The following is a 72,089-nucleotide window of genomic DNA, read 5'->3' on the forward strand; positions in this document are numbered from 1 at the left end:
TCATCTCCTCACCATAGTGGACCGCACCACTAGGTGGCCAGAGGCAATTCCTTTGGTTTCCACCACGTCGGTAGACGTCGCTAGAGCTTTCATCTCCTGTTGGGTCGCCTGTTTCGGGGTGCCGGCGGACATCTCCTCGGACCGCGGGCCACAATTTTCCTCGGACCTTTGGGACGCTGTGGCTCAGGGGCTCGGTACCAAACTTCATCGCACCACCGCCTATCATCCGCAGGCAAACGACCTTTGCGAGCGATTCCACAGGTCACTTAAAGCCTCTCTTTGGGCCAGTCTTCAAGGTGCAGGATGGGTGGACAGAATCCCATGGGTCCTGTTGGGTCTTCGTATGGCGCCCAAAGATGATCTACAATCGTCTTCGGCTGAACTTGTCTACGGCCAGCCGCTCCGTGTACCAGGAGATTTCCTCCCTTCTCCCACAGAGCCATGGTCCACATCCCGGCAACTCGTTCGCCACCAAGAAGCGGCGAGATGCTTTGCTCCGATACCTACGTCCAATCACGGTCTGCAGACCTCCTGCGTGCCACCGGGACTGAAGAATGCGGAGTATGTCTTCATCCGACACGACGCTCATCGGGATCCGCTCAAGCCCCCTTACACTGGTCCTTTCCGCGTCATCGAACCGGGAGACAAATCCTTTTTGGTCGACGTCGGAGGGAAACCGGATCACATCTCGGTGGACTGCTTGAAACCGGCTCACCTGGACCTGGACTGTAATGATATCAGCAAATAGTGATGATATTTGTCTGTGTTTGATTACTTATGCCTTACAGCATATTTGTCTGTGTTTTTGATTACTTGTGTCTGACCAGCAGAGGTCATGTGAGAGACAAGCAGTCCAGAGGAGTTTTACTTTCAGTTTCATTCTGAATGCATCACAGCATAGTGTGTTCTGTAAAAAGCTGTAGAAAGTCTTGAACAAGACTTTAGATTAAACAACATTCTCTTTCAGAAATGAGTCTTTATTGAACCCAAAAAGAAATCAATACATGATGTCAGAAGTGGCTGAAAGAGAAAAAATCTGAAGTTAGCAACTTGATGGGACAGTGAAAGCAGTTGTGGCAAGTAAGCGAAATCAGCTCTCCACATATTAGCAAGCCAGAAGAGAACATCGTTGCTTACCATTAGAGAATAGCTAACGAAGTGAAAAAATGGAAGGTTTACTCCCACCGGCGACGCTTCAATTAACAGGTAATGTGGCTGAAAATTGGAGAAGGTTCAAACAACGTTTAGAGTTGTATTTAGCGGCAATCGGAGCTGACAAGAAAAGTAATAAACAGAAATCGTCACTGTTCTTGCATGTCGTGGGTGATGAAGCGCTGGAGGTATATAATAACTTCACATTCGCTGTTGATGGAGACAAAATGAAGCTAGATAAAATAATGGAACAGTTTGAGGCCTACTGCATACCTAAACGCAACGTGACCTTTGAGAGGCACAAATTTTTCACATGTGTACAGAAAATCGGTGAGACTATTGATCAGTATGTGACTGAACTGAGAAACCGGAGCAAATCGTGTGAATTTGGGGGACTCACAGACTCGCTGATAAAAGACAGACTGGTGTGTGGTATTCCAGATAATGGTCTAAGGGAAAGACTGCTAAGAGAGCAAGATCTAGACCTGGGAAAAGCCATAGCACTGTGTAGGGTTACAGAGACTGTGAAGTTGCAGGCAAAGGAGCTGTTCAGTGACAGTAGCTGCAACGTGGATGCAATGAGAAAGAACGGATACAAACCATTTAACAAAGAGAGCGCCAATGTGAAAAAAGAGACGTGGCCAGCAAACGAAAATGAAAGAGACAATCGGAAGTCATGTAGTCAATGCAGTACACAGCATCCACCAAGAAAGTGTCCAGCATATGGTAAAACATGCAATAGATGCAACAAAAACAACCATTATGCCCGTTGCTGTAAGAACCAAGCGCAACAAAGCAAGGTCCATACAGTAGATGAAAGCGAGATAGAGGAATTCTATGTAGATGTTGTGTCTGAAAACAAAAAAGAAAGAGACTGGATGTTGACACTAAAAGTGAATGACATGCATATTCCATTTAAATTGGATACTGGAGCACAAGTTAATGTGATATCAGAGACCGATTTTAAGAGAATTAGACCCAGACCAAAGTTACATGGAATACAAGTGAAAATGACCGGATACTCAGGTACTGATATACCAGTGAAAGGAAAATGCATTGTCAAAGTAACACACAAGGACAGAGAGCACACGCTAGCATTAATCGTGGTGCCAAAGGATGTGCAAGCCATACTAGGGTTAAAAGCCTGTGAGAGACTGAACCTGGTAAAGAGAGTCCTCGTTGTGGAAAGCGAAGGAGAGACAGTCTATGATGAACTCATGAAAGAGTACAAAGACCTATTTAAGGGTCTAGGCTGCATTCCAGGAGAACACACGATCAGAGTAGATAAAAGTATGACACCGGTCATACATCCATGCAGAAAAGTTCCGTTTGCTCTTCAAAAGCAACTGAAGGCAGAGGTGGACAAAAAGAATGGAAAGCTCAGAATTTGCCTGGATCCAAGAGATCTAAACAGAGCAATAAAGAGAGAGCACTTCAAGCTTCCTACACGTGAGGAAATCATGGCACAGTTTGCAAATGCAAAATATTTCAGCAAGTTAGATGCGTCCTTAGGATTTTGGCAGATGAAGCTGGACGAAGCAAGTTCAAGACTATGCACGTTCAACACTCCATTTGGCAGATACAGATTCCTAAGGTTACCATTTGGCATTGCCTCAGCTCCTGAAGTGTATCACAAGACTATCCATATGATCTATGAGCACCTGGAGGGAGTTGATACATCAATGGATGACATCATAGTATGGGGAACCACGAGAACTGAGCATGACGAGAGACTGAAAAAAGTGCTGGAAGCAACAAGGAAAACAAACCTGAAGCTGAATAGAGAGAAATGCCAGCTCGGGGTGATAGAACTGACATTTGTGGGAGATATCCTTAGCAGTGAGGGCATCAGACCAGATCCCAGAAAGGTGTCCGCCATTGAGAATATGCCAAGGCCACAATGCAAAAAGGACGTGCAGAGGTTTAACGGAATGATCAACTACATGGGTAAATTCATATCCAACCTCTCAGAAAAAATAGCGCCACTGAGAAGACTAACTGAAAAGAACATAGAATGGGAATGGAATCATGAGCATGAGAAGTCATGGAGCGATCTAAAGAAACTGCTCACAGAGGAACCAGTTCTGAGGTTTTATGACCCAGCGAGACCCATCAAGATATCATCAGATGCCAACAATATGACTACTGGCAACCTATTGCATATGCATCGCGCTCAATGACAGACGCGGAGACGCGATATGCTCAAATAGAAAAGGAGCTGCTCAGCATCACATACGCCTGTGAAAGATTTCACCAGTTTGTGGCAGGACAAGCAATCAGTGTAGAGACTGACCATAAGCCCTTGATTGCATTGTTCCAAAAGCCACTGAATAGCTGTCCGCTTAGAATACAAAGAATGATGATCAGGCTGCAACGCTATACACTGAATGTTGCGTACACACCGGGTAAGCTGATGTATACAGCAGACACGTTGTCCAGAGCTGTTGACCCAAGTGAGCCCGCAAACACCACAATGGATGAAAAAGTGAACGCCTACGTGGACATGATCACAAGTGCACTGCCCATAGCAGATGCAAAAATGGAGCTCATAAAGACTGAGACAAACAAAGATGAAACAATGAGACGACTGAGAAAAAGCATCTTGGATGGGTGGCCCAACATGAAGCAAGACTGCTCACCTGATATAGCAGAGTACTGGAACTGCAGGGCGGAACTATCAGTGGTCGAAGACATCATCTACAAAGGAAGTAAAATAGTTATCCCAAAGACTCTGAGAAGAGAGATGCTAAAAAAGATCCATGGAGGACATCTGGGAATCGAAAAGTGTAAGAAAAGAGCACGAGAGGTGATGTACTGGCCACGAATCAACCAAGATGTGACAAATGAGGTGTCAAACTGCACAATATGCCTGAAATATCGAGCAAGCAATCCGGTAGAACCACTAAAGCCACACCCAGCACCAGACAGACCTTACCAGAAGGTAGGCGCTGACCTATTCGTATGTCAAGGGAAGGACTATCTTGTCGTCACAGACTATTACTCCCTGTATCCAGAGGTTTGTAGACTGTGCACCACCACTGCAGAAGCTGTGATAAGAAGTATGAAAGCCATATTCTCCAGACATGGCGTGGCAAGCGAGGTCTTCACAGACAACGGACCCCAGTTTAACAATGCAAATTTCCGACACTTTGCCAAAGAGTGGGACTTTGTCCACACAACGTCAAGTCCTCACTATCCACAGTCCAATGGACTGGTGGAAAAATCGGTCCAGACAGTGAAAAGACTGATGTACAAGGCAAAAGACAGTGGAACTGACTTCTACCAAAGCATGCTTGTATACCGCACAACGCCGCTCGAGTGTGGTATGTCACCAGCCCAACTCCTGATGGGACGTCGGCTAAGGTCAAACCTACCCATCCCAGAGAACCTCCTGAAAACAAAAGAGGGGGAGAAAGTGAGGAAGTTCAAAGAGCAACAGAAAGAAAAGCAAAAGTACTACTATGACAGAGGAACACAAAACCTACCTGAACTCCACACTGGTGACCAAGTAAGGTTGAAAGACAAAACAAACACATGGACTCAGAAGGGAACTGTCCTGAGTGAAGTTCAACCAAGATCATACACCATTCAGACAGATGAGGGTGCTGTTCTGAGAAGAAATCGTTGAGATCTTCTCATGGGACCAGCCACAGCAGGTCAAGAGACTGATACTGGTGAACAACCTGATCACACAGCTGAGAACCAATCATCTGAGGCAACAACTCAGATTCAAGGACAATCAATCAGAAAATCCTCAAGACACGTGAAGCCTCCTGGGAGACTCATTGAGCAAATTTAAGGACTATTGTTAAAGAAGGAAGTAATGTTATCTTATTCTTTCTTCAAGTTCTAGTGTATTGACATATTTCATGTGAACACACAAAGCAAGGGTAAAAAACCTTGATCATGATAATGATAATGTAAGTTCATTAAATGTTGTTAGTTAAAAGTAAAATACTTTTGTTTTAAGAAAGGGAGATGTAATGATATCAGCAAATATTGATGATATTTGTCTGTGTTTGATTACTTATGCCTTACAGCATATTTGTCTGTGTTTTTGATTACTTGTGCCTGACCAGCAGAGGTCATGTGAGAGACAAGCAGTCCAGAGGAGTTTTACTTTCAGTTTCATTCTGGATGCATCACAGCATAGTGTGTTCTGTAAAAAGCTGTAGAAAGTCTTGAACAAGACTTTAGATTAAACAACATTCTCTTTCAGAAATGAGTCTTTATTGAACCCAAAAAGAAATCAATACATGGACCACCCTGTCGTAGTCGCTCAACCACCCAAACGTGGCCGACTGCCCGCTGCCGCCACACCTGATCAACCAAAGCCGCCTGACAACTCGACCGCGCTCGCCGCGCCTGCTCAGCCGCCACCGACTGCCAACTCGTCCACTGGTCATCAACTTCCTCTACCAGGGTATCGAAGTCGATCGGACAGGCTCATCAGGCCTCCTCCTCACCTCACCTTTTCTGTTAAAGACAATTCTGGGGGGGCGCATGTGGTGGAGCCACCAAAGGACTCAGAGCGGTTGCATATAATTCCTTTAACAGCAATGTAGTTACTGTCTGTGCCTGTACCTTTAATTACACTGTTTGCCTGTACAATGCCTAGTTACCTTTACAGCACGGTTTCAACGTGATGACGTCATGCAGTTAGTCACGTGATGCCCCAATGGCAAGGAGAACGTCATGACGTCAGTCTCCTGACCAGAGGATCAGTACTCGTGGAGCCCTCAAGGAGAGTAGACCTGTTATTGATGTGTTCTAGCAGTTTCCAGTTTAAACTCGTTTGTTTTCATTAAAGTTCATTAATTTAATTACCTGAGTCGAACTCAGTCTTTTTGATAGGAACCTCCGTTCCTACATCATGACACTTCTGTCTTCAAAGGGCCTTATGGTTTGTGCTGTATTGATAATCATGGATGATTAACCAGAAGTTAATAAACAGAGATAAATAAGGACACGAAAGGTTCTGTGGTGCCAGGTACAAATTATTTATTTTTTAATGTCACAGTTAACAACAACAACAACTTGTATTTACATAGCGCTTTTAACATAGTAAAACGTCCCGAGGCGCTTGACAAGAGCGATTATCAAGCAAAGTTTGATACCAGTCCACATAAGGAGAAATTAGGGCAGGTGGCCAAAAGCTTGGTCAAAGAAGGAGGTTTTAAGGAGCGTCTTAAAGGAGGAGAGAGAGGTAGAGAGGCGGAGAGGTTTAACAATGGAATTCCAGAGCTTAACGTCTTGGCAGCTGATGGCACGGCCGCCAATGGTGGAGCGATTGAAATCAGGGGTGCGGAAGAGGCCAGAATTGGAGGAGTGCAGATATCTCAGAGGGTTGTAGCCCTGGAGAAGGTTACAGAGGTAGGGAGGGGGTGAGGCCATGGAGGGATTTGGAAACAAGGGTGAGAATTTTAAATTCGAGGCATTGCCGGACTAGGGACCAATGTAGGTCAGGGAGCACAGGGGGTGATGGGCGAACGGGATCTTGGTGCGAGTTAGGACATGAGCAGCCGAGTTTTGGGTGACCTCAAGTTTACGTAGGGTGGAATGTGGGAGGCCAGCCAGGAGTGCTTTGGAATAGTCAAGTCTAGAGGTAACAAAGGCATGGATCAGGGTTTCAGCAGTGGATGAGCTGAGACAAGGGCGGAGACGGGCGATGTGACGGAGGTGGAAGTAGGCGGTTTTAGTTATGCTGTGGATATGTGGTACAATAATACAAGACACAAGAACGTCAGCATGAAACCGGTTAGTTTAGAGAAACAAGTGCTCATAAACTCTTGGAATAGGCCATGACACCCCTTGAAATACAAGTTTTTCAAGCAGAGCATGAGTTTTCATTTTTCACATTTACTGGCAGACAGAATTGTACAAAACCACACTGTAAGCAAGGAAAATCTGGAAGGGAAAACAGAACTAAGAGACTCAGGTGTTAGCCAGGCCAATAGTTTTATTACGAGTGCACACGGGAGAACTATCTCAGCTACCCTTAGCTAGAGACATCGTTCTCAAAAGAAAATGTGAAAAAACAGCACAGTTATACATTTTATTAGACAACGCCCACTTATTACTAATGAGGGTGTGTACATGAGAATATTAATATTTCATTGGTTTACATGGTTAATCAATTAGCCCTGTTCCTGGGACTAGGGACAGGGTCACTGGCAAGGCTTGGAAGTTAAGCAGTGCCAGGCTTGGTTAGTCCCTGTAGGAGTGACCATCAGGGAAGACCAGGTACAGAAGGAGCCCCAAGGAGGGGCGGTTAGTGAGAAGGTCACAGACAGAGCCCCGGGAGGGGCGGCTAGTGAGCAGGCCCAGGCGTTGGGCTGAAGATTGTCAGACAGGAGGAATGGTGGAAATGGAATGGCAGCGCGCACAGACACAACGGCTTTGCTTCTCCCAGGACGGTGCTATTTACGTTTAATGTTAATGTTATTTGTACTGGACTCATGGGAGCTTGCAAGATCACATTTCGTTGTGCATTGTACAATGACAATAAAGTTGAATTATAATTATTATTATCAACTATTAGGCCTGCCCTTTGAACTCCCGTAATCTCTGGATACGTCAGTAAGAGCTTATGGGCTGTGGGGGGCTTCATGCTAGCTTAATTATGTAGCCAGGTGACCAGTCTTCAAGGCCTTATCTGCAGAGAATTCGTCAATGTGCCTTTGTGCTTTTATCACTTCCAGGAGCAGCGCCCCCCCTCTCAGCATTTACTCAGTGTAATTATAAGTAGATTGTAATTATAAGTAGATTTTAATTATGTCCTTGGTCAGCTAAACTCATTTAGTCTAAAAGGGTTAACACAGCCAAGTATCCCATGGTGCTTTGCGTTTGTTTTCCAGCCTAACAAGACTGAATGGTACCTTTCAGACAGTTTTATACCGGTCGAATATTGAAGCCCACCCCTTTATATCCCCTAAACCAAATTTTATCCGAACACACCCCCAAAAATCACTGAACCTCTTATAATAAAACAGAATTTGACTTAACCCAGTGAGCCCGAATTAACGGAATAGCAGCTCGCTCATTTTTCCATTTTCACGGAAAAATCGATGGAACTTTGGAAAGTGACCCCAAAACACTGAATCAAATCTCACAATTGTAATGAAAACAGAGTGTGACTTATTCACTCAGCATAAAGTGAAGGTGGAAGGTGGGAGGCCGGCCTAACAGCATTGAAATAGTCAAGTCTAGAGATAACAAAGGCATGAGTGAGGTAATGCATCTGTGCTCAATTCATACTTGATCTCTCTGACCAAAGTCATTGATGTGTATATTTTAGAGGACTAATGGTTTTATTGAAAGACAGTAAGTGGGAATTTTACAGACTTGTGAAACCACGGAGTGAAAGACTCTTCCTCCAATGGAAAAATCACAGGCCATTTGATGGGATAGACTCCCAGCAACAGAATTGTCACCGCTCCCTCCCCAAAACTGTTGGAAAAATAGCAATTAGCGAACGGGCTAAAGGCACGCCGAAACCACAGCGAACACTCGGAGAATTCGACCCACTTAAAGCAACCTGCTGGCAGACCCGAGTTATACTGCCAACTCCACTCTGCTCTCTGCTCAAGCAAAGCAACGCTCTGCGCGTGTCCAAGCACGGCGGGTCCCGGGGCTACGCTCACCAGCAAAGGCCACTGACTTTATATTTTTACATTAGCTGTTAGGAGCGTCAAGCTGTCTGCCATCATCGAGCAATGTCAAACTTCCTCCGACTAACTGATCGGAAGCCGTCTCGGTGTGTGGCCACCTCTTGGTGGGGTGGGGGTGCGGGGGGGGTGCGTCCTCACTCCCAAGGGGTTCGGCCTGGGTCTTCTATTTCTGCACTCATCAGCCCATACTTGCCCACATGTTAAAATGAGTAGGTTGGGGCGGGGGGAAAATCACAGGCCTGGTGAGCCAGGAGATCTCTGTCTTGGAGAATGTGAAACTGGTTTGAGGCATTGTTGCAAACCAAGCAACGTAACTGGCCTGTGAAAGAATGGTCTTGGCTGAAGATAGTTAAAGCAACGCCATGGTAACAGCGCGTCATGAAGCAGAAACTATCTCGTCTACATTACAGCATAAACACGTGACGCGGGCAATGCATGACCCTGGGTATGGGGCCATGACCACTGCTTGAATCTCAATCTCGTTTCCCCCTCAATTTATTCTTCCTGAAGGTTGCTGGCATTTATTGGGTTACGAATCCAGGGACAGTTAAATATAGAAACATAGAAGATAGGAGCAGGAGTAGGCCATTTGGTCCCTCGAGCCTGTTCCGCCATTTAATGAGATCATGGCTGATCATCCAAATTCAGTACCCTGTCCCTGCTTTCTCCCCATATCCCTTGATCCCTTTAGCCTTAAGAAATATATCCAACTCCTTCTTGAATATATTTAATAAGTTGACCTCAACTGCCTTCTGTGGTAGAGAATTCCACAAGTTCATCACTCTCTGGGTGAAGAAATTCCTCCTCATCTCAGTCCTAAATGGCTTACCCCTTATCCATAGACTGTGACCCCTGGTTCTGGACTCCCCCGCCATCAGGAATATCCTCCCTGCATCTAGTCTGTCTAGTCCTGTTAGAATTTTATAAGGTTCAATGAGATCCCCTCTCATTCTTCTAAACTCCAGCGAATATAAGCCCAATCGACCCAATCTCTCCTCATACGTCATTCCTGCCATCCCAGTTGCAGCCATCCAGCCGCCACCTTTCCTATAACTATCAAGAAAGACTCTTTTCTCTAGAAAACGAGAAGGCTGAGGGGTGACCCGATAGAGGTCTGTGAAATTATGAATGGGCTCGATAAGGTAGACGTAGAGAAGATTATTTCACTTGTGGGGGAGAGAGCAAAACTGGGGGCCGTAAATATAAGACAATCACTAATGAATCTACGAGGGAATTCAGGAGAAACTTCTTTACTCAGAGAGTGATGAGAACATAATAAGAACATAAACATAAGAGGTAGGAGCAGGAGCAGGAGCAGGCCATACGGCCCCTCGAGCTTGCTCCGTCATTCAATAAGATCTTGGCTGATCTTCTGCCTCAACTCCACCTTCCCGCTTGATCTCCATATCCATTGATTCACTTAGTGTCCAAAAATCTATCGATCTCAGCCTTGAATATACTCAATGACTGAGCCTCCACAGCCCACTGGGGTAGAGAATTCCACAGGTTCACCACCCTCTGAGTGAAGAAATTTCTCCTCATCTCAGTCCTAAATGTCCTACCCCATATCCTGAGACTGTGAGCCCTCGTTCTGGACACCCCCCACCCCCCCAGCCAGGGGAAACATCCTCCATGCATCCAGTCTATCCAGCCTGTCAGAATTTTATACGTTTCAATGAGATCCCCTCTCATTCTTCTAAACTCTAGTGAATACAGGCCTAGTCGACCCAATCTCTCCTCATACAACAGTCCTGCCATCCCAGGAACCAGTCTGGGGAACATTTGCTGCACTCCCTGCATTGCAAGTATATAGTTTCTTAGGGAAGGTGACCAAAACTGCACACAGTACTCCAGGTGTGGTCTCACCAAGGCCCTGTATAACTGTAGTAAGACATCGTTGCTCCTGTACTCAAATCATCTTGCAATGAAGGTCCTGCATTGTCCAAATGGGATTTTCTAACATGAGTTAAAGAAGGTCCTGTTCAGATACACAAAACTTTTTGTGGCTTAATTGGCTTTAGGGACTTTCGTGCTTTTAATTCGATTGGCTTTGACGGCCATTCCCCAGTTCAACAGCTGACTCAACATCTTTAAGCTGAACTCCATTCGAGAACACATCAGGCATTTTGCAGGGTGCTTTCCCTACAGGAGGGACTGAGAGACTTCAATAACTCTACCGATATCTCCTTTATACTCTCAAAAATTCTGCAACATTTCAGGTGATGACACTTCTGTCTTCAAAGGGATTTATGGTTTGTGCTGTATTGATAATCATGGATGATTAACCAGCGGTTAATAAACAGAGATAAATAAGGACACGAAAGGTTCTCTGGTGGCAGGTACAAATTATTTATTTTTTAATCACACAGTTAACAACAACAACAACTTGTATTTACATAGCGCTTTTAACATAGTAAAACGTCCCGAGGTGCTTGACAGTATTCCAGAGCTTAGCGTCTTGGCAGCTGAAGGCACGGCCGCCAATGGTGGAGCGATTGAAATCAGGGGTGCACCAGAGGCCAGAATTGGAGGAGTGCAGATATCTCAGAGGGTTGTAGCCCTGGAGCAGGTTACAGAGGTAGGGAGGGGGCAAGGCCATGGAAGGATTTGGAAACAAGGATGAGAATTTTAAAATCGAGGCATTGCTGGACTAGGGGCCAATGTAGGTCAGGGAGCACAGGGGGTGATGGGCGAACGGGATTGGTGCGAGTTAGGACACGGGCAGCCGAGTTTTGGGTGACCCCAAGTTTACGTAGGGTGGAATGTGGGAGGCCAGCCAGGAGTGCGTTGGTATAGTCAAGTCTAGAGGTAACAAAGGCATGGATCAGGGTTTCAGCAGTGGATGAGCTGAGGCAAGGGCGGAGACGGGCGATGTGATGGAGGTGGAAATAGGCGGTCTTACAGTTATGCTGCGGATATGTGGTACAGTAATACAAGACACAAGAACGTCAGCATGAAACCGGGTAGTTTAGAGAAACAAGTGCTCATAAACTCTCGGAATAGGCCATGACACCCCTTGAAATACAAGTTTTTGAAGCGGAGCATGAGTTTTCAGTTTTCACATTTACTGGCAGACAGAATTGTACAAAACCGCCCCCAAAAATCACTGAACCTCTTATAATAAAACAGAATTTGACTTAAACCAGTGACCCCGAGTTAACGGAATAGCAGCTCCCTTTGTACATTAAGAGGTAATACAATCATTTATCCATTTTCACGGAAGAATAGATGGAACTTTGGAAAGTGAACCCAAAACACTGAATCAAATCTCACAATTGTAATGAAAACAGAGTGTGACTTATTCGCTCAGCATAAAGTGAAGGTGGAAGGTGGGAGGCCGGCCTAACAGCATTGAAATAGTCAAGTCTAGAGATAACAAAGGCATGAGTGAGGTAATGCATCTGTGCTCAATTCATACTTGATCTATCTTCCCAAAGTCATTAATGTGTATATTTTAGAGGACTAATGGTTTTATTGAAAGAGAGTAAGTGGGAATTTTACAGGCTTGTGAAACCACGGAGTGAAAGACTCTTCCTCCAATGGAAAAATCACAGGCCATTTGATGGGATAGACTCCCAGCAACAGAATCTTCACCGCTCCCTCCCCAAAACTGTTGTAAAAATAGCAATTAGCGAACGGGCTAAAGGCACGCCGAAACCACAACCAACACTCGGAGAATTCTACCTACTTAAAGCAACCCGCTGGCAGACCCGAGTTATACTGCCAACTCCACTCTGCTCTCTGGTCAAGCAAAGCAACGCTCTCCGCACGTGTCCAAGCACGGCGGGTCCCGGGGCTACGCTCACCAGCAAAGGCCACTGACTTTATATTTTTACCTTAGGTGTTAGGAGCGTCAAGCTGTCTGCCAGCATCGAGCATCGTCAAACTTCCTCCGACTAGCTGATCGGAAGCCGTCTCGGTGTGAGGCCACCTCTTGGCGGGGTGGGGGGCCCGCGTCCTCACTCCCAAGGGGTTCGGCCTGGCTTTTCTACTTCTGCACTCACCAGCCCATACTTGCCCACATGTTAAAACGAGTAGGTTGAAGTGGGGGGACAATCACAGGCCTGGTGAGCCAGGAGATCTCACAGGCTCTCTGTCTCGGAGAATGTGAAACTGGTTTGAGGCATTGTTGCAAACCAAGCAATGTAACTGGCCTGTGAAAGAATGGTCTTGGCTGAAAATAGTTAAAGCAATGCCATGGTAATGTAGGGGATGGTGTGTGGGTTGTTTGTCAGCTTCACCTCTGACTCCTTTGAGCAGTTCGAATCGCTCCCACTCCCTTTTGTTCTAGACTTTGGACTTATTTAGGGGTCAGAATAAACTTGCAACAGGCACCTGGGTTCGTCAAAAGAATTCAGATCTTTATTTTGAGACAGGAAAATATACAATAGAATAAATACTTACACTTTAAAAGGGTGGGGAACACACAGAATAAGCGAGGGAGAATTATAATATACAGAATCCCTTTCCCTCCCAACCCCACTACACTAGCTAGGCTGGAATCCAGAGGACCAGAAAATGCTCACCAAAAACAACTTTCTTGGCAGTTGTAGAGTTTCGCGATTTTGGGGTTCTCTTTAGTTGTGGCGGTTGGGACCTGACATACCTCGGACGTGGTAGAAGACTGCACCTGCGTTGGGTCTTCAGTTGGTGTTAGATCGGGTAATTAATTTCAGTGGACCACGCTGATCTGAGGTCAACACACTAAAATAAAAGTTTGCGAGTCCGGTGGTAAGTTTTAAATAGTTGATTTATTGCATCACTTGATTTACACTGTTTGACTTCCTTCATCCGACTAACATCATATTCAAAATGGCTGGTTTTTATACAGCAGCAGATGTACCCGCCTCCTTTATTACCATTGGCTCAGCAGCATGCATACAGAGCTATGGTTGGTTCAGCTACATCGCACTGATTGGATCTCTGATACATCACTCATTCCTTTGTTCTCTAGTTAAGCTAAATCAGCACTTTCAATGTTAAGCTAAATCAGCACTTTCAATGTTAAGCTAAATCAGCACTTTCAATGTTAAGCTAAATCAGCACTTTCATTGTTCTCAGTTTTTAAGTCAGCCGATGTGACATTACCAGCTGTGATTGGATCTGATACATCACACCATCCTTTGACACGTGGTCAGCTTAAGCATAATCAGATTTCTTTAAGTCATTAGATTTTAATCATATTAAAATCTATGTTATTAAAATATATATATATATTCCCTGACACTCCCCCCTTTGATTCTTTCAAAAATTGAATCATATAAATAAAGAGTCAGATTAAAAATATAATCAATCATTGCTGTGTTTTGCCACTGTCCGGATCAGTGGCTCTGCACAAATTTACATCAACCAGGATTTTACGTGGCCACAGTAAAAGCCTGGTTTTAATAAGTTAATTGATTTCATGATCTTAAATTAATTAGTGCATCTTAAAAAGTGGGAGGAGCTCCCCTCAGCTTATGGCTTTGAAAAATACATTCAGGTAAAAATTAAAAAGTAAAAAGGTAGAAAAATTATAAAAAGTAGGAAAGGTACAAACCGATCTAGCAGCTAAATATAACATGCCCCTTTAAGATGTACAAACGGTCTGCGGCGACCTGCAAGGCGTCTTGCCCGCGGGCCAGCAGGCGCTTGGTGGCAAGCACATTTAATCAACAGAAACACACAATTTGATCCCCATCCTATTGTACAAGGCCTCCCTCTCATCTTTCTGAGGAATGTTTTGTCAAGTTTCTTCAAGGGCATTTTATGGCTTTGTGGCTCCTTGTTATCTAGCAGGTGCTATCCTCCCTGTTTCCTTGCATTTTACCATTCCCTTATCATTTCTATTTGTCTTTTGATTCTTGATATTCGACCTTGCTGGCATTTATGCTATCTTTTTCCGCTTGCCTGTTGTCAGTCCCTGGTCTAAGAATTAAAACCCATCTTTGAATCTAACGGCTATTTCTTACAATTCCCTTCTTTGAGAAGGAAATATCCTTATTGACTTCTCACAATCGGCTCTTGACTAATCTAGCTAGCTCTTATTGCTCTCTCAACTTGGGCGTTAGTTAGTAGGGAGTCTTGAAGATTTCTCCCTTCCTTACAGTCCATTGTTTTGAGGGGGAGGAGCAACCTCTGACCCCTTGCTCAAATTCAATTCACTGTTCCGGTGTTCCAATTCTGCCCCGCCTGGGATATCCTCTGTTTCTTCTATCTTTCCTGATGTTACCCCGCCTGGGGTCTCCTCTACATTACTTCGGATCTTCTCTTTCGATGTGCTCAATTAATTTGTTAGTGCTCGTCAGTCATGGGCATGAGTACCCAATTGGCTTATGTATCAAAGTCTTACTACACACGTTACATATATAAAATACGCTATCATTACAAGTTGGATAACTACCAGAGCATGTGAAATAATACGAACCTAAGGGTGTGCTGATGTATTAAGCTCAATATCCCACCAATGTGAGTTGTCCCCTATGCTGTCAACTTCAATATCTATTCTCGAGTTGTCTTGCTCCAAAACATTAAAATGCTTTAGGGAGGAGTTCAGTCGCATCATGAGCTCACTGAAACCCACAAATAACAGGGGAATGTCATATCCGAGTATCCGAATTGTGCCACATAATTGTGTAGCTCATACTTAAAAACGTGTTGGTTGATGGGACAGATTCTGTTAGACCTGTAAAGCATGGTAATTGCAGTAGTATTGACACAGGAGGCACCACTAAAATCACCTCATACTGGATTTGTACTGGTTTTTCCCACGCTCTGTTACCTACAAAACACAATTATTACAGTCACAGTTAAATTCAGTCTTACAATCATTTCAAGCGACATTACAGTTTAACATCTAATCAACAAATCATGGATTTAAAAGATTCTCCAGATTTCTTTTACTCGTATCCATCTTGTGGATAATTCTTACTAAACATGATTTCTCCTTAGCCCTCAATTGTCCCAATCCAGATTCCATGTAACTCTCCACTTCAACTTCAATTTCAATCCCTCTAACAGGTACCAGTGTGTTTAACTCTATTCTGATTGTTTCATCAATTAGATAGTTTCTCGATGGAGTATGTGTCAATGCTTTAAAAGTTGTCTCGCTCTCCTGAGCCACATTAACTATTTCATGTTTTGCTGTCGTCAAGTAACTGAGCATGTCTGAGACCCGTTCTTCAGTGCAAATTCACCATACATTCCTGGATGGTAATTACTTCATACGTAACAAATCACATTTGCATACTCATACCGGTATCTCAATATCATGCCACCCATGCCATCCGATACAAGCCTTTCTCGGGCTTTCAGGTATCTTATCGAAAGATTGTAGTCGTCTAATGGCTGAATACTTCTTCAGGGTCTTACTTGCTGCTATTTAAGCTTTGACCTGAGCTCTTGGCCCTCTGCCTGTAATCTGGCCACTTTAGCCTGCTTGATTTCAAGCTGATTTTTAGCAGTAACTAGCTCGACATTAATCCCTTCCATTACTTTCTCCTGAAGTGTGCTTTCACTAATGCGGTTTTCTCAGCTATTAGGCTCTCTAAAAGCATAATCTGTTGCTTAAAGTTATTCTCAAGATTCAACTTTTCTTTTTCCACGGTCTCTATTGTTGCCTGACTTTTCTCAATGTTTTCCGAAAACTGCTTTAACCTGCCAACTTTTTCAAGTAAAGCATCTTCCTTCTCAGCTAGAAGGGAGGCAAGAGAATTTTCATTCTGCTTTGACTTCATTCATTTATTCTCCAAGTCTGAAACCAGTTCTTCCTTGGTCTGGCAATCTACCTGGAGATTTAGTAAGCGGTCGTTCAAATTATTTTCTTCTTGTTTCAGATCATCGAGTTCAGACTGATTTTTTTTCAGTTTTGTTTCTGCTCTTTTAAACTGCCTGAGAGCATTTTGCAAGTTCTCATTCAGTAGTGTAATTCTCCTGTTTCATAGAAACATAGAAACATAGAAGATAGGAGCAGGAGTAGGCCATTCGGCCCTTCGAGCCTGCTCCGCCATTCAACGAGATCATGGCTGATCATCCAAACCCTAGCACCCGGTCCCTACACCGACAGCCATCCCACCCAAGCCCTATCCCCGTAACCCCGTAACCCCACGTATTTAATCCCCCCTAACACTAAGGATCAATTTTTATCATGGCCAATCAACCTAACCCGCACTCTCAATCACTTTCCTTTAATTACATGTCCATTCTTCACTACCCCAATATTCTGTATTCGCTACACCTCTCGTCCTTGGGCTTGGGGTGCCATTACGGTATTACCAATACCAACCCTAGGAGTCCATTCAGTAGTGCCTTGGGCTTGGGGTGCCATTACGGTATTACCAATACCAACCCTAGGAGCCCATTCAGTAGTGCCTTGGGCTTGGGGTGCCATTACGGTATTACCAATACCAACCCTAGGAGCCCATTCAGTAGTGCCTTGGGCTTGGGGTGCCATTACGGTATTACCAATACCAACCCTAGGAGCCCATTCAGTAGTGAGTTTTCTTAGAACACCACGTAGGTAAAGCCGTATCGGTTAAATTTAGCACTACCAGTACAAGTTCATGTTGCACATTATCATGCAATTAATTTACAAGACAACTTCCATTTATCAAATCATAATTTTCCTTCTATCACTGTGGGGAAATATTAATTTAAAATTAAGAAACTTAAATTTAATAATGTCCCATATCTTTAAATTTCATACTAAAGTTGTTGCTTGGTGAACTTAAACAGCTGTCAGTGGAAAGGGTTAACTCCTTTGCAGGTTTTTAAGAAGGTGGAGCAAAACATTATCAGGCGTAATTGCGTCACTTCACGTAAATTTAAAAAAAAACTTTCCTGATCGAAAAAGACAGTTGTGTTTTCACACTTTAACTAAACATGAACAGAACAGATAAAACAAAACAAAATAGGTGTTCTTGCAGAAAGCAGTAAATTACATCATATTTCTTATTGTCCTTTCTTCAAATGTCTTTCCAAATTACTGTAAAAACATAGCTGGAGAAAAATTAGTTTTTCACATTTAAACAAATCAAATCAAACTGCTTTAGAAGATTTCACCATAGCAACCGCAACTCCAAGGTTAAATCTTAGACTGAAACTTAATGTAACATTGTACAGTTTGCACTGCAAGTACAAAAATCTATCGCAACCTTTTGTTAAACAAACTTTTGTTGCTCTTCTCAGTTTTCACACACCAGCTTAACTTAAATTATTTCAAAGGTTTTTTTTCAATTCTTGGGGCACAATCTTATTCGCACATTCTTAAAACTTCCAAAATCCAAGACAAGACAAAAGATCATGGATTTAAAAGCTTTTAACAGAGAAGTGGGTGGAGCTAAACCACACATAACAGAATCTTTCTTTTAAAGAACATCTAATCAGACAAAAGAAATACTGTAACTTCTTAAACATTCATAGTCAGGAACACTTTCACACTTTAACACGCACTTTCACACAAACTGAAATTCCAGCATTTTTTTAAGGTTCCTTTCACTCAGCAAATCTTGGCCTAGAAATTCAGTGGGCCTTGCGCCCACTTAGCGCCTAAAGAGGTCTTTTGCGCCGGCGGGGTGGTAGCGCGGAAATTGAGTGCAGCGGTATTGGCGGCGGTAGCCGTTAGCGCTGCACCGGGACCGATGACGTCATCGGTGTGTGCGGTGGCCCGTAACGCCCCGAAACCGCGCCGATCCCCATATTTATTTGCGCCCGCCTCCTCCGAAGCGGGCGCAAACAGCGAACAGAAAATGGGGCCGTCCTGCTACCATAGTGGGGCGCTTTAAAGCTGAAGGTGCGGCCGGCCGCTTTTCCGGCGGCCGCCTGCCCGCACCTCCTTCCCCGGCCTCCTCCACCCCCCCCCCGCGGCATTGCCGGCTGGTTTCCGTGGAGCCCGGCACTTCTCCGTTGTGCCGGGCTCTTTTGCCGGCACTCGCGATCGGGGCTCCGGCCGTAGCAGGCACCTCCCCCTTAAGAGAAGGAGGAGGCCTGCAGTACCACAGCCTGCCGCACCGCATCGGGTGGCGCTGCGGCAACTAGTGCGCCGATATTCAGTTGCAGCGCCCCAAACGGAGGCGGGCACACCCTGGTATAGCGCCCGCTTCCGAATTGGGGCGCAGAAGACGAATATACGGCGTGTGCTAATGCCTCCCCGCCCAGCGCTAACTTTTGGGCGCGAGCGAGCTGCCCGCGCCCAAGTGAATTTCTAGGCCCTTGTGTTTTATTTGTCTCAGCACAGATGTTAATAACTTCCATGTCAGTAAAACTTTAAGTTTCTCTTTTTTTTCCCTCTTTTTCCATCGGTGTCTCAGTAGCTTTTTTCGACCTTCCAAATCCCTGTTTTTTTCCTTCCTTTGCTGAGTTTTCAGATTGGTTAGCCTGCAAATTAGGGGCTAGATTTTCAGTATAGGCAGTTTTGGGGCGCTAACCTTAGCGCCCGCCCGAAGTTAGCGCCCGCCCCAAAGTAGCGCCCCGTTGCCGGGAATTCAGTGGCTTCGCCCTAAGAGGTTGGTGGAGCGCTAAAAGAGGCGTTCCACTACTCTCTTTAGGCGCTAAGCCGGCGGTCCAGAGGGATAGCGCCCAGGCGGGGCGCAGCACGGGTGCGGTCATTTTTGCACTGACAGCAGACCCCGTGGTGCCGACCAGCTCTTAAAGGGGGAAGGGACGAATTGGTCTGCTGCCACGCCCTGCACACTGCAGCCTTGCAAAGAGGCCTCAACACTACTGCTCAGCCCCAGGGAGTCATGGCAACGCCAGAGAAGGCCCGTCAGCGTGCCCTGCGCTTCTCAGAGGGTGATCTGGACATCATGGTCACAGCTCTGGAGGTGAGGCGCAAGATCTTGTTTCCAGACAGTGGGAGGAATCCAACCCACCACGACTACACCAAAGCCTGGAAGCAGATCGCCCAGAGGGTGACGTTCACCGGCGAGGCCCCCAGGACCCACACACAATGCCGTAAGAAATACAACGATCTGACCAGGATTGTGAGGGTGAGTAGCCTTTCCAGTCTCCTCCTCATTCTTGCATGTACACCTGACATGATGGGCAAAGGGACCTGAAAGTCCTTTTGGCCAGCCCTCAGCCAGCAGCATTGGGACAGTCATGAGCATCAAATGGCCATTCGGCACTCTACACTTTGGCCAAGCTATTCCACCATGGGAGGCAGTGGACAGTACATCAGGGCTTCACTCTGTCCAAGCTATTCCACCATGGGAGGCAGTGCACACTACATCAGGGCTTCACTGCGCACTTACAGCCCGTCCTTTCTCTTGCAGGCTAAAGTAGCGTTTAATCGCCAGGCCCGTGCCAGGGGTGGCCGCGCCAAGCTGCAGAAGCTCACTCAGCTGGAGGAGCGCGTGTGTGTGCTCATGGGAGCACGTGTGATTGTCCCCACAGCGTGCGGTGTATCCGACCCTCCACTGCCCGGCAATGGTAAGGACCTCGCCTTTTGGCCCTCTCGCGTCGCACTGGCCCATCCGAGCTACCTCCTTTGCCACTGTCCCACCAATGCGCTGAATCCCACCAGTCCTAACTCCCTCGCTGACGCCGTCTCCTCACTCTGAAGCTACTCTTGTGCATTCCTGCTTTCAGCTGGTGACGACCAGGACCCTGAGGCTGCCAGTGACAGCACCTCCAACCAGGAGGAGGAGGAGGAGCAAGCCGGACCTTCGGGGGAACAGTCACGTCCCGCAGGAGAGGAGGAAATGCTCGACACCTCCTCACTGGACGAGTGCCTGGAGGAACTGTCGCAGGGCAATGCAGCTTCTGGGACCAGTGGCGTCCAGCCACCCAGCAGCCGTGCGCGTGGCCCGCGGCCTTCCCCCCAAAGGGGGGAAGGATCAGAGGGGAGTGCTGCTGCTCGGCACACTCGCCGTCACCAACGCGGCAAGGGTCCCCTAGTTCGGCCCCCTCCTCCCCAGCGGGAGAGTCGCGACTCCAGTCCGGACACCTTCACTTCGGAGGAGGTGCGGAAGCTCGATCAGATGGCCGACGACTCGGACCGGCGCCACACGGAGCTCATGAGCGTGGTGGGGCGCATGCCTGAGGCCATCGAGTCGCTGGCGACCAGTGTGCGCGAGTTCGGGGCAGCAACTGCCGCGACTGGCCGCATGCTAACTGATGCCGTCAAGACCCTGGCGGATGTGATGCGCGTGCACACCAGGACCACAGGGCCACTCACTGCTGCCACACGCGCTGTCTCAGGCAGGCATCGCCAGGGCAGGCGCCGCGCTGGACCATCCCAGCAAGCCGGCCGTCGGCTGATTGCTGCGGATCCTGCAGTGCGGGCCCGGCCGAGTGCCACCGCGCCACAGCACCAGCCAGCGCATCCCAGACGCCTGCTGGCCCACATTGCGCCATCCGTCGCCGCCATTCCCCCTCTGGGCCGTCAAGGGCAAGCGGCTGCAGCTGATGGTGGCCAGGCTCAGGTGCGCCACTCAGGAGACGGCCCCTCGAGGCCCAAACGCCGTGTAGGCCGCCCCCCAGCGGCATCTGGCGGAAGGGCATCTGAGCCTCAGGCGCCTTCCCCCAGCCTCGCAGCAGCCACTGGGCAGAGCTTGCGAAGGAGCAGCAGGCAGGGCAGGGGAGGCAAAATGCTGGCCAAGGTCTCGCCCTCGCGGGCCACTCAGTAGAGGGTGTGGCCAGCTTTCCTTTAATATGGCGGTGGCCATCTTTATTTTGCCCATGGTTGTGCTTTTGGAGGGCTTTTTTTTTGCGTTAGGCCGACGTTGAGGCCCGGTTTCAATAAAGGTGGAGTGGCTCCTCCCCAGTTTGTGGGAGTGAGTCGTTTGTTGGGCTTTTTGTGGGGCCCGTTTATTGTTTTTGGGGATTCATGTGGGAAGGGCTTTTCATTTTTGTTTAATAAAACATTATCTTTATTCATGCAGTCTCCATGGTTGTTCTTCTTAGTGTTTGTTGGCTTCGCCGGCTGAGGGCTTGCGGAGCGGCTGCATTCATCTTCCCTCATGGCCCCTGGCCATTCCCTGACAGGGGGCTTAGAAGTACCGTGTAATAAGGTGGCGTCGTGCGGCCCTTGGCCCTGGTCGCTCCCTCCTGGGAACGTACTCCTGCTCCTCCTCCTCCTCCTCCTCCTCCTCCTCATGCTCCTCCTGCTCCTCCTCCTGAGGTGCTGGTCCAACGTCAGGTGGCAGTGCCTGAGTCCTGCGGATAGCCAGGTTGTGTAGCATGCAGCAAACCACCACAAATTGGGAGACCCGGTCCGGCGAATACTGGAGAGCTCCTCCGGAGCGATCAAGGCAGCGGAACCGCTGCTTGAGGACCCCAATAGTTAGCTCGATGATGTTGCGGGTGGTTTGATGGCTCTCGTTGTAGGCCTCTTCAGCAGCGGTCCTGGGCGCGCGGAGCGGGGTCATGAGCCAGGTGCACAAAGGATAGCCTTTGTCCCCGATGAGCCATCCTCTTGGGGGAGGCTGTGCCTGGAACATGTCATGCACAGTACTCTGCCGCAGGATAAAGGCATCGTGGCTGCTGCCTGGGAAGCTGGCATTGACTGCCATGATGCGCTGCTTGTGGTCACAGACCAGCTGCACATTCAGAGAATGGTAGCCCTTCCTGTTGCGATACTGCTCGCCATGCTCCAGAGGGGCCCGCAAAGCCACATGCGTACAGTCAATGGCGCCCTGCACCAAGGGGAATTCCCCGAGTCTGGAAAATCCCAATGCGCGCTGATGCTGGCTCTCCAGGGCCATGGGGAAGGAGATGAATTGGCTTCTCCTTCTGAACAGTGCTTCGGTCACCTGGCGGATGCAGCGATGCGCGCCGTACTGGGAGATGTTTGCTATGTCCCCAGCAGCGTATTGGAAGGAGCCGGTGGCATAGAAGTTCAATGCCACTGTCACCTTCACTTCCACCGACAGAGACGTCCTGCACCTGAGCTTTGGCCGCAGATCTCGGCGAAGCAGGTGGCAGATCTCTGCAATCACCCCCTTTCGGAATCGGAGCCTTTTAACACATCGCGCGGCACTCATGTTTAGGTAGGAGCGCTGCTGGCGGTATAGCCTGACTGGGTAAGGCCTACGTGGCCGACGCCTGTAGCCCCCTCTGCCTCTAGCCAGGGCTGCCCCTCTCACAATGCGTCTGCGAGCCCTACGGACATGGAGCTGCAGCGCCGCATTGGCACCCCATGCAACCCCCATCAAATCCTGGCAAACACTCTAATTTCCAAATGGCCACTTGCAGCGCTGTTGCCTGAGTCCAAAAATACCTGGCTCTTGCTGCTTGAAACCAGTTAGCTATCCTCCTTGTTGTGTCTCCAGAAATGCGTTGCACAAGACTGTTTTCTGAAAAAAGGATGGCCTTTATACTGGAGAGGACGTTCCCTTTAATTAGCGCCCCCCGGGGCCCGCGCTGGTTGTGTTGCGTTCCTTTTTCCAAACGCTCCGGCCGCCCGCCGCACAATGGGGCGGTCCGACTGAAGTTTGCAATCGGGGCGGCCAAAGGGCGTTGCACGAGGATGTGACGTCATTTTCTGCGCGCGCATCCGGGCGGGCGCTAAACTTTGCGCCGGCGCTAACGGGCAACTTAATTTGGGGCGGGGCGCAAACTGCGCTGCGCCCGGGCGCTACACGCATAGCGCCCGGAAATCACTTCTCTTAAGGCGCTAACTGCTGGCGCAAGCAACTGAAAATCTAGCCCTAGATCTTTTTCCTTCTTTATCGCTCCTGTGTTCAGCCCCAAGTGTTCCAACCAGTTAGTTTTAAATCGCTCGTCGTACTCTAACACTTCCTCCGTCCCTTTCTGTTGACAGGCTATGATCTTTCCCCAATCCGTTTTTGCAAGGCTAAACACTTGTAACCACTGTTGGATCGCATCCCATCCGGCATTTATATCTTGCTCATTATTTCCCAGGCTAATTTTTACTTTGCTGTGTAACTTACTTCCCTCTCTCCTGGGTATCATTACAATCAGAATTTGGACTCCGTCACACGGGTGGAGTTGATACTTTGCCCTTTCTTCCCCATCTTCTTTCTTCTCATACTCCTTTTCTACTCTTTTCCTTTTCTGTCTCAACGGGGCCAAATGGGGTCCTGTTTTCTCTTCTTCACTTTCACTGACATTACTAGAGGATTCCGAGATGGTCTCTTGACCTATTCCCTAACAGTTGGGTTGAGTCCGCTGATGCGGTTAGTCGCTCTGTTGGATCTTATCGGGTAAGTACCCAATTTTCTTTGGTTAGGGCTAGTTTTAGGGTCTTTATGTCCAAAATCTTACCCAGGGGTAAGTCAGACTGGCCTATAGAGTGGAAACAAGTCTTTGGTTTCTCAGTTTTTCGGCGGTTGGTTTCTTGTTGGTCGCGGTGACCCAATATTACCTGGTTGGTGGTAATATTGGCTGGTGTTGGTTCCTGTAGGCCTTTGGTTGCCGCGATCTCTGTTTCTTCTTTCTTCCTTCGAGTCTCTGATGATGGTCTCTCTCTTGAGCTGTACTGCACTCGACTTTGACTGTATTCTTCCGTTGAACTTGACTTCTGAACTCGACCGTTGAACTGGACTGGACTGCTCAACTGAAAAGGCAGGCCTCAATTATACTAATTTGGGAAATAACAACAGAAAATGCTGGAAAAACTCAGCAGGCCAGGCAACATCCGCGGAGAGAAATTAAAAGTCGACGTTTCGGGTTGAAACTGTTTCTCCACGGATGTTGCCTGGCCTGCTGAGTTTTTCCAGCATTTTCTGTTGTTATTTCGGAATTCCAGCATCTGCAGTATTTTGCTATCATACTAATTTGGGGCCTGGCTTATCTGACAACCAAATCTCGGTTTCCTTTGTTAAATTTGGCAGTGTGGCACACAGTGCTTTGTATCATTGCCTTTAATCATGGTTATTACCTTTCAGTGTTAGCTCTGGTTAAACAGAGCTAGATCGACAAAATCGCGATGACATCATCACGTGGGTCATGTGACGTCCCCAACGGATGGAAACGTGATGACATCATGACGTCAGAGGTAGAGGGCGTGGCCAGCCAGTCCTCGTGTAGAGATATAGAGTAAAGACCTGTTTAGAGCTTCTCCTGCATTTTCTTGTTTTGTAAAATTTTAATACATTAAACTCAGTTTGTTAACTTCCAGTGAGTTTACAGATTCTTTGCTAGGAGTGCAGAGACACCTACAGCAGGCTCATTATTTTTAATGTCCTTTAAAACTTTAACGAGCTTCGGGGATGGCCCATCCAGACTTAACGAGTTTAGGGGATGGCTCACCCAAACTTAATCGGCTTTTAACTGCTTTCAGGATTGCCTTGAAACCAATTTAAAATGCTAAACGTTTGTCAATCCTTTTAAATTGACTTTGGACTGTGGTTTGTTTATGGTAACTGTAAGGCTGATGTTCTTTCTTTTGTATGGCTGGGGACATGTCCTGTTTACCTGATACCTGGCTTGGCGGGAAAACAGGCTTCATTGTCCTTATGTAAAACTGGGGCAGCCTGACATTCCTCAGACAGTCCAATATCCAAACTTCGGGGGCCCACCCTGCCTCCCTGCTGTTCCAGCCTTTTGCAAGCCTGAACATGCCTTTTAAACCAGCCAAATCTTCCTGGGATTTTTATTTTAAATCCCTTTTGCCCAATAACCTTTAAAACAGTCCAAAAAGTCTCTTCCTTGAATCAAACTCCTTGAAATCCTTCTGTTTTGCCAAACCACACTTTTACCCCTTTTTCATATTCCTTCCGTAATGTTCCAAAATCATTTTAAAAATGGCTTTCCTTCAGTTCTGGGGTTGTGCAGAAATTTTTGAACCTTACAGTAACAGCGCGTCACGTAGCAGAAACTATCTCGTCCACATCACAGCATAAATGCGTGACGCGGGCAATGCATGACCCTGGGTATGGGTCCATGACCACTGCCTGAATCTCAATCTCGTTTCCCCCTCAATTTATTCTTCTTGAAGGTTGCTGGCATTTGCTGGGTTACGAATCCAGGGATAGTTAAACATAGAAACATAGAAGATAGGAGCAGGCCATTCAGCCCCTCGAGCCTGTTCTGCCATTTAATGAGATCATGGCTGATCATCCAAATTCAGTACCCTGTTCCTGCTTTCTCCCCATATCCCTTGAACCCTTTAGCCTTAAGAACGATATCTAACTCCTTCTTGAATATATTTAATAAGTTGGCCTCAACTGCCTTCTGTGGTAGAGAATTCCACAGGTTCACCACTCTCTGGGTGAAGCAATTCCTCCTCATCTCAGTCCTAAATGGCTTACCCCTTATCCTGAGACTGTGACCCCTCGTTCTAGACCCACCCCGCCAACCAGGGTAAATATCCTCCCTCCATCCAGTCTGTCTAGCCCTGCCAGAATTTTATACGTTTCAATGAGATCCCCTCTCATTCTTCTAAACTCTAGTGAATACAGGCCTAGTCGACCCAATCTCTCCTCATACAACAGTCCTGCCATCCCAGGAATCAGTCTGGTGAACCTTCCTTCGCTGCACTCCCTCTATGACAAGTAAATCCTTTCTTAGGTAAGGAGACCAAAACTGCACACAGTACTGCAGGTGTGGTCTCACCAAGGCCCTGTATAACTGTAGTAAGACATCACAGAATCACAGAAACCCCACAGTGCAGATAGAGGCCATTTCAGCCCATCGAGCCTGCACCGACACATATCTCACCCGATCCCCGTAACCCCACGTATTTTAATCCCCCTAACACTAAGGGTCAATTTATCATAGCCAATCATCCTAATCCGCACATCTTTGGACTGTGGGAGGAAACCGGAGCACCCGGAGGAAACCCACGCAAACACAGGGAGAATGTGCAAACTCCACACAGATAGTCACCCGAGGCCGGATTCGAACCCGGGTCCCTGGCGCTGTGAGGCAACAGTGCTAACCACTATGCCACCGTGCTGCCCATCCTTGCTCCTATACTCAAATCCCCTTGCAATGAAGGTCCTGCATTGTCCAAATGGGGTTTTCTAACACGAGTAAGGAAAGTCCTGTTCAGATACACAAGCCTTTTTTGTGGCTTAATTGGCCTTAGGGACTTTCGTGCTTTTATTTCGATTGGCTTTGACGGCCATTCCCCAGTTCAACGGCTGACTCAGCATCTTTAAGCTGAACTCCATTCCGAGAATGCATCAGGCATTTTGCAGGGTGCTTTCCCTGCAGGAGAGACTGAGAGACTTCAATAACTCTACCGATATCTCCTTTATACTCTCAAAAATTATGCAACATTTCAGGTCATGACACTTCCATCTTCAAAGGGCCTTATGGTTTGTGCTGTATTGATAATCATGGATGATTAACCAGAAGTTAATAAACAGAGATAAATAAGGACACGAAAGGTTCTGTGGTGGCAGGTAGAAATTATTTATTTTTTAATGACACAGTTAACAACAACAACAACTTGTATTTACATTGCGCTTTTAACGTAGTAAAACGTCCCGAGGTGCTTGACAGTAGCGATTATCAAGCAACGTTTGATACCGAGCCACATAAGGAGAAATTAGGGCAGGTGGCCAAAAGCTTAGTCAAAGAGGGAGGTTTTAAGGAGCGTCTTAAAGGAGGAGACTGAGGAGGAGAGCTTTAGGGAGGGAGTTCCAGAGCTTACAGCCTTGGCAGCTGAAGGCACGGCCGCCAATGGTGGAGCGATGGAAATCGGGGGTGCACCAGAGGCCAGAATTGGAGGAGTGCAGATATCTCAGAGGGTTGTAGCCCTGGAGCAGGTTACAGAGGTAGGGAGGGGGCGAGGCCATGGAGGGATTTGGAAACAAGGGTGAGAATTTTAAAATCGAGGCATTGCCGGACTAGGGGCCAATGTAGGTCAGGGAGCACAGGGGGTGAAGGGCGAACGGGATTGGTGCGAGTTAGGACACGGGCAGCCGAGTTTTGGGTGACCTCAAGTTTATGTAGGGTGGAATGTGGGAGGCCAGCCAGGAGTGCGTTGGTATAGTCAAGTCTAGAGGTAACAAAGGCATGGATCAGGGTTTCAGCAGTGGATGAGCTGAGGCAAGGGTGGAGACGGGCGATGTGACGGAGGTGGAAATAGGCGGTCTTACAGTTATGCTGCGGATATGTGGTACAGTAATACAAGACACAAGAACGTCAGCACGAAACCGGGTAGTTTAGAGAAACAAGTGCTCATGAACTCTCGGAATAGGCCGTGACACCCCTTGAAATACAAGTTTTTGAAGCGGAGCATGAGTTTTCAGTTTTCACATTTACTGGCAGACAGAATTGTACAAAACCACCCCCAAAAATCACTGAACCTCTTATAATAAAACAGAATTTGACTTAACCCAGTGACCCTGAGTTAACGGAATAGCAGCTCCCTTTGTACATTAAGAGGTAATACAACCATTTTTCCATTTTCACGGCAGAATAGATGGAACTTTGGAAAGTGACCCCAAAACACTGAATCAAATCTCACAATTGTAATGAAAACAGAGTGTGACTTATTCGCTCAGCATAAAGTGAAGGTGGAAGGTGGGAGGCCGGCCTAACAGCATTGAAATAGTCAAGTCTAGAGATAACAAAGGCATGAGTGAGGTAATGCATCTGTGCTCAATTCATACTTGATCTCTCTGACCAAAGTCATTAATGTGTATATTTTAGAGGACAAATGGTTTTATTGAAAGAGAGTAAGTGGGAATTTTACAGACTTGTGAAACCACGGAGTGAAAGACTCTTCCTCCAGTGGAAAAATCACAGGCCATTTGATGGGATAGACTCCCAGCAACAGAATCGTCACCGCTCCCTCCCCAAAACTGTTGGAAAAATAGCAATTAGCGAACGGGATAAAGGCACGCCGAAACCACAACCAACACTCGGAGAATTCGACCCACTTAAAGCAACCTGCTGGCAGACCCGAGTTATACTGCCAACTCCACTCTGCTCTCTGGTCAAGCAAAGCAACGCTCTGCACGTGTCCAAGCACGGCGGGTCCCGGGGCTACGCTCACCAGCAAAGGCCACTGACTTTATATTTTTACATTAGCTTTTAGGAGCGTCAGGCTGTCTGCCAGCATCGAGCAATGTCAAACTTCCTCCACCTAACTGATCGGAAGCCGTCTCGGTGTGAGGCCACCTCTTGGCGGGCTGCGGGGGCGCGTCCTCACTCCCAAGGGGTTCGGCCTGGCTTTTCTACTTCTGCACTCACCAGCCCATACTTGCCCACATGTTAAAATGAGTAGGTTGGGGCGGTGGCGGGGGGGGTGGGGGCGGACAGTCAGAGGCCTGGTGAGCCAGGAGATCTCACAGGCTCTTTGTCTCGGAGAATGTGAAACTGGTTTGAGGCATTGTTGCAAACCAAGCAATGTAACTGGCCTGTGAAAGAATGGTCTTGGCTGAAGATAGTTAAAGTAACGCCATGGTAATGTAGGGGGTGGTGTTTGGGTTGTTTGTCAGCTTCACCTCTGACTCCTTTGAGCAGTTCGAATCGCTCCCACTCCCTTTTGTTCTAGACTTTGGACTTATTTAGGGGTCATAATAAACTTGCAACAGGCACCTGGGTTAGTCAAGAGAATTCAGATCTTTATTTTGAGACAGGAAAATATAGAATACAATAAAAACTTACATTTTAAGAGATGGGGAACACACAGAATAAGCGAGGGAGAATTATAATATACAAAATCCCTTTCCCTCCCAACCCCACTACACTACTCGGCTGGAATCCAGAGGACCAGGAAATGCTCACCAAAACGACTTTCTTGACAGTTGTAGAGGTTCGCGATTTCGGGGTTCTCTTTAGTTGTGGTGGTTGGGGCCTGACATACCTCGGACGTGGTAGAAGACTGCACCTGCGTTGGGTCTTCAGTTGGGTTGAGTCCGCTAATGCGGTTAGTCGCTCTATTGGATCTTATCGGGTAAGTACCCAATTTTCTTTTGTTAGGGCTAGTTTTAGGGTCTTTTTGTCCAAAATCTTACCCAGGGGTAAGTCAGACTAGCCTGTAGAGTGGAAACAAGTCTTTGGTTTCTCAGTTTTTCGGCGGTTGGTTTCTTGTTGGTCGCGGTGGCCCAATATTATCTGGTTGGTGGTAATATTGGCTGGTGTTGGTTCCTGTAGGCCTTTGTTTGCCGCGATCTCTGTTTCTTCTTTCTTCCTTCGAGTCTCCGATGATGGTCTCTCTCTTGAGCTGTACTGCACTCGACTTTGACTGTATTCTTCCGTTGAACTTGACTTCTGAACTCGACCGTTGAACTGGACTGGACTGCTCAACTGAAAAGGCAGGCCTCAATTATACTAATTTGGGGCCTGGCTTATCTGACCATCAAATCTCAGTTTCCTTTGTTAAATTTGGCAGGCTCGTTATTTTTAATGTCCTTCAAATCTTTAACGAGCTTCGGGGATGGCTCACCCAAACTTAATCGGCTTTTAACTGGTTTCAGGATTGCCTTCAAACCAATTTAAAATTTAAAATGTTTTTCCAGCATTTTCTGTTGTTATTTTGGATTTCCAGCATCCTCGAGCCTGTTCTGCCATTTAATGAGATCATGGCTGATCATCCAAATTCAGTACCCTGTCCCTGCTTTCTCCCCATATGCCTTGATCCCTTTAGCCTTAAGAAATATATCTAACTCCTTCTGGAATATATTTAATAAGTTGCCTTCTTTAGTAGAGAATTCCACAGGTTCACCACTCTCTGGGTGAAGAAATTCCTCCTCATCTCTGTCCTAAATGGCTTAGACTGTGACCCCTGGTTCTGGACTCCCCGCCATCGGGAGCATCCTTCCTGCATCTAGTCTGTGTAGTCCTGTTAGAATTTTATAAGTTCAATGAGATCCCCTCTCATTCTTCTAAACTCTAGCGAGTATAAGCCCAATCGACCCAATCTCTCCTCATACGTCATTCCTGCCATCCCAGTTGCAGCCATCCAGCCTCCACCTTTCCTATAACTATCAGGAAAGACTGAACAGGCTGGGGCTCTTTTCTCTAGAAAATGAGAAGGCTGAGGGGTGACCCGATAGAGGTCTGTGAAATTATGAAGGGGCTCGATAATGTAGACGTAGAGAAGATGATTTTGCTTGTGTGGGGAGGGCAAAACTGGGGGCTGTAATTATAAGATAGTCACTAATGAATCCAATAGGGAATTCAGGAGAAACTTCTTTACTCAGAGAGTGGTGAGAACACAATAAGAACATAAATATAAGAAATAGGAGCAGGAGTCAGCCATACAGCCCCTCGAGCCTGCTCTGCCATTCAATAAGATCATGGCTGATCTTCTGCCTCAACTCCAGCTTCCCGTTCGATCCCCATATCCCTCGATTCCCTTAGTGCCCAAAAATCTATCGATCTCTGTCTTGAATATACTCAACGACTGAGCCTCCACAGCCCTCTGGGGTAGAGAATTCCACAGGTTCACCTCCCGCTGAGTGAATAAACTTCTCCTTAGATCGGTCCTAAATGGCCAACCCCTTATTCTGGGACTGTGCCCCCATAGTTCTAGACTCTCCAGCCAGGGGAAACATCCTCCCTGCATCTACCCCATCAAGCCCTCTCAGAATCGTATGAATTTCAATAAGACCACCTCTCATTCTTCTAAACTCCAGAGAATATAGGCCCATTTTACTCAATCTATGAGAATGTGGAACTCACTACCACATGGAGTGGTTGAGGTGAACAGCATAGATGCATTTAAGGGGAAGCTGGATAAGCACACGATTGAGAAAGGAATAGAAGGATATGCTGATGGGTTTAGATGAAGAGGAGTGGGAGGAGGCTCGTGTGGAGCATAAACATTGGCATGGACCTGTTGGACCGAATGGCCGGTTTCTGTGCTGTAAAGACGTAGTAATTCCAATGTGGTTATTCTTCATGTGGAAGCCTAGAGGCGGGGTGGGGGTGTGGGGAGCATTTCAACTGCTCGCCAGGCGTAAAGCTGGCATTGCCGATTGGCCACCAGATTTTCATTTGCAGTAATTTCAATATAAATGAAAATCGGGGCGGTGTCAATACCGGGCGGGCGGGCGATCTGCAATGCCAGCTTCATGCCTGGGCGGCAAGGTGAGAATCTACCCCAGTGAACCAGCCACATAAATACTGTGGCTACAAGAGCAGGTCAGAGGCTAGGTAATCTGCAGCGAGTGTCTCACCTCCTGAATCCCCAAAGCCTTTCCACCATCTACAAGGTACAAGGAAGGAGTTTGATGGAATACTCTCTGTAAAGTCTGTGGTTTGTGCAGTTAATAAATACACAGACTTCAGAAGTAACAAACAAAACAGGTCTTTACTATTCGAAGGTCAGGGCGAATCTGCCCCAGAAATCCTGCTACAACACTTATATACTGGTGTGGTCACTATCGGTATTACAGTATACAGAAGCCAAACAAATAGTGCCACACCTAAAGTAGTTCCCTTAAAGGTGAACGGTTACATTCAATAGTTCCCTTAAAGGTAGACGGGTACATACACTACAATCCTCCCTTTTTAGCTTATTACTTACAGAGTCCCCGTTAAACAAACATATCTTCAACTTCCTATAAAACAAATTACAGCTATAATCTCGGTGGAGTCAATGTCATATAAAACAATTTACAAATATAATCTTGGTGGAAACAGTTCACAGGTTCAGTCTCTGCGGAAACAGTTCATAGATTCAGTCTCTGATCTTGACTCGTTCCGAACAACATTTCTTTGGGGTAGCCGGTTCACCTGGCTAGCGTGACTCCTCCATAGCCTTTTTCTTGACGTAGCAGCTTGAACTTTCGTCCTGTTGAACCAGCAGTGCGGACTTTTACAACCAACTGGCTGTCTTGACATTTTCCAGTTTTTCAACTAATTTAGCTCCTTTCGTAGTGTTCCGCCTGAGATGGTAGAAGTGCTAATATTTTAGACAGTTATTATCTTCTGCTTCTTCTTTTTCTTTTCTGCCTTTTTGAAACTCTCGGAGCTCCTTTCTCGGCTGCCAGCTGTGGCGCCACCAACTCTCTATGTTCCTTAGACCTTAAGTGCTTCCTCCGGATTTCAGCACTTTGGGAGTTTTCATCACAAGCTGGGCAGGCCACATCCTCGTAATATTCAGTGTCACTCAACAGGTCATGGTAATATTCGGGTTCGTCCTGAGTTAGGCCAGCGAGAGAGCCTTCTTCTTCCTCCTCACCCGTCTGGACGTTAGCTGACGGTGGTTCCTTCCCTAGACATCTTTCTTGAAAAGACTTCTTCATGCATTCATATTCATTCCGCTCTTCCTGGGTTGTCTGCCATTCCTTCACTACTGACCTCATTTGTGAGTTCAATACCTTCCCTTCCACCGGGGATTGCGGTATCAGGCTATTTAATCCTTCTACTGAAGCAGCTGTTTCAACATTCTTCTGTTCACATTGACGTGATTCAACGAACTCTTCATAGAGTAAACTGTAACACAAAATCTGTGTTGCCACCTCAGTTATTTCTGTAACTTTTGGGAGCTCCGAATTCCTTCCCTTTGCAGATTGAAGCTCGTGTTCCCATTGTGGAGTCTTGTCTCTCAGCATGTGAAGGAGTTGGCTGACCGTTAACTCTTCCGCGGGGACTCTGTGGATCAGAGTCTTCACCATTTCATCCACCTTTCCCTCCAATGCTTTCACCTTCCTTTCCTCTTGTACTTTGGTTTCAAGCGCTCGAAGAAGTTGCGCCTTGATGCTCCCAAGCTCATGTTCAGAGCCCATTCTTACAGTCTCTGTGTTTCTTACAGTTTCCTTCCCTTCCACTGAAAGGATTCCCAGTTGACTCTGCTCTTCAAGTCGTTGAACCTCGGTCATTGCCGCCTCATATTTGTCTTGGGTTTCCTCCAATATTTTTATGAGTTCTTGGACATCTTGTCTTTCATGTTCTGCCATGTCTTTCACCGCTAAATTCTCATCTATGGATGGAACTTCTACCGATGAGTCTGTCTTGGCCTTGAGCTCATCAAGAATTTCCTGCAGCCTTTGGACTTCTTGCTCATGTTCAACCTTTAGTTGTTCATATGCTTCTACTGAAACTAGCTTTTCGGAGGTTGCCGAGTTAATCCCCTCCAGAATTGTAGCCTGGGCCTGTTCATACTGTTCTTTCCACTTCTCACACTCTGCTTGTAAGGAGTCGTAGAGAAGAACTGGAATAAAATCCCGGCTTCCTGAAGATTCCTCTTCATTTGCTTCTTTCGCAATTTCCTGTTGGAGTTCAGCCAAGGCTGCTATGCTATCTGCCTCTTGAAGTCTCACTGCCATCAAATCTTCTTTATTCTTGCAGTCTATCTCAGTCATTTTCCCTTTATTTTCATTTAACTGAGTGATAAGCTCCTCTTGCAACATGGCCACATTATTCACATCAGGTAAAGAAGCGTTTCTCTTTTCCATGTCCAAGATTTTTTTCTGCATCTCTTTAAGTGCACACTGCGATTCAGCTTCTCTTAACCTTGCCTGCACTAGCTCCGTCTCCAATTGCAGAACAAAATCCTCAGTGTAGCGTGGTTTGCCTTTATGCTGTATCTCTAGATCATGCAAATATTCTAACTCCTGAACATCATAAGGGAGGTGTGATCGGTAATTGGTCACGATGGCTCTATGGTCGCTCTCTGCTTGAGCCAGCAGGTTCTGTTGTCTTTCCAGACTCTCCCATTCGGTGTCATAGAACTTTTTCATTGTTTTCATCTCCTGTACGAGACGGTAACTTAATTGTTCGAATTGTTGTCGTACTTTGAAATAACGTTGAGTTCGAGCTCGGTGTTCCTCCGTAATGCATATGTTTGTGACTTGAACAGACTCAGAATTCTCTGTCTTTATGCACGCCATCGTTTTTCCAACCTTAGTCAGTGAGTTCATGTTAACCTTGTTTTTCATACGTGGGCTGGACTTATCGTCTTCCGGCTCAGAGTCTGAGCTGCTTGTCTGCACCGAGTCCTCACTTGTCATTGCTTGTTGGTAGTGCCATTCCATGTCTATTTTCTTGATCCACTCCCGTCCTAGAAGTGGTGGTCCTCCCTCATGTAGTACATACAAGTTCATTCTTGGGTGTTCTTTACCCCTATCTCTCACCTTGACTCTTATTTTTCCCATGGGGTATACTTTATGCCCCGTGTATGTCTGCAATACGAACTTGGTATCTCTTAAGGGTATGTGTGAGAATAGCCGGTGGTAATCCCCTCGATTTATGACTGATACAGCTGATCCAGTGTCCAACTCCATTTTCACTTGGACTCCAGCTATTTTTAGCATGACCCAGATAGTTTGTAGGTCAGCTTCCTTACTCACATGGTGGATACTCAGACTACCCAGCTCCTGGTCGTTTGGATCTGAGTCTGGATTCTGTTCGTCTGAACTCTTCTCAGCCCCCTTGTATACCTTGTTGTATTTTTCTTGTGATGGCTTCCTTTGGTTGTTGGTCTTCTTCCCTGACCGGCATACCTTAGCGATGTGACCCAGTTTGCCACATTTCCTACATTCTTGGTTCTTAAACCAGTATTGATTCTGGTCGTGTGTTGTCTTCCCACAACGATAGCATTTTGTTGTACTCGAGGTAATTTGGTCCACCCCGAGCGCCGCCGCCTTTAGTTGCATTTCCGCCGTTCCTTTCGCTGCGGCTTCGTGTGATGCGGCTATAAGGACAGCCCTGTCAAGTGTAAGGTCGTTCTCTTCTAGTAGGCGCTTTTGCATCCCTTCCTTGGACAATCCACCTACGAACTTGTCTCGCAGTGCCTCTGTCAGATTCCCTCCGAACTGGCAGTATTTCGCTAGCCTACGCAGTTCGACCAAGTATTCTGCGTTGTTTTCGTCTTTCCGTTGCGTTCTTGCATAGAATTTGAATCGCTCAGCCAACATCAACGGTGTGGGGTTCAAGTGGTCCTTCAGAACAACCACAATCTCTTCGAAAGACTGATCCGCCGGTTTAGCTGGTGCTAGTAAATCCTTCAAGAGCCCGTATGTCTTTGCACCCATCGAGTTTAACAATGTTATCGCCTTGTCGTCTTCCTCTATTTTGTTGGCTTCACAATAGACCTCGATGCGTTCCACGTACGTGGCCCAGTCTTCTATTTCAGAATTAAAGTCGTTAATATCCCCTCGCTTAGGCATTTTTCTTCCCTTGGGAGCAGCACCAGTATTTCTTTAAGTATTCTTATTTAATTGTTTGTTTCGAAGATGGCGGTTTTCCCGCGAAAATGGCGGTTTCCCGCTCTTCCTTTCTCGCCCCGCCCACTTCAATGGCAGTTTCCCGCTCCTGGCGTCTTCTCCGCCTAATGGCGGCTTCCCGCGTTTCTTCCCGGTGGAAGGGGTACGCTTCCCCCACAGCGGACAGGTTCAGCCGCTGGCTGGCTTCCGCACAGCTCCCCTTACTCGGCTATGTCTATTCCTCCCGCCCGCACGGCTCTACCGGTGCTGGGTACACCCCGTTAACGGAGGACAGTTCAGCCGCTGGACTGGCTTTCGCGCAGTCTCTCTCTCCGTCCCCGGCTCTGTCGCTCTCTCACCCGCACATTCGGTGCTACCGGCCCTGGGTACCCCGTTGGTGGAGAACAGTTCAGCCGCTGGACTGGCTCTCGCGCAGTCTCCCACCCCGTTTTCGGCTGTGTCTCTCACCCACTCCCGCACGTTCGGTTTTGCCGGCTCTGAGTACCCCGTTGGTGGAGAACAGCTCAGCCGCTGGACTGGCTCCTCGCAGTCTCTCTCTCCGCACCCGGCGCTCACCCGCACAGTTCCCGTTCGCCTCCCCCAGCCCTCTCGCAGACCGGTGTTTCCCTCCCCGGCTGCGGCTGGGTTTCTCTTCCCGCGCCTACTCGCAGGCTCAGCGCTTCGTGGCTGCGGTCGCTGCCCGGATTTTTCCCGCCGATCGCGGCCCGGCTGTCACCCGATGCCGTTGGACCCGACTTTTGGCCGGCACAGCTCCCCCTCGACCGAGGTCGAGTGCTCTGCCCTTATCCTCCGGATACTTCTACACCTTCCCCTACTCACAGTCTCTTCGGCCGCCTTGTTCCCTGCTGATCGGCTCACTCCGCACCGTGGTCGAAGGGTAGTCAGTGCCTGTTGCAGACGGAAGCTTTTGTTGCTAAAGTCTTCTACCTTTCTCCTGCTGCAGCCTCGTGTTTTCTTCCAGCAGCACGAAGAGGGCGGTTGCCTCTCTTCGACGCTCTTCTTGCTTTGGTAATCTTGAAGCAGGGTACGATCGGACTCGTCGCCACTGTAAAGTCTGTGGTTTGTGCAGTTAATAAATACACAGACTTCAGAAGTAACAAACAAAACAGGTCTTTACTATTCGAAGGTCTGGGCGAATCTGCCCCAGAAATCCTGCTACAACACTTATATACTGGTGTGGTCACTATCGGTATTACAGTATACAGAAGCCAAACAAATAGTGCCACACCTAAAGTAGTTCCCTTAAAGGTGAACGGTTACATTCAATAGTTCCCTTAAAGGTAGACGGGTACATACACTACACTCTCCACTTGCCTGGATGAGTGCAGCTTCAAGAACACTCATGAAGCTCGACACCATCCAGGACAAAGCAGGCCACTTGATTGGCACACCATCCACCACCTTAAACATTTACTCCCTCCACCACCGGCGTACCGTGGCTGCAGTGTGCACCATCTACAAGATGCACTGCAGCAACTCGCCAAGGCTTCTTCAGCAGCACCTCCCAAACCTACAGATTCAAAAGTGACTTTTAAATGGAAAAATTTACAGTGTTATGGGGAAAGAGTGGGTGAGTGGGCCTAATTGGATAGCGCATTCAACGAGTCGGCACTGACACGATGGGCCGAATGGTTTCCTTCTGTGCTGTGTGATTCTAAGATATCAGCATGGGAGAGTTGATCGACTCGGGATTGAGCTTCATTAGGTTGGACGATTTGGTGGCAGATTTTCAGAATCAGTGATTCTGGAAACAAGCCACGCCTGCAGAGAGTGTACATTGGGAGATTGATGGGTACAGTTCACCACTGGGAGGGTATTTTGGGAGATTGATGGGTACAGTTCATCAGTGGGAGTGTATATTGGGAGATTGATGGGTACAGTTCACCAGTGGGAGTGTATATTGGGAGATTGATGGGTACAGTACACCAGTGGGAGTGTATATTGGGAGATTGATGGGTACAGTTCACCAGTGGGAGTGCATATTGGGAGATTGATGGGTATAGTACACCAGTGGGAGTGGATATTGGGAGATTGATGGGTACAGTTCACCAGTGGGAGTGTATATTGGGAGATTGATGGGAACAGTTCACCAGTGGGAGTGTATATTGGGAGATTGATGGGTACAGTACACCAGTGGGAGTGTATATTGGGAAATTGATGGGTACAGTTCACAACCGGGAGTGTATATTGGGAGATTGATGGGTACAGTACACCAGTGGGAGTGTATATTGGGAGATTGATAGGCACAGTTCACCAGTGGGAGTGTATATTGGGAATTTGATGGGTACAGTTCACCAGTGGGAGTGCATATTGGGAAATTGATGGGTACAGTACACCAGTGGGAGTGTATATTGGGAGATTGATGAGTACAGATCACCAGTGGGAGTGTATATTGGGAGATTGATGGGTACAGTTCACCAGTGGGAGTGTATATTGGAAGATTGATGGGTACAGTTCACCAGTGGGAGTGTATATTGGCAGATTGATGGGTACAGTTCACCAGTGGGTGAGAATATTGGGAGATTGATGGGTACAGTTCACCAGTGGGTGTGAATATTGGGAGATTGATGGGTACTGTTCACCAGTGGGAGTGTATATTGGGAAATTGATGGGTACAGTTCACCATTGGGAGTGTATATTGGGAGATTGATGGGTACAGTTCACCAGTGGGAGTGTATATTGGGAAATTGATGGGTACAGTTCACCAGTGGGAGTGTATATTGGGAGATTGATGGGTACAGTTCACCAGTGGGAGTGTATATTGGGAGATTGATGGGGACATTTCACCAGTGGGAGTGTATATTGGGAGATTGATGGGTACAGTTCACCAGTGGGAGTGTATATTGGGAAGTTGATGGGTACAGTTCACCATTGGGAGAGTATATTGGGAGATTGATGGGTACAGTTCACCAGTGGGAGTGTATATCGGGAGATTGATGGCTACAGTTCACCAGTGGGAGAGTATATTGGGAGATTGAAGGGTACAATTCACCAGTGGGAGTGTATATTGGGAGATTGATGGGTACAGTTGACCAGTGGGAGTGTATATTGGGAAATTGATGGGTACAGTTCACCAGTGGGAGTGTATATTGGGAGATTGATGGGGACAGTTCACCAGTGGGAGTGTATATTGGGAAATTGATGGGTACATTTCACCACTGGGAGTGTATATTGGGAGATTGATGGGTACAGTTCACCACTGGGAGTGTATATTGGGAGATTGATGGGTACAGTTCACTAGTAGGTGTGTATATTGGGAGATTGATGGGTACAGTTCACCAGTGGGCGTGTATATTGGGAGATTGATGGGTACATTTCACCAGTGGGAGTGTATATTGGGAGATTGATGGGTACAGTACACCACTGGGAGTGTATATTGGGAGATTGATGGGTACAGTTCACCAATGGGAGTGTATATTGGGAGATTGATGGGTACAGTTCACCAATGGGAGTGTATATTGGGAGATTCTTGGGTACATTTCACCAGTGGAATTGTATATTGGGAGATTGATGGGTACATTTCACCAGTAGGAGTGAATATTGGGAGGTTGATGGGTACAGTTCACCACTGCGAGTGTATATTGGGAGATTGATGGGCACAGTTCATAAGTGGGAGTGTATATTGGGAGATTGATGGGTACATTTCACCAGTAGGAGTGTATATTGGGAGATTGATGGGTACAGTACACCACTGGGAGTGTATATTGGGAGATTGATGGGTACAGTTCACCAGTGGGAGTGTATATTGGGAGATTGATGGGTACAGTACACCAGTGGGAGTGGATATTGGGAGATTGATGGGTACAGTTCACCAGTGGGAGTGTTTATTGGGAGATTGATGGGTACAGTTCACCAGTGGGAGTGTATATTGGGAGATTGATGGGTGCAGTACACCAGTGGGAGTGTATATTGGGAAATTGATGGGTACAGTTCACCACTGGGAGTGTATATTGGGAGATTGATGGGTACAGTACACCAGTGGGAGTGTATATTGGGAGATTGATAGGCACAGTTCACCAGTGGGAGTGTATATCGGGAGATTGATGGGTACAGTACACCAGTGGGAGTGTATATTGGGAGATTGATGGGTACAGTTCACCAGTGGGAGTGCATATTGGGAGATTGATGGGTATAGCACACCAGTGGGAGTGGATATTGGGAGATTGATGGGTACAGTTCACCAGTGGGAGTGTATATTGGGAGATTGATGGGAACAGTTCACCAGTGGGAGTGTATATTGGGAGATTGATGGGTACAGTACACCAGTGGGAGTGTATATTGGGAAATTGATGGGTACAGTTCACCACCGGGAGTGTATATTGGGAGATTGATGGGTACAGTACACCAGTGGGAGTGTATATTGGGAGATTGATAGGCACAGTTCACCAGTGGGAGTGTATATTGGGAAATTGATGGGTACAGTTCACCAGTGGGAGTGCATATTGGGAAATTGATGGGTACAGTACACCAGTGGGAGTGTATATTGGGAGATTGATGAGTACAGATCACCAGTGGGAGTGTATATTGGGAGATTGATGGGTACAGTTCACCAGTGGGAGTGTATATTGGAAGATTGATGGGTACAGTTCACCAGTGGGAGTGTATATTGGCAGATTGATGGGTACAGTTCACCAGTGGGTGAGAATATTGGGAGATTGATGGGTACAGTTCACCAGTGGGTGTGAATATTGGGAGATTGATGGGTACTGTTCACCAGTGGGAGTGTATATTGGGAAATTGATGGGTACAGTTCACCATTGGGAGTGTATATTGGGAGATTGATGGGTACAGTTCACCAGTGGGAGTGTATATTGGGAAATTGATGGGTACAGTTCACCAGTGGGAGTGTATATTGGGAGATTGATGGGTACAGTTCACCAGTGGGAGTGTATATTGGGAGATTGATGGGGACATTTCACCAGTGGGAGTGTATATTGGGAGATTGATGGGTACAGTTCACCAGTGGGAGTGTATATTGGGAAGTTGATGGGTACAGTTCACCATTGGGAGTGTATATTGGGAGATTGATGGGTACAGTTCACCAGTGGGAGTGTATATCGGGAGATTGATGGCTACAGTTCACCAGTGGGAGAGTATATTGGGAGATTGAAGGGTACAATTCACCAGTGGGAGTGTATATTGGGAGATTGATGGGTACAGTTCACCAGTGGGAGTGTATATTGGGAAATTGATGGGTACAGTTCACCAGTGGGAGTGTATATTGGGAGATTGATGGGGACAGTTCACCAGTGGGAGTGTATATTGGGAGATTGATGGGTACAGTTCACTAGTAGGTGTGTATATTGGGAGATTGATGGGTACAGTTCACCAGTGGGAGTGTATATTGGGAGATTGATGGGTACATTTCACCAGTGGGAGTGTATATTGGGAGATTGATGGGTACAGTACACCACTGGGAGTGTATATTGGGAGATTGATGGGTACAGTTCACCAATGGGAGTGTATATTGGGAGATTGATGGGTACAGTTCACCAATGGGAGTGTATATTGGGAGATTCTTGGGTACATTTCACCAGTGGAAGTGTATATTGGGAGATTGATGGGTACATTTCACCAGTAGGAGTGAATATTGGGAGATTGATGGGTACAGTTCACCACTGGGAGTGTATATTGGGAGATTGATGGGCACAGTTCATAAGTGGGAGTGTATATTGGGAGATTGATGGGTACATTTCACCAGTAGGAGTGTATATTGGGAGATTGATGGGTACAGTACACCACTGGGAGTGTATATTGGGAGATTGATGGGTACAGTTCACCAGTGGGAGTGTATATTGGGAGATTGATGGGTACAGTACACCAGTGGGAGTGGATATTGGGAGATTGATGGGTACAGTTCACCAGTGGGAGTGTTTATTGGGAGATTGATGGGTACAGTTCACCAGTGGGAGTGTATATTGGGAGATTGATGGGTGCAGTACACCAGTGGGAGTGTATATTGGGAAATTGATGGGAACAGTTCACCACTGGGAGTGTATATTGGGAGATTGATGGGTACAGTACACCAGTGGGAGTGTATATTGGGAGATTGATAGGCACAGTTCACCAGTGGGAGTGTATATTGGGAATTTGATGGGTACAGTTCACCAGTGGGAGTGTATATTGGGAAATTGATGGGTACAGTACACAAGTGGGAGTGTATATTGGGAGATTGATGGGTACAGTTCACCAGTGGGTGTGTATATTGGCAGATTGATGGGTACAGTTCACCAGTGGGTGTGAATATTGGGAGATTGATGGGTACAGTCCATCAGTGGGAGTGTATATTGTGAGATTGATGGGTACAGTTCACCAGTGGGAGTGTATATTGGGAAATTGATGGTACAGTTCACCAGTGGGAGTGTATATTGGGAGATTGATGGGGACAGTTCACCAGTGGGAGTGTATATTGGGAGATTGATGGGTGCATTTCACCAGTGGGAGTGTATATTGGGAGATTGATGGGTACAGTTCACCAGTGGGAGTGCATATTGGGAAATTGATGGGTACAGTTCACCAGTGGGAGTGTATATTGGGAGATTGATGGGTACAGTTCACCAGTGGAGTGTATATTGGGAGATTGATGGGTACACTTCACCAGTGGGAGTGTATATTGGGAGATTGATGGGTACAGTTCACCAGTGGGAGTGTATATTGGGAAATTGATGGGTACAGTTCACCACTGGGAGTGTATATTGCGAGATTGATGGGAACAGTTCACCAGTGGGAGTGTATATTGGGAGATTGATGGGTACATTTCACCACTGGGAGTGTATATTGGGAGATTGATGGGTACAGTTCACCAGTGGGAGTGTATATTGGGAGATTGATGGGTACAGTTCACCACTGGGAGTGTATATTGGGAGATTGATGGGTACAGTTCACCAGTGGGAGTGTATATTGGGAGATTGATGGGGACAGTTCACCAGTGGGAGTGTATATTGGGAGATTGATGGGGACAGTTCACCAGTGGGAGTGTATATTGGGAGATTGATGGGTAAAGTTCACCAGTGGGAGTGTATATTGGGAGATTGATCGGTACAGTTCACCAGTGGGAGTGTATATTGGGAGATTGATGGAGACAGTTCACCAGTGGGAGTGTATATTGGGAGATTGATGGGGACAGTTCACCACTGGGAGTGTATATTGGGAGATTGATGGGTACAGTTCACCAGTGGGAGTGTATATTGGGAGATTGATGGGGACAGTTCACCAGTGGGAGTGTATATTGGGAGATCGATGGGGACAGTTCACCAGTGGGAGTGTATATTGGGAGATTGATGGGTACAGTTCACCAGTGGGAGTGTATATTGGGAGATCGATGGGGACAGTTCATCAGTGGGAGTGTATATTGGGAGATTGATGGGGACAGTTCATCAGTGGGAGTGTATATTGGGAGATCGATGGGGACAGTTCACCAGTGGGAGTGTATATTGGGAGATTGATGGGTACAGTTCACCAGTGGGAGTGTATATTGGGAGATTGATCGGTACAGTTCACCAGTGGGAGTGTATATTGGGAGATTGATGGGCGCAGTTCATCAGTGGGAGTGTATATTGGGAGATCGATGGGGACAGTTCACCAGTGGGAGTGTATATTGGGAGATTGATGGGCACAGTTCACCAGTGGGAGTGTATATTGGGAGATTGATGGGTGCAGTTCACCAGTGGGAGTGTATATTGGGAGATTGATGGGTACAGTCCACCAGTGGGAGTGTACATTGGGAGATTGATGGGTACAGTTCACCAGTGGGAGTGGATATTGGGAGACTGATGGGTACAGTTCACCAGTGGGAGTGTATCTTGGGAGATTGATGGGTACAGTTCACCAGTGGGAGTGTTTATTGGGAGATTGATGGGTACAGTTCCCCAGTGGGAGTGTATATTGGGAGATTGATGGGCACAGTTCACCACTGGGAGTGTATATTGGGAGATTGATGGGTACAGTTCACCAGTGGGAGTGTATATTGGGAGATTGATGGGCACAGTTCACCAGTGGGAGTGTATATTGGGAGATTGATGGGCACAGTTCACCACTGGGAGTGTATATTGGGAGATTGATGGGTACAGTTCATCACTGGGAGTGTATATTGGGAGATTGATGGGTACAGTTCACCAGTAGGAGTGTATATTGGGAGATTGATGGGTACAGTTCACCAGTGGGAGTGTATATTGGGAGATTGATGGGTACAGTACACCAGTGGGAGTGGATATTGGGAGATTGATGGGTACAGTTCACCAGTGGGAGTGTATATTGGGAGATTGATGGGTACAGTTCACCAGTGGGAGTGTATATTGGGAGATTGATGGGTACAGTACACCAATGGGAGTGTATATTGGGAGATTGATGGGTACAGTTCACCAGTGGGAGTGTATATTGGGAAATTGATGGTACAGTTCACCAGTGGGAGTGTATATTGGGAGATTGATGGGTACAGTTCACCAGTGGGAGTGTATATTGGGAGATTGATGGGTACATTTCACCAGTGGGAGTGTATATTGGGAGATTGATGGGTACAGTTCACCAGTGGGAGTGTATATTGGGAAATTGATGGGTACAGTTCACCAGTGGGAGTGTATATTGGGAGATTGATGGGTACAGTTCACCAGTGGAGTGTCTATTGGGAGATTGATGGGTACACTTCACCAGTGGGAGTGTATATTGGGAGATTGATGGGTACAGTTCACCAGTGGGAGTGTATATTGGGAAATTGATGGGTACAGTTCACCACTGGGAGTGTATATTGGGAGATTGATGGGAACAGTTCACCAGTGGGAGTGTATATTGGGAGATTGATGGGTACATTTCACCAGTGGGAGTGTATATTGGGAGATTGATGGGTACAGTTCACCAGTGGGAGTGGAAATTGGAAGATTGATGGGTACAGTTCACCAGTGGGAGTGTATATTGGGAGATTGATGGGTACAGTTCACCAGTGGGAGTGTATATTGGGAAATTGATTGGTACAGTTCACCAGTGGGAGTGTATATTGGGAGATTGATGGGTCCAGGTCACCAGTGGGAGTGTATATTGGGAGACTGATGGGTACAGTTCACCAGTGGGAGTGTATATTGGGAGGTTCATGGGTACAGTTCACCAGTGGGAGTGTATATTGGGAGATTGCTGGGTACAGTTCACCAGTGGGAGTGTATATTGGGAGGTTGATGGGTACAGTTCGCCAGTGGGAGTGTATATTGGGAGATTGATGGGTACAGTTCACCACTGGGAGTGTATATTGGGAGATTGATGGGTACAGTTCACCAGTGGGAGTGTATATTGGGAGATTGATGGGCACAGTTCATCAGTGGGAGTGTATATTGGGAGATCGATGGGGACAGTTCACCAGTGGGAGTGTATATTGGGAGATTGATGGGTACAGTTCACCAGTGGGAGTGTATATTGGGAGATTGATCGGTACAGTTCACCAGTGGGAGTGTATATTGGGAGATTGATGGGTACAGTCCACCAGTGGGAGTGTACATTGGGAGATTGATGGGTACAGTTCACCAGTGGGAGTGGATATTGGGAGATTGATGGGTACAGTTCACCAGTGGGAGTGTATCTTGGGAGATTGATGGGTACAGTTCACCAGTGGGACTGTATATTGGGAGATTGATGGGTACAGTTCCCCAGTGGGAGTGTATATTGGGAGATTGATGGGCACAGTTCACCAGTGGGAGTTTATATTGGGAGATTGATGGGCACAGTTCACCAGTGGGAGTGTATATTGGGAGATTGATGGGCACAGTTCACCACTGGGAGTGTATATTGGGAGATTGATGGGTACAGTTCATCACTGGGAGTGTATATTGGGAGATTGATGGGTACAGTTCACCAGTAGGAGTGTATATTGGGGGATTGATGGGTACAGTTCACCAGTGGGAGTGTATATTGGGAGATTGATGGGTACAGTACACCAATGGGAGTGTATATTGGGAGATTGATGGGTACAGTTCACCAGTGGGAGTGTATATTGGGAGATTGATGGGTACAGTTCACCAGTGGGAGTGTACATTGGGAGATTGATGGGTACAGTTCACCAGTGGGAATGCATATTGGGAGATTGATGGGTACAGTTCACCACTGGGAGTGTATATTGGGAGATTGTTGGGCACAGTTCATCAGTGGGAGTGTATATTGGGAGATTGATGGGTACAGTTCACCACTGGGAGTGTATATTGGGAGATTGATGGGTACAGTACACCAGTGGGACAGGATATTGGGAGATTGATGGGTACAGTTCACCAGTGGGAGTGTTTATTGGGAGATTGATGGGTACAGTTCACCAGTGGGAGTGCATATTGGGAGATTGATGGGTACAGTACACCAGTGGGAGTGTATATTGGGAAATTGATGGGTACAGTTCACCAGTGGGAGTGTATATTGGGAGATTGATGGGTACAGTTCACCAGTGGAGTGTACATTGGGAGATTGATGGGTACACTTCACCAGTGGGAGTGTATATTGGGAGATTGATGGGTACAGTTCACCAGTGGGAGTGTATATTGGGAAATTGTTGGGTACAGTTCACCACTGGGAGTGTATATTGGGAGATTGATGGGTACAGTTCACCAGTGGGAGTGTATATTGGGAGATTGATGGGTACATTTCACCACTGGGAGTGTATATTGGGAGATTGATGGGTACAGTTCACCAGTTGGAGTGGAAATTGGGAGATTGATGGGTACAGTTCACCAGTGGGAGTGTATATTGGGAGATTGATGGGTACAGTTCACCAGTGGGAGTGTATACTGGAAAATTGATTGGTACAGTTCACCAGTGGGAGTGTATATTGGGAGATTGATTGGTACAGTTCACCAGTGGGAGTGTATATTGGGAGACTGATGGGTACAGTTCACCAGTGGGAGTGTATATTGGGAGATTGATGGGTACAGTTCACCAGTGGGAGTGTATGTTGGGAAATTGATGGGTACATTTCGCCACTGGGAGTGTATATTGGGAGATTGATGGGTACAGTTGACCAGTGGGAGTGTATATTGGGAGATTGATGGGTACAGTTCTCCAGTGGGAGTGTATATTGGGATATTGATGGGTACATTTCACCAGTGGGAGTGTATATTGGGAGATTAATGGGTACAGTACACCACTGGGAGTGCATATTGGGAGATTGATGGGTACATTTTACCAGTGAGAGTGTATATTGGGAGATTGATGGGTACATTTCACCAGTAGGAGTGTATATTGGGAGGTTGATGGGTACATTTCACCACTGGGAGTGTATATTGGGAGATTGATTGGTACAGTTCACCAGTGGGAGTGTATATTTGGAGATTGATGGGTACAGTTCACCAGTGGGAGTGTATATTGGGAGATTAATGGGTACAGTTCACTAGTAGGAGTGTATATTGGGCGATTGATGGGTACAGTTCACTAGTAGGAGTGTATATTGGGCGATTGATGGGTACAGTCCACCAGTGGGAGTGTACATTGGTAGATTGATGGGTACAGTTCACCAGTGGGAGTGTATATTGGGAGATTGATGGGTACAGTTCACCAGTGGGAGTGTATATTGGGAGATTGATGGGTGCAGTTCACCAGTGGGAGTGTATATTGGGAGATTGATGGGTACAGTCCACCAGTGGGAGTGTACATTGGGAGATTGATGGGTGCAGTTCACCAGTGGGAGTGGATATTGGGAGATTGATGGGTACAGTTCACCAGTGGGAGTGTATCTTGGGAGATTGATGGGTACAGTTCACCAGTGGGAGTGTTTATAGGGAGATTGATGGGTACAGTTCCCCAGTGGGAGTGTATATTGGGAGATTCATGGGCACAGTTCACCACTGGGAGTGTATATTGGGAGATTGATGGGTACAGTTCACCAGTGGGAGTGTATATTGGGAGATTGATGGGCACAGTTCACCAGTGGGAGTGTATATTGGGAGATTGATGGGCACAGTTCACCACTGGGAGTGTATATTGGGAGATTGATGGGTACAGTTCATCACTGGGTGTGTATATTGGGAGATTGATGGGTACAGTTCACCAGTAGGAGTGTATATTGGGAGATTGATGGGTACAGTTCACCAGTGGGAGTGTATATTGGGAGATTGATGGGTACAGTACACCAGGGAGAGTGGATATTGGGAGATTGATGGGTACAGTTCACCAGTGGGAGTGTATATTGGGAGATTGATGGGTACAGTTCACCAGTGGGAGTGTATATTGGGAGTTTGATGGGTACAGTACACCAATGGGAGTGTATATTGGGAGATTGATGGGTACAGTTCACCAGTGGGAGTGTATATTGGGAAATTGATGGTACAGTTCACCAGTGGGAGTGTATATTGGGAGATTGATGGGTACAGTTCACCAGTGGGAGTGTATATTGGGAGATTGATGGGTACATTTCACCAGTGGGAGTGTATATTGGGAGATTGATGGGTACAGTTCACCAGTGGGAGTGTATATTGGGAAATTGATGGGTACAGTTCACCAGTGGGAGTGTATATTGGGAGATTGATGGGTACAGTTCACCAGTGGAGTGTCTATTGGGAGATTGATGGGTACACTTCACCAGTGGGAGTGTATATTGGGAGATTGATGGGTACAGTTCACCAGTGGGAGTGTATATTGGGAAATTGATGGGTACAGTTCACCACTGGGAGTGTATATTGGGAGATTGATGGGAACAGTTCACCAGTGGGAGTGTATATTGGGAGATTGATGGGTACATTTCACCACTGGGAGTGTATATTGGGAGATTGATGGGTACAGTTCACCAGTGGGAGTGGAAATTGGAAGATTGATGGGTACAGTTCACCAGTGGGAGTGTATATTGGGAGATTGATGGGTACAGTTCACCAGTGGGAGTGTATATTGGGAAATTGGTTGGTACAGTTCACCAGTGGGAGTGTATATTGGGAGATTGATGGGTCCAGTTCACCAGTGGGAGTGTATATTGGGAGACTGATGGGTACAGTTCACCAGTGGGAGTGTATATTGGGAGGTTCATGGGTACAGTTCACCAGTGGGAGTGTATATTGGGAGATTGCTGGGTACAGTTCACCAGTGGGAGTGTATATTGGGAGGTTGATGGGTACAGTTCGCCAGTGGGAGTGTATATTGGGAGATGGATGGGTACAGTTCACCACTGGGAGTGTATATTGGGAGATTGATGGGTACAGTTCACCAGTGGGAGTGTATATTGGGAGATTGATGGGCACAGTTCATCAGTGGGAGTGTATATTGGGAGATCGATGGGGACAGTTCACCAGTGGGAGTGTATATTGGGAGATTGATGGGTACAGTTCACCAGTGGGAGTGTATATTGGGAGATTGATCGGTACAGTTCACCAGTGGGAGTGTATATTGGGAGATTGATGGGTACAGTCCACCAGTGGGAGTGTACATTGGGAGATTGATGGGTACAGTTCACCAGTGGGAGTGGATATTGGGAGATTGATGGGTACAGTTCACCAGTGGGAGTGTATCTTGGGAGATTGATGGGTACAGTTCACCAGTGGGACTGTATATTGGGAGATTGATGGGTACAGTTCCCCAGTGGGAGTGTATATTGGGAGATTGATGGGCACAGTTCACCAGTGGGAGTGTATATTGGGAGATTGATGGGCACAGTTCACCAGTGGGAGTGTATATTGGGAGATTGATGGGCACAGTTCACCACTGGGAGTGTATATTGGGAGATTGATGGGTACAGTTCATCACTGGGAGTGTATATTGGGAGATTGATGGGTACAGTTCACCAGTAGGAGTGTATATTGGGAGATTGATGGGTACAGTTCACCAGTGGGAGTGTATATTGGGAGATTGATGGGTACAGTACACCAGTGGGAGTGGATATTGGGAGATTGATGGGTACAGTTCACCAGTGGGAGTGTATATTGGGAGATTGATGGTTATAGTTCACCAGTGGGAGTGTATATTGGGAGATTGATGGGTACAGTACACCAATGGGAGTGTATATTGTGAGATTGATGGGTACAGTTCACCAGTGGGAGTGTATATTGGGAGATTGATGGGTACAGTTCACCAGTGGGAATGCATATTGGGAGATTGATGGGTACAGTTCACCACTGGGAGTGTATATTGGGAGATTGTTGGGCACAGTTCATCAGTGGGAGTGTATATTGGGAGATTGATGGGTACAGTTCACCACTGGGGGTGTATATTGGGAGATTGATGGGTACAGTACACCAGTGGGACAGGATATTGGGAGATTGATGGGTACAGTTCACCAGTGGGAGTGTTTATTGGGAGATTGATGGGTACAGTTCACCAGTGGGAGTGCATATTGGGAGATTGATGGGTACAGTACACCAGTGGGAGTGTATATTGGGAAATTGATGGGTACAGTTCACCAGTGGGAGTGTATATTGGGAGATTGATGGGTACAGTTCACCAGTGGAGTGTACATTGGGAGATTGATGGGTACACTTCACCAGTGGGAGTGTATATTGGGAGATTGATGGGTACAGTTCACCAGTGGGAGTGTATATTGGGAAATTGTTGGGTACAGTTCACCACTGGGAGTGTATATTGGGAGATTGATGGGTACAGTTCACCAGTGGGAGTGTATATTGGGAGATTGATGGGTACATTTCACCACTGGGAGTGTATATTGGGAGATTGATGGGTACAGTTCACCAGTTGGAGTGGAAATTGGGAGATTGATGGGTACAGTTCACCAGTGGGAGTGTATATTGGGAGATTGATGGGTACAGTTCACCAGTGGGAGTGTATACTGGAAAATTGATTGGTACAGTTCACCAGTGGGAGTGTATATTGGGAGATTGATTGGTACAGTTCACCAGTGGGAGTGTATATTGGGAGACTGATGGGTACAGTTCACCAGTGGGAGTGTATATTGGGAGATTGATGGGTACAGTTCACCAGTGGGAGTGTATGTTGGGAAATTGATGGGTACATTTCGCCACTGGGAGTGTATATTGGGAGATTGATGGGTACAGTTGACCAGTGGGAGTGTATATTGGGAGATTGATGGGTACAGTTCTCCAGTGGGAGTGTATATTGGGATATTGATGGGTACATTTCACCAGTGGGAGTGTATATTGGGAGATTAATGGGTACAGTACACCACTGGGAGTGCATATTGGGAGATTGATGGGTACATTTTACCAGTGAGAGTGTATATTGGGAGATTGATGGGTACATTTCACCAGTAGGAGTGTATATTGGGAGGTTGATGGGTACATTTCACCACTGGGAGTGTATATTGGGAGATTGATTGGTACAGTTCACCAGTGGGAGTGTATATTTGGAGATTGATGGGTACAGTTCACCAGTGGGAGTGTATATTGGGAGATTAATGGGTACAGTTCACTAGTAGGAGTGTATATTGGGCGATTGATGGGTACAGTTCACTAGTAGGAGTGTATATTGGGCGATTGATGGGTACAGTCCACCAGTGGGAGTGTACATTGGTAGATTGATGGGTACAGTTCACCAGTGGGAGTGTATATTGGGAGATTGATGGGTACAGTTCACCAGTGGGAGTGTATATTGGGAGATTGATGGGTGCAGTTCACCAGTGGGAGTGTATATTGGGAGATTGATGGGTACAGTCCACCAGTGGGAGTGTACATTGGGAGATTGATGGGTGCAGTTCACCAGTGGGAGTGGATATTGGGAGATTGATGGGTACAGTTCACCAGTGGGAGTGTATCTTGGGAGATTGATGGGTACAGTTCACCAGTGGGAGTGTTTATAGGGAGATTGATGGGTACAGTTCCCCAGTGGGAGTGTATATTGGGAGATTGATGGGCACAGTTCACCACTGGGAGTGTATATTGGGAGATTGATGGGTACAGTTCACCAGTGGGAGTGTATATTGGGAGATTGATGGGCACAGTTCACCAGTGGGAGTGTATATTGGGAGATTGATGGGCACAGTTCACCACTGGGAGTGTATATTGGGAGATTGATGGGTACAGTTCATCACTGGGTGTGTATATTGGGAGATTGATGGGTACAGTTCACCAGTAGGAGTGTATATTGGGAGATTGATGGGTACAGTTCACCAGTGGGAGTGTATATTGGGAGATTGATGGGTACAGTACACCAGGGAGAGTGGATATTGGGAGATTGATGGGTACAGTTCACCAGTGGGAGTGTATATTGGGAGATTGATGGGTACAGTTCACCAGTGGGAGTGTATATTGGGAGATTGATGGGTACAGTACACCAATGGGAGTGTATATTGGGAGATTGATGGGTACAGTTCACCAGTGGGAGTGTATATTGGGAAATTGATGGTACAGTTCACCAGTGGGAGTGTATATTGGGAGATTGATGGGTACAGTTCACCAGTGGGAGTGTATATTGGGAGATTGATGGGTACATTTCACCAGTGGGAGTGTATATTGGGAGATTGATGGGTACAGTTCACCAGTGGGAGTGTATATTGGGAAATTGATGGGTACAGTTCACCAGTGGGAGTGTATATTGGGAGATTGATGGGTACAGTTCACCAGTGGAGTGTCTATTGGGAGATTGATGGGTACACTTCACCAGTGGGAGTGTATATTGGGAGATTGATGGGTACAGTTCACCAGTGGGAGTGTATATTGGGAAATTGATGGGTACAGTTCACCACTGGGAGTGTATATTGGGAGATTGATGGGAACAGTTCACCAGTGGGAGTGTATATTGGGAGATTGATGGGTACATTTCACCACTGGGAGTGTATATTGGGAGATTGATGGGTACAGTTCACCAGTGGGAGTGGAAATTGGAAGATTGATGGGTACAGTTCACCAGTGGGAGTGTATATTGGGAGATTGATGGGTACAGTTCACCAGTGGGAGTGTATATTGGGAAATTGGTTGGTACAGTTCACCAGTGGGAGTGTATATTGGGAGATTGATGGGTCCAGTTCACCAGTGGGAGTGTATATTGGGAGACTGATGGGTACAGTTCACCAGTGGGAGTGTATATTGGGAGGTTCATGGGTACAGTTCACCAGTGGGAGTGTATATTGGGAGATTGCTGGGTACAGTTCACCAGTGGGAGTGTATATTGGGAGGTTGATGGGTACAGTTCGCCAGTGGGAGTGTATATTGGGAGATTGATGGGTACAGTTCACCACTGGGAGTGTATATTGGGAGATTGATGGGTACAGTTCACCAGTGGGAGTGTATATTGGGAGATTGATGGGCACAGTTCATCAGTGGGAGTGTATATTGGGAGATCGATGGGGACAGTTCACCAGTGGGAGTGTATATTGGGAGATTGATGGGTACAGTTCACCAGTGGGAGTGTATATTGGGAGATTGATCGGTACAGTTCACCAGTGGGAGTGTATATTGGGAGATTGATGGGTACAGTCCACCAGTGGGAGTGTACATTGGGAGATTGATGGGTACAGTTCACCAGTGGGAGTGGATATTGGGAGATTGATGGGTACAGTTCACCAGTGGGAGTGTATCTTGGGAGATTGATGGGTACAGTTCACCAGTGGGACTGTATATTGGGAGATTGATGGGTACAGTTCCCCAGTGGGAGTGTATATTGGGAGATTGATGGGCACAGTTCACCAGTGGGAGTGTATATTGGGAGATTGATGGGCACAGTTCACCAGTGGGAGTGTATATTGGGAGATTGATGGGCACAGTTCACCACTGGGAGTGTATATTGGGAGATTGATGGGTACAGTTCATCACTGGGAGTGTATATTGGGAGATTGATGGGTACAGTTCACCAGTAGGAGTGTATATTGGGAGATTGATGGGTACAGTTCACCAGTGGGAGTGTATATTGGGAGATTGATGGGTACAGTACACCAGTGGGAGTGGATATTGGGAGATTGATGGGTACAGTTCACCAGTGGGAGTGTATATTGGGAGATTGATGGTTACAGTTCACCAGTGGGAGTGTATATTGGGAGATTGATGGGTACAGTACACCAATGGGAGTGTATATTGTGAGATTGATGGGTACAGTTCACCAGTGGGAGTGTATATTGGGAGATTGATGGGTACAGTTCACCAGTGGGAGTGTACATTGGGAGATTGATGGGTACAGTTCACCAGTGGGAATGCATATTGGGAGATTGATGGGTACAGTTCACCACTGGGAGTGTATATTGGGAGATTGTTGGGCACAGTTCATCAGTGGGAGTGTATATTGGGAGATTGATGGGTAAAGTTCACCACTGGGAGTGTATATTGGGAGATTGATGGGTACAGTACACCAGTGGGATTGGATATTGGGAGATTGATGGGTACAGTTCACCAGTGGGAGTGTTTATTGGGAGATTGATGGGTACAGTTCACCAGTGGGAGTGCATATTGGGAGATTGATGGGTACAGTACACCAGTGGGAGTGTATATTGGGAAATTGATGGGTACAGTTCACCAGTGGGAGTGTATATTGGGAGATTGATGGGTACAGTTCACCAGTGGAGTGTACATTGGGAGATTGATGGGTACAGTTCACCAGTGGGAGTGTATGTTGGGAAATTGATGGGTACATTTCGCCACTGGGAGTGCATATTGGGAGATTGATGGGTACAGTTGACCAGTGGGAGTGTATATTGGGAGATTGATGGGTACAGTTCTCCAGTGGGAGTGTATATTGGGATATTGATGGGTACATTTCACCAGTGGGTGTGTATATTGGGAGATTAATGGGTACAGTACACCACTGGGAGTGCATATTGGGAGATTGATGGGTAAATTTTACCAGTGAGAGTGTATTTTGGGAGATTGATGGGTACATTTCACCAGTAGGAGTGTATATTGGGAGGTTGATGGGTACATTTCACCACTGGGAGTGTATATTGGGAGATTGATTGGTACAGTTCACCAGTGGGAGTGTATATTTGGAGATTGATGGGTACAGTTCACCAGTGGGAGTGTATATTGGGAGATTAATGGGTACAGTTCACTAGTAGGAGTGTATATTGGGCGATTGATGGGTACAGTTCACTAGTAGGAGTGTATATTGGGCGATTGATGGGTACAGTCCACCAGTGGGAGTGTACATTGGAAGATTGATGGGTACAGTTCACCAGTGGGAGTGTATATTGGGAGATTGATGGGTACAGTTCACCAGTGGGAGTGTATATTGGGAGATTGATGGGGACAGTTCACCAGTGGGAGTGTATATTGGGAAATTGATGGGTACAGTTCACCAGTGGGAGTGTATATTAGGAGATTGATGGGTACAGTTCACCAGTGGGAGTGTATATTGGGAAATTGATTGGTACAGTGCACCAGTGGGAGTGTATATTGGGAGATTGATGGGTACAGTTCACCAGTGGGAGTGTATATTGGGAGACTGATGGGTACAGTTCACCAGTGGGAGTGTATATTGGGAGATTGATGGGTACAGTTCACCAGTGGGAGTGTATATTGGGAAATTGATGGGTACATTTCACCACTGGGAGTGTATGTTGGGAGATTGATGGGTACATTTCACCAGTGGAAGTGTATATTGGGAGATTGATGGGTACATATCACCAGTAGGAGTGTATATTGGGAGATTGATGGGTACAGTTCACTACTGGGAGTGTATATTGGGAGATTGATGGGCACAGTTCATAAGTGGGAGTGTATATTGGGAGATTGATGGGTACATTTCACCAGTAGGAGTGTATATTGGGAGATTGATGGGTACAGTTCACCACTGGGAGTGTATATTGGGAGATTGATGGGTACAGTTCACCAGTGGGAGTGTATATTGGGAGATTGATGGGTACAGTACACCAGTGGGAGTGGATGTTGGGAGATTGATGGGTGCAGTTCACCAGTGGGAGTGTTTATTTGGAGATTGATGGGTACAGTTCACCAGTGGGAGTGTATATTGGGAGATTGATGGGTACAGTACACCAGTGGGAGTGTATATTGGGAAATTGATGGGTACAGTTCCCCACAGGGAGTGTATATTGGGAGATTGATGGGTACAGTACACCAGTGGGAGTGTATATTGGGAGATTGATAGGCACAGTTCACCAGTGGGAGTGTATATTGGGAATTTGATGGGTACAGTTCACCAGTGGGAGTGTATATTGGGAAATTGATGGGTACAGTACACCAGTGGGAGTGTATATTGGGAGATTGATGGGTACAGTTCACCAGTGGGAGTGTATATTGGAAGATTGATGGGTACAGTTCACCAGTGGGAGTGTATATTGGCAGATTGATGGGTACAGTTCACCAGTGGGTGTGAATATTGGGAGATTGATGGGTACAGTTCACCAGTAGGTGTGAATATTGGGAGATTGATGGGTACAGTTCACCAGTGGGAGTGTATATTGGGAGATTGATGGGTACAGTTCACCAGTGGGAGTGTATATTGGGAGATTGATGGGTACAGTTCACCAGTGGGAGCGTATATTGGGAGATTGATGGGTACATTTCACCAGTGGGAGTGTATATTGGGAGATTGATGGGTAGAGTTCACCAGTGGGAGTGTATATTGGGAAATTGATGGGTACAGTTCACCAGTGGGAGTCTATATTGGGAGCTTGATGGGTACAGTTCACCAGTGGGAGTGTATATTGGGAGATTGATGGGTACATTTCACCAGTGGGAGTGTTTATTGGGAGATTGATGGGTACAGTTCACCAGTGGGAGTGTATATTGGGAAATTGATGGGTACAGTTCACCAGTGGGAGTCTATATTGGGAGATTGATGGGTACAGTTCACCAGTGGGAGTGGAAATTGGGAGATTGATGGGTACAGTTCACCAGTGGGAGTGTATATTGGGAGATTGATGGGTACAGTTCACCGTGGGAGTGTATATTGGGAAATTGATTGGTACAGTTCACCAGTGGGAGTGTATATTGGGAGATTGATGGGTAAAGTTCACCAGTGGGAGTGTATATTGGGAGACTGATGGGTACAGTTGACCAGTGGGAGTGTATATTGGGAGATTGATGGGTACCGTTCTCCAGTGGGAGTGTATATTGGGATATTGATGGGTACATTTCACCAGTGGGAGTGTATTTTGGGAGATTAATGGGTACAGTACACCTCTGGGAGTGTATATTGGGAGATTGATGGGTACATTTCACCATTGAGAGTGTATATTGGGAGATTGATGGGTACATTTCACCAGTAGGAGTGTATATTGGGAGATTGATGGGTACATTTCACCACTGGGAGTGTATATTGGATGATTGATTGGTACAGTTCACCAGTGGGAGTGTATATTTGGAGATTGATGGGTACAGTTCACTAATGGGAGTGTATATTGGGAGATTGATGGGTGCAGTTCACCAGTGGGAGTGTATATTGGGAGATTGATGGGTACAGTTCACCAGTGGGAGTGTATATTGGGAGATTGATGGGTACAGTTCACCAGTGGGAGTGTATATTGGGAGATTAATGGGTACAGTTCACTAGTAGGAGTGTATATTGGGTGATTGATGGGTACAGTCCACCAGTGGGAGTGTACATTGGGAGATTGATGGGTACAGTTCACCAGTGGGAGTGTATATTGGGAGATTGATGTGTACAGTTCACTACTGGGAGTGTATATTGGGAGATTGATGGGTACAGCTCACCAGTGGGAGTGTATATTGGGAAATTGATGGGTACAGTTCACCAGTGGGAGTGTATATTAGGAGATTGAGGGGTACAGTACACCAGTGGGAGTGTATATTGGGAGATTGATGGGTACATTTCACCAGTAGGAGTGTATATTGGGAGATTGATGGGTACATTTCACCACTGGGAGTGTATATTGGGAGATTGATTGGTACAGTTCACCAGTGGGAGTGTATATTGGGAGATTGATGGGTACAGTTCACCAGTGGGAGTGTATATTGGGAGATTGATGGGTACAGTTCACCAGTGGGAGTGTATATTGGGAGATTGATGGGTACAGTTCACCAGTGGGAGTGTATATTGGGAGATTAATTGGTACAGTTCACTAGTTGGAGTGTATATTGGGAGATTGATGGGTACAGTCCACCAGTGGGATTGTGTACATTGGGAGATTGATGGGTACAGTTCACCAGTGGGAGTGTATATTGTGAGATTGATGGGTACAGTTCACCAGTGGGAGTGTATATTGGGAGATTGATGGGTACAGTTCACCAGTGGGAGTGTATATTGGGAAATTGATGGGTACACTTCACCAGTGGGAGTGTATATTGGGAGATTGATGGGTACAGTTCACCAGTGGGAGTGTATATTGGGAGACTGAGGGGGACAGTTCACCAGTGGGAGTGTATATTGGGAGATTGATGGGTACAGTTCACCAGTGGGAGTATATATTGGGAAATTGATGTGTACATTTCACCACTGGGAGTGTATATTGGGAGATTGATGGGTACATTTGACCAGTGGGTGTCTATATTGGGAGATTGATGGGTGCAGTTCACCACTGGGAGTGTATATTGGGAGATTGACGGGTACAGTTCACTAGTAGGTGTGTATATTGGGAGATTGATGGGTACAGTTCACCAGTGGTAGTGTATATTGGGAGATTGATGGGTACATTTCACCAGTGGGAGTGTATATTGGGAGATTAATGGGTACAGTACACCACTGGGAGTGTATATTGGGAGATTGATGGGTACATTTCACCAGTGAGAGTGTATATTGGGAGATTGATGGGTACATTTCACCAGTAGGAGTGTATATTGGGAGATTGATGGGTACACTTCACCAGTGGGAGTGTATATTGGGAGATTGATTCGTACAGTTCAACAGTGGGAGTGTATATTTGGAGATTGATGGGTACAGTTCACCAATGGGAGTGCATATTGGGAGATTGATGGGTACAGTTCACCAGTGGGAGTGTATATTGGGAGATTAATGGGTACAGTTCACCAGTGGGAGTGTATATTGGGAGATTGATGGGTACATTTCACCAGTTGGAGTGTATATTGGGAGAGTAATGGGTACAGTTCACTAGTAGGAGTGTATATTGGGAGATTGATGGGTACAGTCCACCAGTGGGAGTGTACATTGGGAGATTGATGGGTACAGATCACCAGTGGGAGTATATATTGGGAGATTGATGGGTACAGTTCACCAGTGGGAGTGTATATTGGGAGATTGATGGGTACAGTTCACCAGTGGGAGTGTATATTGGGAAATTGATGGGTACAGTTCACCAGTGGGAGTGTATATTGGGAGATTGATGGGTACAGTTCACCAGTGGGAGTGTATATTGGGAGATTGATGGGTGCAGTTCACCAGTGGGAGTGTATATTGGGAGATTGATGGGTACAGTTCACCAGTGGGAGTGTATATTGGGAGATTGATGGGTACAGTTCACCAGTGGGAGTGTATATTGGGAGATTAATGGGTACAGTTCACTAGTAGGAGTGCATATTGGGCGATTGATGGGTAAAGTCCACCAGTGGGAGTGTACATTGGGAGATTGATGGGTACAGTTCACCAGTGGGAGTGTAGTTTGGGAGATTGATGGGTACAGTTCACCAGTGGGAGTGTATATTGGGAAATTGATGGGTACAGTTCACCAGTGGGAGTGCATATTAGGAGATTGATGGGTACAGTTCACCAGTGGGAGTGTATATTGGGAAATTGATTGGTACAGTGCACCAGTGGGAGTGCAACATAAGATGTACCTTATCATGCCAATAAAGCGATTTGTATTGTATTGTATTGTATATTGGGAGATTGATGGGTACAGTTCACCAGTGGGAGTATATATTGGGAAATTGATGGGTACATTTCACCACTGGGAGTGTATATTGGGAGATTGATGGGTACATTTGACCAGTGGGAGTGTATATTGGGAGATTGATGGGTACAGTTCACCACTGGGAGTGTATGTTGGGAGATTGATGGGGACAGTTCACAAGTAGGTGTGTATATTGGGAGATTGATGGGTACAGTTCTCCAGTGGGAGTGTAAATTGGGATATTGATGGGTACATTTCACCAGTGGGAGTGTATATTGAGAGATTAATGGGTACAGCACACCACTGGGAGTGAAAATTGGGAGATTGATGGGTACATTTCACCAGTGAGAGTGTATATTGGGAGGTTGATGGGTACATTTCACCAGTCGGAGTGTATATTGGCAGGTTGATGGGTACATTTCACCACTGGGAGTGTATATTGGGAGATTGATTGGGACAGTTCACAAGTGGGAGTGTATATTTGGAGATTGATGGGTACAGTTCACCAATGGGAGTGTATATTGGGAGATTGATGGGTACAGTTCACCAGTGGGAGTGTATATTGGGAGATTGATGGGTACAGTTCACCAGTGGGAGTGTATATTGGGAGATTGGTGGGTACAGTTCACCAGTGGGAGTGTATATTGGGAGATTAATTGGTACAGTTCACTAGTAGGAGTGTATATTGGGAGATTGATGGGTACAGTCCACCAGTGGGAGTGTACATTGGGAGATTGATGGGTACAGTTCACCAGTGGGAGTGTATATTGGGAGATTGATGGGTACAGTTCACCAGTGGGAGTGTATATTGGGAGATTGATGGGTACAGTTCACCAGTGGGAGTGTATATTGGGAAATTGATGGGTACAGTTCACCAGTGGGAGTGTATATTGGGAGATTGATGGGTACAGTTCACCAGTGGGAGTGTATATTGGGAGACTGAGGGGGACAGTTCACCAGTGGGAGTGTATATTGGGAGATTGATGGGTACAGTTCACCAGTGGGAGTATATATTGGGAAATTGATGGGTACATTTCACCACTGGGAGTGTATATTGGGAGATTGATGGGTACATTTGACCAGTGGGAGTCTATATTGGGAGATGGATGGGTGCAGTTCACCACTGGGAGTGTATAGTGGGAGATTGATGGGTACAGTTCACTAGTAGGTGTGTATATTGGGAGATTGATGGGTACAGTTCACCAGTGGGAGTGTATGTTGGGAGATTGATGGGTACATTTCACAAGTGGGAGTGTATATTGGGAGATTAATGGGTACAGTACACCACTGGGAGTGTATATTGGGAGATTGATGGGTGCATTTCACCAGTGAGAGTGTATATTGGGAGATTGATGGGTACATTTCACCAGTAGGAGTGTATATTGGGAGATTGATGGGTACATTTCACCAGTGGGAGTGTATATTGGGAGATTGATTGGTACAGTTCACCAGTGGGAGTGTATATTTGGAGATTGATGGGAACAGTTCACCAATGGGAGTGTACATTGGGAGATTAATGGGTACAGTTCACCAGTGGGAGTGTATATTGGGAGATTGATGGGTACAGTTCACCAGTGGGAGTGTATATTGGGAGATTAATGGGTACAGTTCACCAGTGGGAGTGTATATTGGGAGATTGATGGGTACAGTTCACCAGTTGGAGTGTATATTGGGAGATTGATGGGTACAGTTCACCAGTACAGACTTAGCGAACATAGCCTAGCGATCGAAAAAGGCAGACACAGGCAGACCAGGCTGCCAAGAGAAGACAGGATATGCTCTCACTGCAGTCAGGGAGTAGTTGAGACAGAGATGCACTTCCTCACAGCCTGTGGAAAATATCAGGGCATCAGAGAGAATTTCTATCAAAAATTTTCACAAATATGCCCTGAATTCGGAAATCTGACTGACAACCAAAAACTCCCATTCCTACTGGGGGAGGAGAGAAGCTGTGTAACACTGGCGGCACACTCTGTTACAGCTTGCCATGAACAGAGAGACAACCAGTAAACAAAGACAAGAGTATATATAAACAAGGCGAAAATATATTTATAAACTCAGGGATATACCTGTTTATACACTGTATGAATGGAACCGCGTTTATGTGTTCAACCATAAATGTATTTTGATGCTTTGGCAACATAAGATGTACCTTATCATGCCAATAAAGCGATTTGTATTGTATTGTATTGTATTGTATATTGGGAGAGTAATGGGTACAGTTCACTAGTAGGAGTGTATATTGGGAGATTGATGGGTACAGTCCACCAGTGGGAGTGTACATTGGGAGATTGATGGGTACAGATCACCAGTGGGAGTATATATTGGGAGATTGATGGGTACAGTTCACCAGTGGGAGTGTATATTGGGAGATTGATGGGTACAGTTCACCAGTGGGAGTGTATATTGGGAAATTGATGGGTACAGTTCACCAGTGGGAGTGTATATTGGGAGATTGATGGGTACAGTTCACCAGTGGGAGTGTATATTGGGAGACTAAGGGGTACAGTTCACCAGTGGGAGTGTATATTGGGAGATTGATGGGTACAGTACACCAGTGGGAGTGTATATTGGGAAATTGATGGGTACATTTCACCACTGGGAGTGTATATTGGGAGATTGAATGGTACAGTTGACCAATGGGAGTGTATATTGGGAGATTGATGGGTACAGTTCACCACTGGGAGATTATATTGGGAGATTGATGGGTGCAGTTCACTAGGAGGTGTGTATATTGGGAGATTCATGGGTACAGTTCGCCAGTGGGAGTGTATATTGGGAGATTGATGGGTACATTTCACCAGTGGGAGTGTATATTGGGAGATTGATGGGTACATTTCACCAGTAGGAGTGTATATTGGGAGATTGATGGAAACATTTCACCACTGGGAGTGTATATTGGGAGATTGATGGGTAAAGTTCACCACTGGGAGTATATATTGGGAGATTGATTGGTACAGTTCACCAGTGGGAGTGTACATTTGGAGATTGATGGGTACAGTTCACCAATGGGAGTGTATATTGGGAGATTGATGGGTACAGTTCACCAGTGGGAGTGTATATTGGGAGATTGATGGGTACAGTTCACCAGTGGGAGTGTTTATTGGGAGATTGATTGGTACAGTTCACCAGTGGGAGTGTATATTTGGAGATTGATAGGTACAGTTCACCAATGGGAGTGTATATTGGGAGATTGATGGGTACAGTTCACCAGTGGGAGTGTATATTGGGAGATTGATGGGTACAGTTCACCAGTGGGAGTGTATATTGGGAGATTGATGGGTACAGTTCACCAGTGGGAGTGTATATTGGGAGATTGATGGGTACAGTTCACCAGTGGGAGTGTATATTGGGAGATTAATTGGTACAGTTCACTAGTAGGAGTGTATATTGGGAGATTGATGGGTACAGTCCACCAGTGGGAGTGTACATTGGGAGATTGATGGGTACAGTTCACCAGTGGGAGTGTATATTGTGAGATTGATGGGTACAGTTCACCAGTGGGAGTGTATATTGGGATATTGATGGGTACAGTTCACCAGTGGGAGTGTATATTGGGAAATTGATGGGTACAGTTCACCAGTGGGAGTGTATATTGGGAGATTGATGGGTACAGTTCACCAGTGGGAGTGTATATTGGGAGACTGAGGGGGACAGTTCACCAGTGGGAGTGTATATTGGGAGATTGATGGGTACAGTTCACCAGTGGGAGTATATATTGGGAAATTGATGGGTACATTTCACCACTGGGAGTGTATATTGGGAGATTGATGGGTACATTTGACCAGTGGGAGTCTATATTGGGAGATTGATGGGTGCAGGTCACCACTGGGAGTGTATATTGGGAGATTGATGGGTACAGTTCACTAGTAGGTGTGTATATTGGGAGATTGATGGGTACAGTTCACCAGTGGGAGTGTATATTGGGAGATTGATGGGTACATTTCACCAGTGGGAGTGTATATTGGGAGATTAATGGGTACAGTACACCACTGGGAGTGTATATTGGGAGATTGATGGGTACATTTCACCAGTGAGAGTGTATATTGGGAGATTGATGGGTACATTTCACCAGTAGGAGTGTATATTGGGAGATTGATGGGTACATTTCACCAGTGGGAGTGTATATTGGGAGATTGATTGGTACAGTTCACCAGTGGGAGTGTATATTTGGAGATTGATGGGTACAGTTCACCAATGGGAGTGCATATTGGGAGATTGATGGGTACAGTTCACCAGTGGGAGTGTATATTGGGAGATTAATGGGTACAGGTCACCAGTGGGCGTGTATATTGGGAGATTGATGGGTACAGTTCACCAGTTGGAGTGTATATTGGGAGAGTAATGGGTACAGTTCACTAGTAGGAGTGTATATTGGGAGATTGATGGGTACAGTCCACCAGTGGGAGTGTACATTGGGAGATTGATGGGTACAGATCACCAGTGGGAGTATATATTGGGAGATTGATGGGTACAGTTCACCAGTGGGAGTGTACATTGGGAGATTGATGGGTACAGTTCACCAGTGGGAGTGTATATTGGGAAATTGATTGGTACAGTGCACCAGTGGGAGTGTATATTGGGAGATTGATGGGTACAGTTCACCAGTGGGAGTATATATTGGGAGATTGATGGGTACAGTCCACCAGTGGGTGTGTATATTGGGAGATTGATGGGTACAGTTCACCACTGGGAGTGTATGTTGGGAGATTGATGGGTACAGTCCACCAGTGGGTGTGTATATTGGGAGATTGATGGGTACAGTTCTCCAGTGGGAGTGTATATGGGGATATTGATGGGTACATTTCACCAGTGGGAGTGTATATTGGGAGATTAATGGGTACAGTACACCACTGGGAGTGTATATTGGGAGATTGATGGGTACATTTCACCAGTGAGAGTGTATATGGGGAGGTTGATGGGTACATTTCAACAGTAGGAGTGTATATTGGGAGATTGATGGGTACATTTCACCACTGGGAGTGTATATTGGGAGATTGATTGGTACAGTTCACCAGTGGGAGTGTATATTTGGAGATTGATGGGTACAGTTCACCAATGGGAGGGTATATTGGGAGATTGATGGGTACAGTTCACCAGTGGGAGTGTATATTGGGAGATTGATGGGTACAGTTCACCAGTGGGAGTGTATATTGGGAGATTGATGGGTACAGTTCACCATTGGGAGTGTATATTGGGAGATTAATTGGTACAGTTCACTAGTAGGAGTGTATATTGGGAGATTGATGGGTACAGTCCACCAGTGGGAGTGTACATTGGGAGATTGATGGGTACAGTTCACCAGTGGGAGTGTATATTGGGAGATTGATGGGTACAGTTCACCAGTGGGAGTATATATTGGGAGATTGATGGGTACAGTTCACCAGTGGGAGTGTATATTGGGAAATTGATGGGTACAGTTCACCAGTGGGAGTGTATATTGGGAGATTGATGGGTACAGTTCACCAGTGGGAGTGTATATTGGGAGACTGAGGGGGACAGTTCACCAGTGGGAGTGTATATTGGGAGATTGATGGGTACAGTTCACCAGTGGGAGTATATATTGGGAAATTGTTGGGTACATTTCACCACTGGGAGTGTATATTGGGAGATTGATGGGTACATTTGACCAGTGGGAGTCTATATTGGGAGATTGATGGGTACATTTCACAAGTGGGAGTGTATATTGGGAGATTAGTGGGTACATTTCACTAGTAGGTGTGTATATTGGGAGATTGATGGGTACAGTTCACCAGTGGGAGTGTATATTGGGAGATTGATGGGTACATTTCACAAGTGGGAGTGTATATTGGGAGATTAATGGGTACAGTACACCACTGGGAGTGTATATTGGGAGATTGATGGGTACATTTCACCAGTGAGAGTGTATATTGGGAGATTGATGTGTACATTTCACCAGTAGGAGTGTATATTGGGAGATTGATGGGTACATTTCACCAGTGGGAGTGGAAATTGGGAGATTGATTGGTACAGTTCACCAGTGGGAGTGTATATTTGGAGATTGATGGGTACAGTTCACAAGTGGGAGTGTATATTGGGAGATTAATGGGTACAGTTCACCAGTGGGAGTGTATATTGGGAGATTGATGGGTACAGTTCACCAGTTGGAGTTTATATTGGGAGAGTAATGGGTACAGTTCACTAGTAGGAGTGTATATTGGGAGATTGATGGGTACAGTCCACCAGTGGGAGTGTACATTGGGAGATTGATGGGTACAGATCACCAGTGGGAGTATATATTGGGAGATTGATGGGTACAGTTCACCAGTGGGAGTGTATATTGGGAGATTGATGGGTACAGTTCACCAGTGGGAGTGTATATTGGGAAATTGATGGGTACAGTTCACCAGTGGGAGTGTATATTGGGAGATTGATGGGTACAGTTCACCAGTGGGAGTGTATATTGGGAGACTGAGGGGTACAGTTCACCAGTGGGAGTGTATATTGGGAGATTGATGGGTACAGTACACCAGTGGGAGTGTATATTGGGAAATTGATGGGTACATTTCACCACTGGGAGTGTATATTGGGAGATTGATGGGTACAGTTGACCAGTGGGAGTGTATATTGGGAGATTGATGGGTACAGTTCACCACTGGGAGATTATATTGGGAGATTGATGGGTACAGTTTACTAGTAGGTGTGTATATTGGGAGATTCATGGGTACAGTTCACCAGTGGGAGTGTATATTGGGAGATTGATGGGTACATTTTAGCAGTGGGAGTGTATATTGGGAGATTGATGGGTACATTTCACCAGTAGGAGTGTATATTGGGAGATTGATGGAAACATTTCACCACTGGGAGTGTATATTGGGAGATTGATGGGTAAAGTTCACCACTGGGAGTATATATTGGGAGATTGATGGGTACAGTTCACCAATGGGAGTGTATATTGGGAGATTGATGGGTACAGTTCACCAGTGGGAGTGAAAATTGGGAGACTGAGGGGGACAGTTCACCAGTGGGAGTGTATATTGGGAGATTGATGGGTACAGTTCACCAGTGGGAGTATATATTGGGAAATTGATGGGTACATTTCACCACTGGGAGTGCATATTGGGAGATTGATGGGTACATTTGACCAGTGGGAGTCTATATTGGGAGATTGATGGGTGCAGGTCACCACTGGGAGTGTATATTGGGAGATTGATGGGTACAGTTCACTAGTAGGTGTGTATATTGGGAGATTGATGGGTACAGTTCACCAGTGGGAGTGTATATTGGGAGATTGATGGGTACATTTCACCAGTGGGAGTGTATATTGGGAGATTAATGTGTACAGTACACCACTGGGAGTGTATATTGGGAGATTGATGGGTGCATTTCACCAGTGAGAGTGTATATTGGGAGATTGATGGGTACATTTCACCAGTAGGAGTGTATATTGGGAGATTGATGGGTACATTTCACCAGTGGGAGTGTATATTGGGAGATTGATTGGTACAGTTCACCAGTGGGAGTGTATATTTGGAGATTGATGGGTACAGTTCACCAATGGGAGTGTATATTGGGAGATTGATGGGTGCAGTTCACCAGTGGGAGTGTATATTGGGAGATTGATGGGTACAGTTCACCAGTGGGAGTGTATATTGGGAGATTGATGGGTACAGTTCACCAGTGGGAGTGTATATTGGGAGATTAATGGGTACAGTTCACGAGTAGGAGTGTATATTGGGCGATTGATGGGTACAGTCCACCAGTGGGAGTGTACATTGGGAGATTGATGGGTACAGTTCACCAGTGGGAGTGTATATTGGGAGACTGATGGGTACAGTTCACCAGTGGGAGTGTACATTGGGAGATTGATGGGTACAGTTCACCAGTGGGAGTGTATATTGGGAAATTGATGGGTACAGTTCACCAGTGGGAGTGTATATTAGGAGATTGATGGGTACAGTTCACCAGTGGGAGTGTATATTGGGAAATTGATTGGTACAGTGCACCAGTGGGAGTGTATATTGGGAGATTGATGGGTACAGCTCACCAGTGGGAGTATATATTGGGAAATTGATGGGTACATTTTACCACTGGGAGTGTATATTGGGAGATTGATGGGTACATTTGACCAGTGGGAGTGTATATTGGGAGATTGATGGGTACAGTTCACCACTGGGAGTGTATGTTGGGAGATTGATGGGTACAGTTCACTAGTAGGTGTGTATATTGGGAGATTGATGGGTACAGTTCTCCAGTGGGAGTGTATATTGGAATATTGATGGGTACATTTCACCAGTGGGAGTGTATATTGGGAGATTAATGGGTACAGTACACCACTGGGAGTGTATATTGGGAGATTGATGGGTACATTTCACCAGTGAGAGTGTATATTGGGAGGTTGATGGGTACATTTCACCAGTAGGAGTGTATATTGGGAGATTGATGGGTACATTTCACCACTGGGAGTGTATATTGGGAGATGGATTGGTACAGTTCACCAGTGGGAGTGTATATTTGGAGATTGATGGGTACAGTTCACCAATGGGAGTGTATATTGGGAGATTGATGGGTACAGTTCACCAGTGGGAGTGTATATTGGGAGATTGATGGGTACAGTTCACCAGTGGGAGTGTATATTGGGAGATTGATGGGTACAGTTCACCAGTGGGAGTGTATATTGGGAGATTGATGGGTACAGTTCACCAATGGGAGTGTATATTGGGAGATTGATGGGTACAGTTCACCAGTGGGAGTGTATATTGGGAGATTGATGGGTACAGTTCACCAGTGGGAGTGTATATTGGGAGATTGATGGGTACAGTTCACCAGTGGGAGTGTATATTGGGAGATTGATGGGTACAGTTCACCAGTGGGAGTATATATTGGGAAATTGTTGGGTACATTTCACCACTGGGAGTGTATATTGGGAGATTGATGGGTACATTTGACCAGTGGGAGTCTATATTGGGAGATTGATGGGTACATTTCACAAGTGGGAGTGTATATTGGGAGATTAATGGGTACATTTCACTTGTAGGTGTGTATATTGGGAGATTGATGGGTACAGTTCACCAGTGGGAGTGTATATTGGGAGATTGATGGGTACATTTCACAAGTGGGAGTGTATATTGGGAGATTAATGGGTACAGTACACCACTGGGAGTGTATATTGGGAGATTGATGGGTACATTTCACCAGTGAGAGTGTATATTGGGAGATTAATGGGTACATTTCACCAGTAGGAGTGTATATTGGGAGATTGATGGGGACATTTCACCAGTGGGAGTGTATATTGGGAGATTGATTGGTACAGTTCACCAGTGGGAGTGTATATTTGGAGATTGATGGGTACAGTTCACCAATGGAGTGCATATTGGGAGATTGATGGGTACAGTTCACCAGTGGGAGTGTATATTGGGAGATTAATGGGTACAGGTCACCAATGGGCGTGTATATTGGGAGATTGATTGGTACAGTTCACCAGTTGGAGTGTATATTGGGAGAGTAATGGGTACAGTTCACTAGTAGGAGTTTATATGGGGAGATTGATGGGTACAGTCCACCAGTGGGAGTGTGCATTGGGAGATTGATGGGTACAGATCACCAGTGGGAGTATATATTGGGAGATTGATGGGTACAGTTCACCAGTGGGAGTGTATATTGGGAGATTGATGGGTACAGTTCACCAGTGGGAGTGTATATTGGGAAATTGATGGGTACAGTTCACCAGTGGGAGTGTATATTGGGAGATTGATGGGTACAGTTCACCAGTGGGAGTGTATATTGGGAGATTGATGGGTGCAGTTCACCAGTGGGAGTGTATATTGGGAGATTGATGGGTACAGTTCACCAGTGGGAGTGTATATTGGGAGATTGATGGGTACAGTTCACCAGTGGGAGTGTATATTGGGAGATTAATGGGTACAGTTCACTAGTAGGAGTATATATTGGGCGATTGATGGGTACAGTCCACCAGTGGGAGTGTACATTGGGAGATTGATGGGTACAGTTCACCAGTGGGAGTGTATATTGGGAGACTGATGGGTACAGTTCACCAGTGGGAGTGTATATTGGGAAATTGATTGATACAGTGCACCAGTGGGAGTGTATATTGGGAGATTGATGGGTGCAGTTCACCAGTGGGAGTATATATTGGGAAATTGATGGGTACATTTCACCACTGGGAGTGTATATTGGGAGACTGATGGGTACATTTGACCAGTGGGAGTGTATATTGGGAGATTGATGGGTACAGTTCACCACTGGGAGTGTATGTTGGGAGATTGATGGGTACAGTTCACTCGTAGGTGTGTATATTGGGAGATTGATGGGTACAGTTCTCCAGTGGGAGTGTATATTGGGATATTGATGGGTACATTTCACCAGTGGGAGTGTATATTGGGAGATTAATGGGTACAATACACCACTGGCAGTGTATATTGGGAGATTGATGGGTCCATTTCACCAGTGAGAGTGTATATTGGGAGGTTGATGGGTACATTTCACCAGTAGGAGTGTATATTGGGAGATTGATGGGTACATTTCACCACTGGGAGTGTATATTGGGAGATTGATGGGTACAGTTCACCAGTGGGAGTGTATATTTGGAGATTGATGGGTACAGTTCACCAGTGGGAGTGTATATTGGGAGATTGATGGGTACAGTTCACCAGTGGGAGTGTATATTGGGAGATTAATTGGTACAGTTCACTAGTAGGAGTGTATATTGGGAGATTGATGGGTACAGTCCACCAGTGGGAGTGTACATTGGGAGATTGATGGGTACAGTTCACCAGTGGGAGTGTATATTGGGAGATTGATGGGTACAGTTCACCAGTGGGAGTGTATATTGGGAGATTGATGGGTACAGTTCACCAGTGGGAGTGTTTATTGGGAAATTGATGGGTACAGTTCACCAGTGGGAGTGTATATTGGGAGATTGATGGGTACAGTTCACCAGTGGGAGTGTATATTGGGAGACTGACGGGGACAGTTCACCAGTGGGAGTGTATATTGGGAGATTGATGGGTACAGTTCACCAGTGGGAGTATATATTGGGAAATTGTTGGGTACATTTCACCACTGGGAGTGTATATTGGGAGATTGATGGGTACATTTGACCAGTGGGAGTCTGTATTGGGAGATTGATGGGTACATTTCACAAGTGGGAGTGTATATTGGGTGATTAATGGGTACATTTCACTAGTAGGTGTGTATATTGGGAGATTGATGGGTACAGTTCACCAGTGGGAGTGTATATTGGGAGATTGATGGGTACATTTCACAAGTGGGAGTGTATATTGGGAGATTAATGGGTACAGTACACCACTGGGAGTGTATATTGGGAGATTGATGGGTACATTTCACCAGTGAGAGTGTATATTGGGAGATTGATGTGTACATTTCACCAGTAGGAGTGTATATTGGGAGATTGATGGGTACATTTCACCAGTGGGAGTGTATATTGGGAGATTGATTGGTACAGTTCACCAGTGGGAGTGTATATTTGGAGATTGATGGGTACAGTTCACCAATGGGAGTGCATATTGGGAGATTGATGGGTACAGTTCACCAGTGGGAGTGTATATTGGGAGATTAATGGGTACAGTTCACCAGTGGGAGTGTATATTGGGAGATTGATGGGTACAGTTCACCAGTTGGAGTGTATATTGGGAGAGTAATGGGTACAGTTCACTAGTAGGAGTGTATATTGGGAGATTGATGGGTACAGTCCACCAGTGGGAGTGAGCATTGGGAGATTGATGGGTACAGATCACCAGTGGGAGTATATATTGGGAGATTGATGGGTACAGTTCACCAGTGGGAGTGTATATTGGGAGATTGATGGGTACAGTTCACCAGTGGGAGTGTATATTGGGAAATTGATGGGTACAGTTCACCAGTGGGAGTGTATATTGGGAGATTGATGGGTACAGTTCACCAGTGGGAGTGTATATTGCGAGACTGAGGGGTACAGTTCACCAGTGGGAGTGTGTATTGGGAGATTGATGGGTACAGTACACCAGTGGGAGTGTATATTGGGAAATTGATGGGTACATTTCACCACTGGGAGTGTATATTGGGAGTTTGATGGGTACAGTTGACCAGTGGGAGTGTATATTGGGAGATTGATGGGTACAGTTCACCACTGGGAGAAAATATTGGGAGATTGATGGGTACAGTTCACTAGTAGGTGTGTATATTGGGAGATTCATGGGTACAGTTCACCAGTGGGAGTGTATATTGGGAGATTGATGGGTACATTTCACCAGTGGGAGTGTATATTGGGAGATTGATGGGTACATTTCACCAGTAGAGTGTATATTGGGAGATTGATGGAAACATTTCACCACTGGGAGTGTATATTGGGAGATTGATGGGTAAAGTTCACGACTGGGAGTATATATTGGGAGATTGATTGGTACAGTTCACCAGTGGGTGTGTACATTTGGAGATTGATGGGTACAGTTCACCAATGGGAGTGTATATTGGGAGATTGATGGGTACAGTTCACCAGTGGGAGTGTATATTGGGAGATTGATGGGTACAGTTCACCAGTGGGAGTGTATATTGGGGAGCTTGATGGGTACAGTTCACCAATGGGAGTATATATTGGGAGATTAATGGCTACAGTTCACCAGTGGGAGTGTATATTGGGAGATTGATGGGTACAGTCCACCAGTGGGA

Source organism: Somniosus microcephalus, unplaced genomic scaffold (assembly GCF_052327205.1).
Source record: "Somniosus microcephalus isolate GS21.2 unplaced genomic scaffold, FLI_Smic_1.0 unresolved_chr1, whole genome shotgun sequence".
Taxonomy (NCBI): domain Eukaryota; kingdom Metazoa; phylum Chordata; class Chondrichthyes; order Squaliformes; family Somniosidae; genus Somniosus; species Somniosus microcephalus.